At 49.1% G+C, this 71394-nt stretch overlaps 1 protein-coding gene across 1 annotated transcript; it reads left to right on the forward strand.

Annotated features, from left to right (window-relative positions):
• The first annotated feature begins 24987 nt into the window (after positions 1-24987).
• LOC123348327 (maestro heat-like repeat family member 5) lies at positions 24988-42601 on the forward strand. Its single transcript, XM_044985843.1, has 17 exons — positions 24988-25113; positions 25372-25712; positions 26409-26524; positions 28003-28152; positions 30148-30302; positions 32127-32253; positions 33340-33530; positions 33951-34088; positions 34248-34365; positions 34898-35041; positions 35428-35604; positions 36338-36493; positions 37587-37709; positions 38098-38200; positions 39039-39113; positions 39951-40104; positions 41879-42601. The coding sequence occupies exons 2-16, from the start codon at positions 25700-25702 to the stop codon at positions 40061-40063; spliced, it is 1899 nt and encodes a 632-aa protein (XP_044841778.1). The 5' UTR covers positions 24988-25113; positions 25372-25699; the 3' UTR covers positions 40064-40104; positions 41879-42601.
• The last annotated feature ends 28793 nt before the right edge of the window (positions 42602-71394 follow it).

Raw genomic sequence — 71394 nt, forward strand, 5'->3', positions numbered from 1 at the left:
TTACTTTCCTATAGAAACACACCTCCTGCTACGACCCATGCTTCCCCAGCCTTTCTAATGATGGGACGATAGCTGCACACTTGCTTTGATCTGCTGAAACCTTCTGAACCCAGACAAACTGTGCAACATCAGCAGCAATATAAAGTCATCAGACGGGCACCCAGAGCAAAAGACCGAACCTTTAGCCCGGGACAGCCAGTTTGGGCTCGGAATTATACTTCCAGAGCTAAATGGGTCCCGGCCACAGTCATCACTCAAACAGGACCTGTTTCCTATACAGTCCGGAGTGCAGAGAATCTTACCTGGCGGCGACATGTAGATCAGCTGTTGCCAGGTCATGCCAGTCTTCAGGACGCATCTGCAGTTGAGGGGTCTGACTTCACCCCTCCTGGTGAGACACCGAATCATGAGTCACCTGTTCCTGACTGTTCTCCTCCATTACCGCCGGCAGCTGAGATACCCCTTTGCCCAGCACGAGCTGATACCACCTCCTCACCTATTCGTGCTGTGGACCCTGAGCCCCTAGTACTTTCGGGTGCAACAACACCAGAAGTTCGCCGTAATCCACCTAGAGACAGAAGGCCTCCTCATCGGCTGGATCTTTAGTTAGGGCGAACCCACGGGTATGGGGCAAAATAATCCCCAGGGTTTAGCCGGGAATGGAGGCAGTCTACCCTCCTTCTCTAGTTTAGTGTGTGTTTTATTTTGGGGATGTTCTTATTAGGGGGGCAGGAATATGTTGTGTATTTGGTTGTCATGGGTTTTGTTACTATGGCAACTGAGTTAGACTATTAAGGGATAGCTCAGCCGGTTTCAACCGGCTGAGTGAGCTCTCTGTGTCTGTAAATAAAATCGAGGTTTTGGTTAGCTGTCTGCTCTCTGGCCTCAAGTGATTGCTTCCTACACCGGCTGCCCCAAGGATATAACACATATTGTCCTGTCTGTGTGTCCCACCCCCTTCACTGCCCCTTTCTTGCTGCCCCTGGGCCACCCCTTCCCCCCAAGCTCCCCCTGCAGACACATACAGCCTCAGGAGCAAGGAGATGATTTGTACTCACGGCTTCTGGCTCGTTCACTGCACCCCGGCCCATGGGTTTTTTCCTTGGCATTGGAGAGCGTCCCCACTCCCCCAGCCCGCTGCTCCGCTCAGCAGTCTGGGAATTGTCTCTTGGCACAGTCAGCTGCAAGGGACACGGGCTGAGGGATTCATCTCTCCAGCGTCCACCTCACAGCTCCCAGGCGCCACTTCTGTTGGCCAAAAGTAACTGCCTGTCCCGTGTGTCTGACTGATGACTCCAATTCTCAGGCAATATGTTCACCAGCAAAGCCCAGCAGCAGTGAGATCCTCTGCCTGAGCCCATCCCCCAGCGCTGCCAGCCTCGGGCAGACACACAGCAGGGAGACTGACTGCTTAGAAGGAAGTTTACGGCTATGGAACCAGTTTGCCTTACACACTCGTGACAATGGATCTCATCACTGTCTGAGTCAAGCTCTGTGACAATACTGCATCCGATTGCTCCGGAAGTGACCGGCTGCTTCCCCAGCAGCATCTCTGCCCAGCACACCTTTCCCATCGCAGCTGCAGCTCCTGGGCTGGTCCCAGATGGCCACTCCCCAGATTCACTGTTGAATCTCAGCTCAGAGCCACTCTGCTGCAATAGACTCCTGGCTGCACTGCCCAGCCACATGGACCAGCCGCAGAACGAAGAAGTGTGACTGACGGCTACAAAGCTGGGCCAGCCATGGATTCTCCAGCCAACGGGAGCAGCGCCAGCCTTCCCCTTAAAGAAAATCATTTCAGCTCACACCATCCAGCTGCAAGAACCTATGAATCCCCCAGAGCAAAATGCATTAAATCTCTGCCACATTGCACCCAGCTGTAGGGCAGCCCGTGTAACCAGCCATATCCCTGGCATGCGCTCCACTCTCACCACAGCTGGAGCTCCAGGCCCGGTGTCGCAGCACTTAGGATGCTCTGGGAGGGAGGTGGAGGAGGGGGAATGCGGCGCACTTGGGAGAGGAGGCAGGGAAGAAGCGGGGCGGGGAGTTGGGGAAGGGAGTGGAATGGGGTGGGGGCAGAGCAGGGGCAAATAAAGGCAGGGTGGGAGAAAGGACTTGGGGAAGGGGGTGGAATGGGCCAGGAGCTTGGGGGAAGGGGTGCAGTGGAGGCAGGGCTGTGGGCAGGGCCTTAGGGGGCCTTAGGGGGAGGGGTGGGGACAGAGAGCACAGAGGCAGTGGGTGGGCAGAGGCAGAAAGGGCTGTGGTAATGGGGATGGACACACACACACACACACACACACACACACTGCAATTGTTGTACGTATTTGATTCCTTTAACCAATTTTAGCTCTCACATTTTTATTGTGAACAAACCTTTAGCTTTTTGACACTAAAGGACTGGCCTCAGCATGATTCTGGGATAAGATCTAAGTTCTACATTGACCTGGGTGTGCGGTTTGAGCTTTGGGATCTGACGAACTTTTTTTCGGATGAGATTGGTTGTAAAGAACCACTCGTCTCTGAACCCAGTGGTTTTGGTGGTGATATAGAAACTGGAATGCCTGGGGAAACTGCTTTGATGACTTCTTGTTAGCCAGTGGGGTGAAGCAGAAGTTGCTTTTGTTGCTGGTTTGGTAAATCCTAGGGAGGATTAGCCACCAGCCTCGGGGCAGTTCGGCCTGAATTTGGCACCCTCAGTTGTGTCACACAAAGCCACCACGGTTACACCGTGAAGGACATATCAAGGACTGGTGACATCACTATTATCACCTGACTCTGCACAGACTGACCTGGTGACTGGGGGAAGGGTCAGAAACATTCTGTGCACATTTGTCCGTCTGTCACCTTCTCCTCCCGTCCCAGATTCCGGCTGCAGATTTCCCCAGACACTTGACTCCAAAGCACACAGGTTCAGATTAAAACATGAACCAAGATTACTAACTACAGAAACCAGAAGTGAAGTGATATCAAACAGATCAAAGCAGATTACCTAGTAAATACACAAAACTGCAAACAAAGCCTAAAAGCCTAGGAAGATTGGGTCTGATTTAGCAAGTGCTCACCCTGACTTATGGCACAAGCAGGCTTCCAGATGCTGAAGGCACAAGCTGCACTCGCTTTCCAGCTTGGGCTCCCCACCCCCGCGCCAAGTCATTTTCTTTCGGAGCTTCTCTCAGGTGCTCGGCAACGGGAGAGCAACGAACAACCAATGATGTCACTCCCTGCCTTAGAGAGCTGTTCCATGTGGCCGAAACTCGTTCTTCCAAACTTGGTTCCCAGCCCAGTTTGTGGAGAAACACGGGTACCCAAAATGGAGCTCAGTGTCATGTGGTCTGGTCACATGCCCTTGCCCACCTTGCTGAGCCCATGGCTCAGAGGCTGCCTGGAGCATTCTCCAGCAGGCTCACCAGGTCGGGGATAAGATTCTCCTAAGGCCTATTGTTTCCCCTGCTGGCCCTTCCCAACCAGCTGTCTACACTGGAAGCATCTTTCCTAGTGGCTGTCACCAGGTGTAACCACATTTGAAATAAAGATACAGAATCAATATTCAAAACTTCAGCTACCAAACTGGTACATGCATACGAACAGGATACTCATATTCAGCAAATCAGAACTTTTCCAATAACGTCTGACACTACCCATCTTGTACAAAGTGCATCATCATGATGACGAATCTGGGGTGTAGTATCAAAAGCAGGTTCTCTCTCCCTTCCCCCAGCAGGTTGGCAGGATGGCCCAGCAGTTCAGCAGCCAGGGCTGTGGCAGGGAGGAGGGGCTGACCAGGACTTCTCCTCCGCCTGGCCTTTGCTGAGACCAGGCAAAACCAGAGGGTCACTGATCAGCTCCGGGTGAGCTGCTGCTGGAACTTGCTGCCAGACATGGACAACTGGATACTTTGGAACCAAATGCCCCTGCTGGGTGTGGGGATTAGGAAATGGACATTTTACTATGGCCAGCCCTAGTCAGGGCACTGAGAGAATTTCCCTCCTATGTGGAGGATTCTCTGATATCTAGTGTGGTGTTAGCTCCAACGGAAGCATTTTCCATGCTAAGGACATCTGAGAGCCTCTTCCCTGTGTGGATCTGCTGATGCTTGATGCCATGTGAGTACCAAATGAAGCTTCCTCCACATTCAAGCTCCTTCTCCTCTGAATTACCTGATGGGGAATAATGTGTGAGCTCAGATTGAATATTTTCCTGCATTTATTGAAGCTTTTCCCACAATCCAAGCATTTATGGGTTCTCTCTTGTATGATCTGTCTGGTGTCAAGCAAGGTTTGATCTTCAAATGAAATTTTGATGTTTGCAAAGTTATGAGCTGGGACTGAAGATTTCCCCTTCATCCAAGCATTTATGGGGTTTCTGTCTTGTGTGGATTCTCCCATGATTAATAAGGTTTGAGCGCTGACTGAAACTGTTCCCACAGTCCAAGTATTTATAGGGTTTCCTTCCCATGTGGATTCTCCTGTGGCAAATAAGGCCTGAGTGCTGACTGAAGCTTTCCCCACACTCAAGGCATTGATAGGGTCACTCTCCTGTGTGGATCCCCCCATGCTTAATAAGGCTTGCTCTCACTGAAACTTTTCCTACAGTCCAAACATTTCAAGAGTTTCTCTCCCGTGTGGATTCTCTTATGCTTAATAAGGCTTGAGTGCTGACTGCAGCTTTTCCTACAGTCCAAGCATTTATATGGTCGCTCTCCAGTGTGGATTTTCCCATGGCTAAGAAGGCCAGAGCTCTGACTAAAACTTTTCCCGCAGTCTGAGCATTTAGAGGGTTTCTCTCCTGTGTAGATTCTCTGATGTACAATAAGGGCTGATGCTGCACTGAAACTTTTCCCCACAATAAAAGCACTTATATGGCCTCTCGCCTGTGTGGATTCTCCTGTGGCAAATAAGGCCTGAGAGCTGACTGAAGGTTTTCCTACAATTTACACATTCATAAGGTCTCTCTCCTGTGTGGATTCTCCCATGCTTTAAAAAGGCCAGACTGCCGACTGAAGCTTTTCCCACACTCCAAGCATTTCTAGGGTTTCTTTTCTTTGTGATTTGTCTGCTGGGCTGTGGTTTCCTGGGGACCATTGCCTCCTCTCCCACATTCAATGGATTCATCCACTTTCTTCCATGGGCTGTTTCCCAGCTTCCTCTCTGACCTGTGCCGATGACTCCAGGATTTTCTCTGTTCCCAGCACTGGGAAAAATTCCCTTCAGTTCTTCTCAGAAACCTCCCTCGCACTTCCACTTCCTCAGGACCTTCCTGCTGTGGATTCCCCTCCTCATTCTCACTCATTGTCTCCTCACCTGCTTGGGGAGAAAGAGGGAATCCAGGCAGGAGTCAGTGCCTGGGAGGGTAGAAAGGACACAAAGGGGAGTAGCAAAGAGGGAAAACACAACGCAATAACTGAAGGGGGCTTATAGCATATTTGGGGGATTTTCAGATTTCCCCTTCATTTGCCAGATGGTTTCTGTGTCAGTGTCACTGACTCCTCACCTGCGCAGGTGCCTCTTTGGGATGTTGCTTTCCTCAGAGGCCTGGAGATCCAGGACGCAGGGCCAGCTCCAGGCACCACCGCAGCAAGCAGGTGCTTGGGGCGGCCAACGGAAAGGGCTGGCACGTCTGGGGCTTCGGTGGCAATTCAGCAGCGGGTCCCTCAGTCCCTCTCGGAAGGAAGGACCTGCCGCCAAATTGCCGCAGAAGAATGAAGCAGTGGTGGTAGAGCTGTCGCCGAAGTGCCGCCGATCACGGCTTCCCCCCACCCACTGCTTGGGGTGGCAAAAACGCTGGAGCCAGGACCCACGGCTCTTCCCCCGCTTCCAGCTGGGCGATCAGGGCAGGTTTGGGAATGGGGAGTCCTGTTCAGGGGGTGAAATCAGGTATGAGCACAGTGCCCTGAGGACTGGGGCAGTATTTGTCACAAAGGGCGCATCTTGAGTTTAACCTGAGCCCAGGGTTTGCTGGGGAGTTGTGGGATGTGAGCAGATGGGAACGTGGTCACTGAGCCCCCATGGGACAGGCCGATGTCTGGAGGGAACGGGAAGTTCTCACCGCGTTACTGGGAGCGTTCAGGGTGTGTGGGCTCTGGGGGACTTGCTGAGGCACACACAGCTCTGGTGCTAAACCCCTGCCTGTGTCTGAACCCCCAGAGCTCTCCCCACACCTGGAGCCAGTCCCAGGAAGGGAGGTGCACAGAGATGCTGTGTGTGAGTGAGAATTAACACAGAGAGGCTAAGACACTGCTCCTGCCCCTGTGACAGCTGGAGGGACGGGGATGAATTAGCATGTCCATTAGGTCAGTGCCCCCCACTCAGTGCCTGCTGCCCCAGCCACAGCCCCACTATTCATGGGTAAAGAAGCACAATAGGGCGGGTCTGGGAGGGCCCGAGACACGTGCTTCCTGCTTTCAGAAAGGGTGGCTGGCAGAATATGGTCAAATCCTATCAGACTTCAATACATTTAATACATTATTATCCTGTGACATTATGAGTGTGATATAATATCTCACTGAAAGGTGACAGGGCCAGAAAGAGGTAATTAACTCACAGACTGACCCGACCCATGGCCGAACTTTAGAGATTGCTTAGGAAGATCTGGAAATGAACAGAGCTTTGAAATGCAGCCTGCATTGTTAGAGGTAGAAGGGTAGATGTTTGCTCAGGTCTTGTGATGTAAGCAAACAAGTCTTGTCTATTGCTATAGCTTTGATTCAAAGACCAAAAGGGAATATTAACATTTAGGAAGATACTTGAGTGAAATAGTATTATTGTCTCTATGTCTCTTTGAAGGTTGTGATAACCTGTATCTGAAGGGTTTAATGGATAAATTACCCTGTGCTAATTGCCAGGATGGTTGGGAGAAGGAGAGTTAAGCCTATTGTTTTCTTAGGCCAAAAGGCTGCAGGAAATGTATAAGAACCCTGAAACATGATCCTTCTTCATCTCAGAGCTGCTTTGGGTTTCAAGAGGGGGAAACCTTAAGCCACTGACTGGAGTCACCCTGAATATGGACATTGGACTATAACCTATGGACTTTATCTAAAAGGACTTTTGGCAACTTCAAGCTCATCTCTGCTATGTCACTGAACCTCAAGAATTGAATTTGTCTGTATGTATATTGATCTTTTAACTAACACTCTCTTTTCTTTTTTAATAAATTTTACTTTAGTTAATAAGAATTGGCTATAAGCATGTATTCTGGGTAAGATCTAAGTTATCATTTGACCTCGGTCTGGGGCTTGGTCCTTTGGGATCAGGAGAACCTTTTCTTTTATATGATGAGATAAGATTTTCAGTAATCATCATCATATCTGACATGTGTGTCTGGATAGAGGCATGAGGCTGAGTACCTTAAGGGAATTGCGTTGTTTAAACTTCTGAGTAACCAGTGAGGTACTACAGAAGCTGTTCTGTGCTGGCTTGGTAAACTTAAGTATTGGAACATCCACCAGCATTTGCGGTTTGTCTGCCCCGTTTTGTTTGCAGTTCACCCTAATTGAGTGACCTCAGTTGGTTCCCACGGGCAGCACCGTCACAAATCCCTTATCCTTCATTATGCAAAATGCAAACATAAAATCCTACTACTGTAAGTGCCCTGTAACCCCCATATTCCTCATCTTGTATAGAACTGTGATGCTCCGTGTAAACCATGCCATGTAAGGTATCAGGGGAAAGGTTAGGAGCTGCCAAAAGTCATTGTTCTCTCTGTCTAGCTGTGTGTATCATCAGTGCATGTGAAATTACAAAGATTGGCTGGTTTTCATGGAAACATGCAGTAAGTTGTGGAATCAGCCAAATATGAGCTTCCCCAGAGGTAACAGCAAGGAAGGTAACCAACACCCGGGCGGGGTGTGAAACAACCTATCACCAGCCATTGTCCAGCAAGGAAGCCACCATTCAATGAGTCACCTGCATGAGGCCACAGCAAGGGAATTGCTCAGCCTCGCTGGGAGATTCAGCAATGCCCCCCTCCCACCCGACATGCCTGGAATGGTGCTTCCCAAGCACATGGATGGAGGGTATCAAAACCAAAATCAAACCCAGGGGTCCTTCACCCACCTCCAATGCGAGCAACAAGGACACTGAAGACTTGAGACTCCAGCTGAGGGGACTGGGCCAGATTTCAAGGGAGAAATCTGGATGCTACGGACTGAAAAATCCAGGAGGGGGAGTGTTGTGTATTTGGTTGTCATGGTTTTGTTGCTATGGCAACTGAGTTAGATTATTATGGGTTAGCTCAACCGGTCTCAACCGGCCGAGGGAGCTCTCTGTATATATGTAAATAAAATGGAGGTTTTGGTTAGCTGCCTGCTCTCTGGCCTCAAGTGATTGCTTCCTACACCGGCTGCCCCAAGGATATAACACTGGCGACGAGGGTGAGACTCCGGTGCTGCTCCAGTAACAGAAGGAAGTAGAAGTTAAGGTAAAGAACAAACAAACAAAAAAGCTGCTTGTTGCACTGACTGTGAAAGTGAAACTAAAAATCATGGCTACTCTGACCAGGCCCCTGGAGCCTTTTGATGAGAATACAGAGCAGTGGCATGTGTATACTGAGCGTTTTGAGCTTTTTGGTATTGCAAATGACATTACAGAAGCGAAGAAGGTGCCAATATTCTTAACTGTTGTAGGGGCTAAAACCTACTCTCTGCTACGCAGCTTACTACACCCTGTTAAGCCTGAGACTAAATCTTACAGTGACATTGTGGAAATCCTGGGGTCTCATTTCTCCCCAAAACCACTGGTAATTGCTGAAAGATATAGGTTCCACAAAAGAGACCAAAAGGAAGATGAAACAGTTGTACAATTTGTAGCCATTTTAAAAAAGCTAGCAGAACACTGTGAATTTAAAGAAATGTTACAGGATGCCCTGCGTGACAGGTTAGTGTGTGGCCTCTGCAGTGAAGCTATACGGAAGCGCCTACTGACAGAGGCTCAGCTTACCTTACAGAAGGCTGTTGATATTGCTGTCTCCATGGAACTGGCTACAAGGGAGGCACAATACATCGGTGCACCCCCTAGGGTGCAAAAAGTGTCACAAGAACCGACCCACAAAACTGTGCAGAGTCAAGAATGTTACCGCTGTGGTAAGCCGGGTCACCAGGCATCAGAATGCTGGTGTAAGGACCTGGTGTGTCGACACTGTGGCAAAAAGGGACACATTGAGTGTGCCTGTAAACAAAAGAAAAAGAGGCCTGTGGTCTGGCCGACAAAAAGAGGAACCCTGCATACCCTAGAGCAGACCCAGGATGATCATGGTGACACCTCATCGCAAGAGGAAGTGCCACTGCATGTTTTGTCTTTGGCAATGGGCTCACATGAATACTGGGTAACCCCGTTATTGGATGGCAAACGTATACGCATGGAACTGGACACCGGTGCAGCCGTCTCACTGATCTCCGAGACTGTGTATAAAGAAAAGCTACAGCATCTTCCGCTTAAGGCAACAAAAACTGTTCTGAAGACGTATACGGGAGAAGCTGTGCCTATGCTGGGCACTATTGATGTTAAGGTGGAGCTCAATGGACAGGTGGCTAAATTGCCACTGTTTGTGGTGAGAGGTAACTACCCAGCCTTAATGGGTAGGTCTTGGCTTGGGAAGATTCAACTGAACTGGGCAGAAGTGCACCGGATGACTAAAGAAGAAACCAGTCTAACCCCTATACTAAGGAAACATGCTGCTGTTTTTGGAGATGATTTGGGAAGTATGAAGGGAATCACTGTGACATTGAACATTAAACCTGGCAGTCCACCAAAATATCTGAAAGCCCGAACTGTGCCATATGCCATCAGGCCAAAGGTTGAAGCAGACCTGGAGCGCCTGGTCACCAATGGAGTCCTAATACCAGTTACCCATAGCTCATGGGCCACTCCTATCGTTCCAATAGTGAAGAAAGATGGCTCTCTCCGGATTTGCGGTGATTTTAAAGTCACTGTCAACCCAGTGTTGTGTGCAGAGCAATACCCGCTTCCCCGCATCGATGACCTCTTCGCAGGCCTGGCTGGGGGACAAAAGTTCAGTAAGATTGATCTGAGTCAAGCATATTTACAGATGCACGTCGATGAAAAGTCCCAAGAGCTGTTGACTATTGTGACTCATAAGGGGCTTTATCGATACTGTCGTCTACCCTTCGGAATAACATCTGCTCCCGCCCTGTTCCAGAGGGCTATGGACCAGATCTTGTGTGGCTTGTCAAGAGTTCAGTGCTATCTGGATGATATCCTGGTCACTGGAAGAAATGAAGAGGATCACTTAAAGAATTTAGAGGTTACCCTACAAAGACTGGAAGAGTATGGCCTACGAGTTCACAAAGACAAGTGTGAATTCTTCAAGCCCTCTGTTGAATATTTGGGACACATCATTGATTCTGCAGGTCTTCATAAGGCCCCTGCAAAAGTTAAAGCTATTGTGGAGGCTCCCCCACCTCGAAATGTAAGCCAGCTGTGCTCGTTTCTAGGACTCCTGAACTATTATGGAAAGTTCATCTCACAGTTAGCCACACTGCTAAAACCACTTCATGAGCTCCTTGGGCAGAACAAGGCCTGGAAGTGGACTGAAGCCTGTGATGTTGCGTTTAACAAAGCTAAGGATGCATTGCTAAATTCTGAAGTTCTAACGCACTTTGATCCATCCTTACCACTGCAACTGGCCTGCGATGCCTCCCCTTATGGAGTGGGAGCAGTCGTGTCATATATTATGCCTTCAGGAGAAGAGAGACCTATTGCTTTTGCTTCACGCACTCTAAGCAAAGCAGAAACTAACTACGCCCAAATCGAACGTGAGGCATTAGGAATTGTTTTTGGAATTCGGAAGTTTCATCAGTACCTGTTTGGGCGAAAATTTACTCTTCTCACAGACCATCGACCTCTGACATCAATTTTTGGACCTTACACAGGCATTCCCCCATTAGCTGCTAGTCATATGCAACGTTGGGCATCGTTACTTTCAGCACACACATATGAAATCAAATATCGGAAATCCACTCTACACGGCAATGCAGATGGCCTCTCAAGGTTGCCTTTGCCGGTCAAACACCAAGATAGTGCCCACAAGGAAATCTTCTACTTTGAACAGGTAGAGAATACACCCATCACTGCTACTCAGATAAAGAAGGCAACTCACGTTGACCCAGTATTGTCCCACGTTATGGACCTGGTGATGCATGGAACATCTCGACAAACCTCTCCGGTCTCATCCGACCTTGTTCCCTACATGTCCAAGCGGACGGAGTTATCGGTCCAATCTGGTTGTTTGTTGTGGGGGAGACGTGTCATTATTCCACCACCACTGAGATCACAGATGTTAGAACAGCTACATTCCGGTCACTGTGGAATAGTGCGCATGAAGGAAATTGCACGAAGCTATTTTTGGTGGCCTGGACTGGACAGCGCTATTGAAGAGAAGGCAAAAGCTTGTAAATAACTCGGACTTTTTGCGTATCACTTAATACCAATTAAAATCTATGTTTTGTAGCCAATAAACTTGTTGTCCTGTTTAACTTTACCAAGTGACTGGTAAATTGCCCAGTTATCAAAGACTGGTGTAGCTCGACTTTCCAGTGAGGAAGTGGTGAACCAATTACTAATCCACCCGGCATATTCCTGAGGCACACTGCTGGGAGCTGGGGGGAGCTGGCTGGTGCCTCACTGTGGGATTCACAAGTGGCTCCAGGAGCATCCATGCAATCAAGCCGCTCCACATGCCGTTGTGCTGCGGGATAACAGTGCCTGTAGGGGTTGCTGCTGGTCACTAGCAGGGCATTGTGGGAGACAGCCCAGGCTGGAGAGGGTTCAGGGGGCACAGCGGATCCCATCACAGCGTGTCCCCCCAGCACCCACAGGGAATATCGTGCCCCTAGGAGGAGCGTTTGGGCTTTGCTGAGATGTGTCATTTTCCAGCCTGTGCTCTGTCTCTTGTCATGTCAATCAGGCATTGCTCAGCTGGGCTCAGCAGAGACCTGACTGGCTACACCCCGTGACGGGACTGAGATGGGGGCAGTGCTGAGCATCACAGGACCTGGTTTTGGGCAGCTAGAAAATCCCAGGAACACCATCCCTGCCCACCCTGGCCAACAGCCATTGATGGACCTGTCCTCCATAGAAACACAGAATCATAGACAATTAGGGTTGGAAGAGACCTCAGGAGATCATCTAGCCTACCCCCCCCCCGCGCTGAAAGCAGGACCACGAATCTCTCTATTTCCCTTTTGATCACAGGACCCTGCTCAGGAACAGTGAAGTTGCAAGTTCTAACAGAAAACAGCTTGTGAAAGAAGGGCAGCTCCTCTTCCTCCTCCCCTCCTGTGGGGATGAGCAGCCCCCCAACTGCCTCTCTGCCGCTGGCCCCCTTTCCCCATTGCTCCCTTCAGCCTCCCTCAACTTCCCCATCACTCCCTTCTGCCTCCCACAACTGCCCCGGTCCCCTTCCCCTCATTGTCCCCCTCAACTTTCCCCTGCCCCCCAGGTTCCTCCCCAGCTGCCCTTTCAGTCTCCCCCTATGTCCAACTGCCCCCTTCAGCCTTCCCCCCAAACCCCTCACCCAGCTGCCTCACCTGACCCCCCCTCACACACTCCTCTCCCTCTGCCTCTCCCCAAGTTCCCGACTCCACCACTCGCAGGGTCCCTTCCCCACAACCATCCGCTTCCTCACCATGGGGAACAGGGGCAGAAAATGCTTTTTAAAAAAGCTTTTGCAAAGTAAAAAGTAAAATAAGCCAAGCAACCCCCTCCCTTGCTTTGTGCTGGGTGCCCAGCTCTGTGTGTGTGTGTGTGTGTGTGTGTGTGTTGGAGGGGGGGGGGTGTTCTGAGCACACTCCGGTCAGGGAAGGGGTGGAGTTGGCCAAAGGGGCAGGTTGAATCTTTAGCAGAGAATTCCTTTCTCCATTGTGTTAGCTAAGCGTTGCTGTTAAAAGTCAGCTGACGAATGCAGCATTTGAAACAATCTGACTCTAAATCCCCTGCCATCTCCGTTGCTGTAGTTCTCAAAACCTCTGCTCTTGTGATGTCACCACATGACATGGTGTCTTATTCCCAGAGCATCTTGTAGGTTAGACAGGACTTAAGTTTATGAGGTAAACACTGAAGCATAACTCCTTCCCTTCCCGCTTTTGACTTGGGAAAAATAAATCCTGTTCCCTGCCCCCAGCCCAGCCCCACCAGAGCTGCTGTGGCCAGGAGACAGGTGCCCTCTCACCTGGCCCTGATCTGCTGTGGGGAGAGAGAGCTGGGGGGGAGTCCTCTCTCCCTGGGGAAACCTGCACCCCAAACCCCTCATTCCCAGCCCCACCCCAGAGCCCGCATCCCTAGCTGGAGCCCTCACACCCCTGCACCCCAACCCTTTGCTCCAGCCCTGAGCCCCTCTGAGGGGCGGGAGGCTGAGGGGTCTCACCAGATATCCCAAAGGACGGCCCAGGCCACCATCAGAGGAGATCACTCTCAGATCCAGCACCACCTCTTGGTGAGGACCTCTGCAATGAGAACAATACCCCACCCCTGCCCACACTCACACACACCCATCCTTGGTAGAGGGAGGGAAGCAGGGGAAAGGGGGAAAAGAAGCAAGAGAAGAGGAGAAAAGAGGGAGGAAAGAGGAAAAGGGAAACCAAAAAGGACAAACCTCAGTGTCCCCAGGGATTCCAACCATCAAAACCTAGGGAGGAAATCAAATTCTGCCACCTGAAGCCAGTGTTTCCTAGGCCTAGAATGCTGCCTGCGCCAGGTGGATCAGACTGAACAGGTTCCAAACCTCTCTGAGCCTCTTACCTTGTCAAAGGGAAGTTTGTTTTCAGCACAGTCAGTGGTAGGAAAGGAGAAAACTCCACAGAGGTTCCTCCTCATGCTCACAGCCGTGAATCCTAATTCTCTCTCAGCCCTCGAGGAGAGACCTCGCGAAGGAGACTTGCGGCAGCAAAGCCGGGGGGGGGTCTCAGAGACTGGCCTGGCCCTGCACCTCTGTCCTCCTCGGCTGATGTTGGGGTCTCTCTGTGAGGTCACCCCCTCCCCACCACCTTTGCCCAATAGGCCGAGTTCCTGCAAAAGGCCTTTGTGATGTCACTGCCACACCCACCCCTCCCCTCAAAGCTGATGTCCTGCCCCTGGCCAGCCTCGTTGGGTGTTTGAGTTGTTTCCCCTGCATCTGGAGCTGCCAACTTTCTGACCCCACAAAACTGAACACCCTCGTCCCGCCCCTTTGCCAAAGTCCCAGCCCGCTCACTCCATCTCCCTCCATCGCTCGATCTCCCCCCGCTCACTCACTCGCTCGTCTTCATCGGGCTGAGGAGGGCTGGGGAGGGTCCCTTTTCAACTGGGTGTTGTCGGGACAGACCTGGGAAGGAGGCTGCCTGCCAAACACCTTTAAGAGGAGCCGTCCCTCCCTGTCAGAAAATCATCTCCCTCCTTCAGTTCCTTATCCCGGCAGAGCCGGAGGATTGAAAGCAGCAACATCAAACCCCTGTGCAACTAGCAGGAATGGACACAGACACTCCCTTGTATCTGAACAGAGGTTTAGTTTTACTCTTGGTAAACTACAAGGCTAAAGGGACGGGCAGTGGCACCAGATCTAAGGAATGAAACACAACACAATCATCCTCGTTATGCTCATCATTTCCCCTTTATTCTTCCGTTGTCTCGCTCCGACCACCGTCGCCCTCTGTCGGTTCAGTGCGAGTGCCACACTCATTGCTTCCGACACACAAAGACTCACACACACATCTTGCATGCAAAACCTCACCAAGGAGTCAGATGCACCTGCTGGTTCCCTGCACCCCTGCTGTACAGAATCCAATCACAGGGAAAGCTTGTCGGGCACAGAGCTGGCGGGGAGCCCAGGGCTGGAGTATTTAACCTACAGTGACGGCACTCGGAGGAAAGATGCTGAACGAGTGCAAGTTAAACATTGGTAGCTCCGGTTCCAGTCCCCTCACAGGTCAGTCCATCCCTCCAGGAAAGGGGCACAGCTGAATTCCCAGCTGGCTCAGTCTAGATGCGTAGTTCTTGTTTACATCCAGTCAGGTCTGAGGCCTGTTTCGCACCCTGTGTTTGAGGAGACCGTCATAACCGACTCTCTGCAATAGTGTTGCCGGCACAAAGGCCCGAGGCGACAGCAACAGTGGTTCGTTGCCCGGAGTGCCTCGCTCCAATAGACACACCAGGGTGGAGAAGCAAAAAAAAAGTTTATTTGAGATCTCAAAGCACGTGCTCGGAGACACAGACACGTCTCAAATCAAGCACACTCCATACAAGCAGCTTTCTTTCTTTATACATGATTTTAGCTAAGCATCTCTATTACCCCCCACTGCCCAGCTCCCCCTTCCCCCCCCCTCTTCTCCCTCCCTTTTAGTTCCCATACAGCAAATACATTATAACGTAGCAATTACTCTAAACAGGTTAAATCATATTTGGCAGAAAATACATCATCTCGTTAGTAACTTTTTCCCGACCGGTTATTTTGTTTTACTCCCTTCAGCCAGGTGCAAGCAGGCTGTATAATTGCCTCCTGGTACTGATAACTAGTTGCCACACATTCCATTCTTTCCATCTGGCCTGTGGGGTTAATTAAAGTCTAAACATGGAAGCGGTTCTGACAAGCAGAGGCCTGATACAGGGAGCCTTCATTGGCACTCTCATTTTCCACCCCTCTGTTAACACTTGGCCATGCCTGGTGCCACCAACAATTCCCCCCTTTGAGAATACTCAACAAACCTTTTGGCTGAGTCTTCTCAAACTTTAAAGACAAAAAGCAATGAAGCTTTGCAGAAATATGTACAACTGCTCTTTTGAGCTTAGTCACCCCAACCCAAGAATGAACGCATGGACAAAAGAGTGGAATGTTCATTTAACAACTAAGGGATTGGGGCACTGACTATAAATCAGGTAGGTATACCAAGTGGTTTAATTTCCCAGATGTCTCGGTGAATAATTCAGTCCCATATGCATCCTCCCCATGGACCCAGCAGGATTCGGTATGTGGGAGCCCACACCCACCCTAACCGGTCCAAATGCTTGGAAGGAGCACTGTAAATGTACACACTTCCACCCAGAAAGTGTCCAAGTATGTCTTCATGACCACAGATCAGATGGTACTCCTGATGCGTCTGTAAGGGCAGTGGGTCAAGTCTGGTGCTCAAGATCACTCTGAATGGCCATCAGATGGTCATTCAGGAAATTCTGAATTTCTACATACTAGATTCCACTGCAATGCCTTCCCAGCCTCAGTGATATTCAATACCATCTCTGTCAGTAACTTCTGGGTCATAGGACTAATGGTGAAAATGACATGTAACTCACCAACTCCAGCCTATACTTGGGTTAGCTGAACTTCAGAAATAAGGCTAGTGGCCCTTTCTGGTTGGCCCAATTTCTTATCATGTTCTTGGCCTTTAAGAATATTCCAAATGGCTGTTACACTGTTAGCCCCAGCCCACAGGGATCTGCCCAATTTCCTCTTTTTCCAGAGGAAATAACCCAGGCTCTTTGTTGTGCTAATCTAATGGCAGCCCCTTGTGAGCAATCTGGGTATGTAAAAGTGATCTGAAAACTGGATAAAGGCAATGTCATTTAAAATCCAATTAGGGAGGGCAATACATACTGAAGGATTTATCCAAAACACAGGGCGCAGCCTGTAGAATAAACCCCAAAATCCAATTAATACCACATTCCCAAACATGGGTCCCACAAGTTTCTTCCTGCCAGTATATAATTCCTTGGGTTTCTTCACCAGGGTAAGTTCTCAATGTCCTTTCTGGTCAGAAATTCCTGGACTTTGGCAATGTCAGTGGAGTGAGTGTTTCTTCTCCTTTCCCCAAACAGTTGTAGTTCAGCATTCTACAGGGGAGGGATTATGAGTACATCACCCTGTAATGGTTTTGCTTCTTATAGAAAAATTCAAAGGCACAGCAGATTTGTTCGTGGACAATGGAGAGGTTTAACCAGCACGTCACCTTGTCCTTTTTCCCTGCTGTCCAGAAGCACAATAGAACTAGAAAAAGGAATAGGCTAATCATCAGTAGAAAAATTCTTCTGAGGTGGAGGGGTCTTTTTGCAGTAAGAATCATGGGTCCAGGCAGTCAGTCTTTGGCACATCACAGCGGTGTTGGTAGTCAGCAGGACTTAATAAGGGCCGTTCCAGCATGGAGCCAAAGCAGTCTTTCGCTGGTGGTCTTTTACATTGATCCGGTCTTCTGGTTCCAAGGGGTAGCGGGGCTGCTAGGGTCTCCGGATAGTGCTTCTTTACCTGTGAGAAAAGAAACCTAACACATTGCATTAGTGTCTTTGCAGATTTTACAGCTGCTTGGGTATATTTAAGCCCCCCTTTTTGGCTTCTTTTAACCTACAAAGGAAACTTTTACTTTTTATTTATACACCTTTTGTTAACAATGAACACATACACTTATTATTTAATGTATGCCACATATACCCTTTTACTAAATTAACCTTATTACAGAGCTTTGGAACAACAAGTCAGGACAAGCACACCCACTTTGAGGAGTTCATTCAATACAAACTCTAGTCCAATAGCTTCCCACCATCCCCAGCCCGCTGGCTAGAAGTCTGAGGTAGCCAGAAGGATCCCTTGCACAATATGGGGAGTAGGTTAACTCTTCATGTCCTTGCTTCCAAAGACTGTTAATATGCAAATTTTAATAACTTCAATTAAACAATTAATTTAAAAACTTTCAATTAACAGATTTGGCCAATAAAGTTTTTCTTTCTCTTAAGGAAATGTACTAGACTTTAGTATATCACATTTTTCCTGATGTATCCAAACACTTTGTATTCTAAGTTGAACAAAACAAGTATCTGCATTTCAATCCAACCCTTTCACTTGATTTTAAACCAGACCATCCCATGAAAATATTAAACACAACAATTCTGCCCACAAGACAAACACCACAAGACAGAACATAGAACACAAAACTTAATTCTTTACTCCATTAGTAAATGCATGGTATATTGAATGCTGTTCAGCTGGCATTAATTTTCTTTGATTATCTGAAAGACAAAAACAGAGGTCTGCCCCTTCTGGGCAGTCAATTATTACTTAAAATACACAAATACCTTTATTGATTTCAGACAACACAGGGGAATTACCCCATATTTTCTTGTATGTGTTCTTACAAAGTTCAACTGCTGTTCCCTTTAGCAACTATAGAGTTAACTTTGCACTTTGCCTTAAATCACTTACTTGTTCCAACCTGTTTTTCAATGTCTCTGTCTGTTGCCTGCCCACCTGGGCCCGATCCTGCTTTTCTCGCTGAACCGTCGCTTCCATGGGTACCAACTTATTCCACAACCAGTTTAGCTAGGAGGCTGGGCTTTTCAACTTGCCCCCACCCTTCTGGTCTTTTCCCTAAAACATTTTTACTTACAAGACTACCCGGGTCCTTCCTTTTTTCCAACCACTTTATTGCCCAGTCCTGCTACAACTGGGGGTAGATCCACCTGCCACCCTTCCCGGTCAACCAGGGTCGAGAGAGGAATGCTAAACCCCCCTCCAGTTCTCAGACTTACTGCGGCTGAGAGTGGGCACACCTTTAATCATACAATCCTCAACATATAACACCAACAATACCAAACAAAGCAAACATAAAATAACAAGGGCAAAACAGATAGATGGTGTAAATTCTGCAGGGCTCCCCCATTCTCTATTGCTCACCAAACTGTGACAAATTTCTGTTACCAATCAATTCCTCATGTCAGGTGATCAAACTGAAACTGCAGGACGGTGGGGGGGGGCGGGTGGATAGAGAAAGCACACCATATAACCAAATTTTAAAGCTTCATTAAAAATAATAAAACAACAATGGAGAGTGTTGGGAACGCTCCCACATCACTCAGGAAGAACATGAATGCCCCAAGCCTTAAGCCACTTTAATACTCACACATGTCCAGACTGTTCACGTCTGTATATAACATTCAGAGAAGGGGAATAGGTGGACGGGAGATTATCCTGTATACAGCTTGTCCAGAATTTCCAACATGCTTCCACTCTTGGGAGGGCTGTTCTTTTACACCCTGGACTTTCCTGCGGCATCTCTTTCAGAGATTCCAGTTCAGGTCAGCTGCCTGTCCGGCTTCGGGGTCGCAAAAACTGTTGGATCTCACTGAACCGTTAAGCTTTGCAAATGCAATCTCAGTTCTGTAACTTGTATTGCCTTTGGTTTGCCTCTGTCTCTATTTTCCACAACCAGCTGGGGCTGAAAGCAGTTTTTTTCTTTGTACTTAACATAGTCTGTACTGATTCTTGACCTTGTACGCAGAGCAGCTTTCTCTTTATCTCTGGGGTTAGCCGAGTTTCAAATTAACCCGTTCCTAGACAAATTGCTCACACTGTGTTAGAGGCTTTTCTTTGGTGAGTAAAAGCTCCTCTGAGATATATGATCTTATCTAGATTGAAGGTACCTTCTAGTGGGCATTGTTTAGATATAAAGATTCCAATTCTCTAAATACCTGCAGGTTTTAGGACCATAATGTACGTACATGTAACATGCTGGGGTACCCTTAGGGGGTGAGGTGGAATGTTTAGACTGTCCCTTACCCATTTTCCACTTACATACACAGAGAGGGTGCCCTGTCCCCGCTAGCGGCACATAAACTAAGGATCTCTCCCTACAGGGCACTTACACAGGAGAGACACTCACACTGGTATACACACACACACACACCAAGACCATTATTTCCTATTACCACGATGCATCTTATCTTGCTGCACAGTCAATAAGTTCAGATTGCGTGAGCCCAACAGAGACAGACGTCCCCAAGGACAGTTCTCCTCCCAGTGCAGCTCTGGGGCATATGATGAGGGATTTTTTACAAGAGCTCTACATACAAACAGCTTCAGAAGCTACCTGTTCGCTGACAAAACAGGAGTAATTGAAGGATCGTGTTGTAATTAAGTGATCCTTCCGGTGGCCACCTTTCCTGGCTCTCTAGCTGATACTGAGGCCAGTCTACTGTACAAAACCTTTTCAGTTTGCTTTTAGTCAATGGATCTGATTCAAACACTTTCCAATTCATCAGAATGCATTCTAAGGGTGTACACCGTGCCCTGCCTGTACCCTGTCCTTGCCCCATACCATGGGCTTGCCCTTGACCCACTATAGGACGCTCTCTCGTCTAGTGGGAATTACAACGGCTGGGCATCCCCAGCCTCAGGCAAAAGTCCACACCACTGGACTGTTCCTACCTTATCCGCAGGACCGGTTCCTCACCGTCGCCCGCAGCTGCTTCTCCACTATCTGAGCGCGTTGCACCGTTGTGTCCTCCAAGGTCAGCCTGACGCGTCTCTGCCGAGGCCCCCGGTAAAGGCACCGGTGCGCGCTGGGCATTGGCTGTGACCATCGTCCGCCGCCATTGGAGGAGTCCGGGCAAGGCACAATTTTGCCTCGAGCCCACCCAGGGACGCCAAAACTGTTGCCGGCACAAAGGCCCGAGGCGACAGCAACAGCAGGTTCGTTGCCCGGAGTGCCTCGCTCCAATAGACACACCAGGGTGGAGAAGCAAAAAAAAAGTTTATTTGAGATCTCAAAGCACGTGCTCGGAGACACAGACACGTCTCAAATCAAGCACACTCCATACAAGCAGCTTTCTTTCTTTATACATGATTTTAGCTAAGCATCTCTATTACCCCCCACTGCCCAGCTCCCCCTTCCCCCCCCCTTCTCCCTCCCTTTTAGTTCCCATACAGCAAATACATTATAACGTAGCAATTACTCTAAACAGGTTAAATCATACTTGGCAGAAAATACATCATCTCGTTAGTAACTTTTTCCCGACCGGTTATTTTGTTTTACTCCCTTCAGCCAGGTGCAAGCAGGCTGTATAATTGCCTCCTGGTACTGATAACTAGTTGCCACACATTCCATTCTTTCCATCTGGCCTGTGGGGTTAATTAAAGTCTAAACATGGAAGCGGTTCGGACAAGCAGAGGCCTGATACAGGGACCCTTCATTGGCACTGTCATTTTCCACCCCTCTGTTAACACTGGGCCATGCCTGGTGCCACCAACAATAGCAAAAGCAGGAGGCCGTGTTATTGCTCCTGCCCCAGCACAGACAGACAATGAGGGAAATGGTCTGTGTTGGAGGATGAGGCTCCCTGCCCTTGGCCAAAGACCAGCACCTCCCTTTGCCCTTTGTCACTCGTGAAGCTTTTCTTTCAGCAGCGAGCCCTAGAGCTCAGTTGCTGGAACGCTGCGTTTGTCACTGACGGTCGGGGAGCTGCAACATCACTGGGCTCTTCTACCAGCAAGTCCAACAAAAGGACTGATTTCCTCATGTGACACTCCTGGGCTTGTCTGAGGGGGTGTCCACACTGCACACTGAGCCTGTCTCTGTGTGGCCTGGGCTTGGTGACTTGTGTTGCCAAGCCGGGGTTTGAGCATCCAGACGGCAGTGGAAACTCAGGCCTCAGGCTGTGTCCATCCCACTAGACCCCCACTAAATCGACCCTGGTGCATCGATCGCAGCAGACAGCCTCAGGGCCGCCCAGATGATTCCGGGGGCCCGGGGTTTTGGGCGGCGGGGGGCCCCCGCTTCGGCGGTAAGTCAGCGGCGAGGGGGTCCTTCCGTTCCTGGACCCGCCGCCAAAGTGCCCCAAAGACCCACGGCGGGGACCCTCCCTGCCGCAGACTTACCGCCAAAGCGGTCTTTGGGGCACTTCGGCGGTGGGTCCCGGAACGGAAGGACCCCCCCGCCGCCGAATTACCGCCGAAGACCCGGCTGCACTCCGGCGGCGGGTCCCGCTTCGGTGGTAATTCGGCGGCGGGGGGTCCTTCTGTCCCGGAGAGGAAGGACCCCCCAGCCAGCGAAGACTGGGAGCGAAGAAGCTCCGGGGGCCCGGGCCGGGCCCCGCGAGCGTTTTCCGGGGCCCCCGGAGCAAGTGAAGGACCCTGCTCCAGGGGCCCCGAAAAACTCTCGTGGGGGCCCCTGCTGGGCCCGGGGCCTGGGGCATATTGCCCCACTTGCCCCCCCCCTCTGGGCAGCCCTGGTCAGCCTCACAGCTGTGCTGCGCATCCACCCTGCACTGCTCAGCCCCGAGTCAGAATTTCAGCTCCTGTGGGCTGTGTCACCCTCCACAGCTGAAGATGCTCCCCGAGTCCCCAATGATTTCTGCGATAACTTGTCTCCAGCCTGTTTGGGTCCATACGCTCCCCGCGGGGAGGCTGTGAGTGGTCTAGTGACAAGCTCTGGTTGCTCAGGCCTGTCAGGGAAGGCGAGCTCCGGGGAACATTGAGACTCCAGAGATCCCTCAGTGGAAGCACAGGCGGTGGGTATAATAGTGGGGGAAGCCTCCCCTGGCACAGCTGCCGCCAACCAGGCCCCGGATGCCTGGGCCCCGGTGCCCAGCCTGTGCTCCATCTCTTCCTGTATCTGCTTCCCCACTTCTCCCAGCCCCATCTGCCCACCACTGCCTGGCCGTGTTCCCCCTCTCCTCCGCTGCACCCCCTCTCTGGGGTCCCCACCACTCACCGTGTGCCTCCTTTCTTCCATCCACTCCCCACTGACCCATGGGTCAGTCCTGGGGCTGATTTATTCAACATCTTCATTAATGATCTGGATGATGGGATGGATTGCACCCTCAGCAAGTTCGCAGATGACACTAAGCTGTTGGGAGGGGTAGATATGCTGGAGGGTAGGGATAAGGTCCAGAGTCACCTACACAAATTACAGGATTGGGCCAAAAAAAAATCTGATGAGGTTCAAGAAGGACAAATGCAGAGTCCTGCACTTAGGATGGAAGAATCCAATGCACTGACACAGGCTGGGGACCGACTGGCTAAGCGGCAGTTCTGCAGAAAGTGACGTGAGGATTACAGTGGATGCTAACTCATATCAAGCTTCTCAGTGTGCCCTTGTTGCCAAGAAGGCTAACAGCATATTGGGCTGCATTAGTAGGAGGATTGCCAGCAGCTCGAGGGAGGTGATTTTTTCCCCTCTATTCAACACTAATGAGGCCAAATCTGGAGTATTGTGTCTGTTTTGGGCCCCCCAGTACAGAAAGGATGTGGAAAAATTGGAGCGAGTCCAGCAGAGGGCAAGGAAAATGATTAGGGGGCTGGGGCAGATGATGTATGAGGAAAGGCTGAGGGAACTGGGTTTATTTAGATTACAGAAGAGAAGAGTGAGGCGGGATTTGATAGCAGCCTTCAACTACCTGAAGGAGGCTTCCAAAGAGAATGGAGCTTGGCTGTTCTCAGTGGTGGCAGATGACAGAACAAGGAGCTATGATCTCAAGTTGCAGTGGGGGAGGTCTAGGTTGGATATTAGGAAACAGTATTTCACTAGGAGGGCGGTGAAGCACTGGAATGGGTTCCCGAGGGAGGTGATGGAATCTCCATCCTTAGAGGTTTTTAAGGCCCGGCTTGACAAAGCCCTGGCTGGGATGATTTAGTTGGTGTTGGTCCTGCCATGAGCAGGGGGTTGGACTGGATGACCTCCTGAGGTCCCTTCCAACCCTCATCTTCTATGAGTCTATCAGTCCTTTGTCCATCCCCTCAGTAGGCACCAACTTCCCCTCTGGCCAGTGGTGCTCAACTCTGCTCTGCCCCAGGCCCCTCCCCCACTCTACCTCTTCCACAAAGCATCGCCCCACCTTTTCCCTGGTCTGCCCTGCCGCACCCCCAAATCAAACCCTTTCTCTAAATCCCTGCCCCCTCTCTTCCTAACCCTGTTCCACCCTCGCCCCACTTCTATCCCACCCCTTCCCTCAACCCCCACCCCGCCTCTTCCCCATCTCCTCCTCCAAGTATACCATCTCCCCCTCCACCCCGACCCTCCTGGAGCATCCTGAATTCCATGAAAGAGCTGTTTTGTGGTGGGCAGAAAGTGCTGGGAGGGAGCGGGAGGAGTTGCTCACTGCAGGCAGGGCAGAGCTTGGCTGTCACTGGGTGCTAAGCACCCACTAATTTTTTCCTTGTGGGTGCTCCATGCCCGCAGCTTCCATGCAATTGGCATCAATAACCCCCCTCCTCAAAATCAAAATTCCTAGAGATTTCTGGTGAGTCTCTCAGTGTTGCTAATGTTACAAACTTTTCTGTGTGCGTGTCTCTCTGGGTGCGTGTCCAGGGCTGTTTATGGTTAAATTTATTGTGATGTCACGTATCCCAACTGCAAAGAATGTTCTGCTTCAGCATTCTTGCCCTGCCTTCAGTCTGCCAACTGGCTTGGTTGACAACGGCTGGTGACCCAAGGAGCTGCTGATAGACGCGTACTAGCCATCTCTCAACAACTTCCTGAATCAGCTATTTCCACAGGATTTCGAAAGAAGATGAGTTTTTACAGAAGGTAATTCCCAGATTCTTTTCCTGCTCCTTAGATCACACATGACAGGTTGGTGCCTCCTTCTCCTAGCGTAGGGGTGGCCAATCTTTGGCTCTGAAGCTGCATGTGGCTCTTCAGAGGTTACTATGAAGCTCCTTGCATAGGCGATGACTCCCAGGCTGGAGCTACAGATGCTAACTTTCCAATATGCTGTGGGGTGCTCACTGCTCAACCCCCTGCTCTGCCCCAGCTCCTGCCACCACCCCACCCCTTCCCCCAAGGCCCCTGCCCCTTCCCCCGAGCCTGCCATGCCCTCGATCCTCCTCCCTCCCCACCACAGCCTCCTGCGCACTGCCAAACAGCTAATTGCAGCGGGAGGGAGGAGTGGGCAAGGAGGGAGAGGCACTGATTGCGGGGGTTGCCGGTGGGAGGGAGATGCTGGGGGCTGGGGCGGTAGCGGATGGGGGGCTGATGACATATTACTGTGACTCTTTGGCAATGTTCATTGGTAAATTCTGGCTCCTTCTCAGGCTCAGGTCGGCCACCCGCGTCCTAGGGACTGGTGGGGGCCAGTGTTGCAACAGTCAGTTCTCAACGTTCCGTTTTGATTTGTATGTCGGCATCTTTCAGTTCCCTCCTGCGCCAGCCTTTCACCTTCTCTGGAGGCAGATTTCCACTGTTTTATCTTGCAGCAGATGAGTGGGGGTGAATTTCCGCGTGTATCACCTAAAGGGAAGATAACAAAACTGGTGTAGAATTTAGACTGATATCTCCATAAATAGTATTTCCTCTGGAGTTGCCCCAATGCACTCCTTGCCTTCCCGTTGTGAATAGAAACCTTTTGTCTCATGTAATGATTGTCTAATGTAGGTGTATTGTTCATTCCCTCTGGGGCACTGGCTACAGTCAGAAAATAGGGTAGTGGACTAGATGAACCTTTGGTTGGACCCAGGATGGGCGGTCTTGGGTTGCTTATGTTCTCGGTTGTATGAACCAATCCTGGCTATTAGAGGAGCAGATGGCTTCAAAAGACCGGTCTCCTGGACCTGTGAATCCTGGGCAAACTAATTCCCTTCCTTTAGAGAATGACAGAAAAACCCATTTCCTCCTTCTTACTATTCCAGGCTTCGTTCCTTTTTCCAAAGACTCGCCTCTAGGGAGCACAGAGAGATCCGTGTGCACAAAGTGCTTGTCCAACCTGCAGCAATGGAGACATGCTCTGACTTTAGCCAGCAAGAACAGGCCTTGCCAGAGAAGATCCCGAGAAGGAAATGTTCATGGTCCTTCCTGTCAGGCATGAAAAGACTCTGTGTCTGTAGCCAATCTGACACCTCGATGGCAGACAGGGGTGAGGAGAGAACAATTTCCTCACAAAGAAGGTGGACGCACTTGTCCCGGAACCAGGTGGAGTCAGAGGACGTGAAGGTGCAGGAGGATACAGGAAAAGTCTAAATGGACCTTACAGGTGAGGATTCAATCCACATGGTTAGCGAGGAGCATGTGAGGAATACTCACACCAGTCACCCTACAAGCCTTATATATCAGGGCCTTCTCACGGGACAGTGATGGGTACCTCAGACTCTGGAATCCATTTAGTGCCAGATCCTCTTGGCGAGGGTGGACGAGGTCCATCGCTGAGGTGGGGAGAGCTGAGTGTGTCAGGTCACCCACCTCTGGGGGTCTGGCACTGTGAGGTGCGGAGTACTAACATTGCTCCGGGCTGTAAGGAGAACAGAGAGGCTGGACGTTGTAGGAAATCATTTCTTGTCTCCTGGATCGGGTCCATTTCATCAGTAAAATGCTCCAGAGGTCTCAGCAGGTGACACCTGGGAACCGTAGCAGAGCTGAGCCATTACTTCTTGGGGGGTTAAATGCAAATGAGGCCCATTGCCCATCACTGACAGGAAAGGTGTGCAAGGGGAGGGGACAAGTAGAATACACCACGGCAAAGAACCTGGCCCCTAGGTCCGAGGAAGCCTCGTGTGGTAAAAGCCCCCAGCAAAGAGCCATGAGATCCGAGTTCTCTGCTTAGCTCTGCCAACAACCTTCAGTCTGACCCTGGGCAAGTGGCTTCAGGGCTCTGGGCCCGACTTCCATCCTCTGTAAACCAGGGATACTACATGGAAAAGGGAAATGTTACGAATGTTTCTTTCTGCTCCAGGGACAAAGAAGGAGGCGTCAGAGTCGCAGGGGAAGTGGGAAAAAGGGAGCCCAGAAGAGCAGGAAGAAGAGCGCACTCCCACCCCCTCATTACCAAGCAGCTCCCATATGACCATGGTAATGAAGCTTTGTGACTGTGCTATTGGAAAGCATCCCCTGCTGTGTGTATTAATATCTCCTGGAGCTGGGATCTCTGACAGGAGACCTACCTGCCCCTTGCTCAGGGAGCTGAAAAGAAACACTCTTCAAGTGTGATCGACTCCAGCCAGTCTTTACGAGTTTCTCTGGGTTGCTTGAACGAGACCCAGGTTGACAAAGGGGTTCAGGCACCTCAAGAAGTTCAGAGGTGCTTAGTGGGATTCGCAGAAGTGCCTGACTCAGGTGCCTGATTCTGATGCACTCTCCATGGGACACAGGTACTGCTGAAAATCCTACCAGGCCCCTCCCTGCACTTGTAGGGGTAACCCACACACCTGCTGGGTGGGGTGTTCTGGCCCGTCTAGTGGCACCAGGACCACTTAGAGACAGAGATAAAAGGAGTCTGCTCTAGAGCCTTAGCTAACAGCCAGTTGGGTTTTAGCTCCTGCGGGAGAGGCTCCTGCACTAAGCTCCCGAGGTCCCAGGTTGGATCCCGCCTGCCAACATCTGCCAGGCATCTAGATGCCTTCGTAACTCTTATGATTAGTGACAGAGCACCCTGCAGCACGTAAAACTGTCTGCAATTCTGGGAGCTTGTTACACGCCAAGGGGCTGGAGTATCTATGCGAGTGTGTCGCTCTGGTGTGCTCTACTGCATCCTCAGCTGCTGGCATCCAGGACAGACGGTGCTAATCCAGCCACGCAGGCCAGCTGCAGTAACACTCAGGAGGTGCCTGAGACACCAGGGCAAAGGCCTTCAGCACCCCAGGCCCTGGGTTTAGGTGACCCTGGAACCAGCCCCCCTGCAGTAACATTGTGCCCAGTGAGTTCTGACCCATGGGGGGCTGGCCCCAGAGGCCCACAGTTTGGGATTCTCCTCAGCCAGGCAGACTTGCTCCTTCAATCGAAGCTACTTTCTGTCCTGCCGGCGATTCCTGCCTGTTTTGTGGCAGTACCACACGCTGCAGGGTGGGGAAGGAAGAGGCATTTCCGTTTGGGCCCTGTTCTCAGTCCTTTCCTCGCAGACACTGTGGGCTGCTAGAGTTGCTGAGCCAATCTGCTCAGGCGCTCAGGGTGGGATGGGACATGGGGCAGGTTCTGCAGTGACCCCTCGGCTGCACTCAACAAGCAACTTGAATGGGCTTTGCAGGCCAATGAGGCTTTCTCAGCAAAAGCTGGGCTTCCTGGGGGGAGGGGCTAGAGAGGGAGGAAATGGGGTGCCCTTGGGGCCCAGCCCTGGCTGAGAGGCTCCCATCTCTTCTCAGGCAGAGAGGAGGGGGAAGCGTATGAAAGACTGAGGAAACCTCAGCATCTGTTGAGGTTTGTCAAGAAAAGGGCTCAGCAGGAGTCTCCACGCTCACTGGGCGCTGCCAGCCTCCCACCGGGACAGACTGTTCCAGGGCAGCTGAGCAATGGAAATACTCAGTCCCAACAGGCTTTGTCCCTCTTCATTGCAGACCCCCGGGGAGCAGCTTCCCTCAGCCCAGCTCCAAGCCGTGCTGATGAGAGCCGTGAAGGGTCTGACGACACCCACCCTGGAGCGATTTCAAGTCGCCGAAGAAGAGCTGAGGACCATCGTATCTCTACACGGAGACAAGATGGAGAGAGTAAGAGACTCCCGCCGTGGGGCAGGGGGATGCTGCGCAGAGAGGGGGAGGGGAGAATTTCCTCTCCTAGGAAACCGTTCCTGGGACACACGGGCATGGTGCTGTGAAGGTTGGCTGAGCCCCTTTCCCTTCATCGCTTGGCCGCGGGGATCCATGGCATCAGGTGTTTAGCGTGTTCTCTGCCCGCTGGAGCTCTGACACGTCCCTGAGGACAGCCCAGCCCCACTGAAGGGGAGCGATAGCCCCAGCCCTGGCAGTGCAGCACTTACCTAGTCTGCCCATGGGCCTCCACGCTGGTTTCCTCAGACATGCTATGGGGCCTTGTTTTTCCAGCTGAAGGATCAGGAGGAATTTGGCTATGCACTATTCTCTCTGTCTCCCCCTAGCTCTGATCCTGTTGCCCATCCCCATAGGATCTGAGTGCCTCCCCCGTGAATTAGACTGGCCTAGGGAAGTTTCTGGCAGACTTCATTTCTACATCCCCTGGGTAGGAGGCTCTCAGAGTCATTATTCCCCCTGATTAATGAAGCTCCACCGCCCTCCTGGAAGGTAGGAATTCAACCCGTTTGACACCTGGGGAAACTGAAGCCCAGAGAGCTCCTTGATTTGCCCAAGCCTGCGCAGGTGGGGTAATCGAGAAAGGAATCAGGGTTCACATTCCCTACAGTCCTTTAAACGTTGCCTTCAATCGCTCGGCCTGGAAATAGGTGACATTCCTGCCCTTCCCCAGATACCGCCTGCCCATGGTGCCTAAGTGCAGACTTATTCCCTTCTTGGGCTTTGGCTTTCCTGGAAACCCAGAAACTAATAAACGAACAGAATCCTCAGCCTGAGCTTCCTCCCCAAACCTGCCTGTTCCTGGGGTTTCCTGCAGGTCATCCCTGTCTCTGGCCGAGTTCCCTGTTTCCAGCAGGTCCGAGGGGGAAGATAACAAATGGCCCCTCAATCAGCAGATTGATTTGTGCAGGGCTCTAATTCCTGCTAGCAGAACAGGGCAACAGAATCCAGCCACCCGGGTTGTAGCTCCTGCTCCTTGTTCGAGAGAGGAAAGAGCAATGACCAATTCCTCATGGAAGAGCCCTAGGGGGCGGCTTGTCCCTTTCGGGTCTGTCTACCTTGTGCTGCAAACTCTGCAGCAGGAGCCGGAAAGCCTGGCCCTATGGACGTGGGCTCCCAGGGCTGGCACTGTGGGGCCAAACGGCAATGCAGCCTCTTCTGGGCTTGGGCTGGAACTTGAGCTCTGAAGCCTGGGGAGGAGGGGGCTTCAGAGCCTGGGCTCCAGCCCAAGTCTCCAGGTCTGCACTGCTGTTCCTAGTGCCATAGCCTGAGCCCGAGGTTAGAGACCCGGCTTTGAGATTGGTTACGGCAAGTTTTAAAATCCCGCAGTGTAGAGGTTCTCCTTAGGGCTGGGGCCTGGAGCTGGCTAGCCCCGTCCAACTAGCCCTGCCTGCCATCTCTGGGATGGGCTCTGGGGTACATCAGTGGAACCAGCTGGGTCTGGAGCAGCGCTTCTCTACCTGGGACATCCTCAGGGCCAAACAGGTGGTATTGGATGTGCCCCACACAACACATATGGGGCCTACAATGGAAACTGGGTTGAGAAGCACGGGCCTGGAGGAACTGATTGTGCTAGAAAGATCAACAGGAAGTTGCGGAGATGGAGGAAAGGCTCCTGCAGGGAAGCCCTTGAGAGCAGGACTGAGAGCAGTTTGCTAAGGCAGGGAAGGCCCTGGGACATCAGGGGAGTTTGGGCTGTGCCCACAGTAAGGTTTTGGGGAAGACTTTTGTGTGTGTTTCTGAGCTTTAAGGTACTAAACCAGACCTCAGGAAGGCATGGGCTTCCTGGACTTGTCAAAGCCTCTTTCTTGACATTATGGAGGAGCCAAGATGGGCATCTGAGGTGAGAGGAGGCTTGCAGGGCTACCAAGAGGGGTTTACCTGGGAGAAGGCCACTCATGGATAAATCCATCCCTCAACTTTCTGGCATTCTTCCAGGTTGGAGACATTGTGGGACGTATCTTAATCTGGCTGGACAACGTCTGTGATCCCAGAGCCAGAAAAACAGCGCTGAGGGCCACGGCCTTGCTGGCTCTTTCCCACCCCCAGGACGTGGTTCTGAGCTGTGTGGCGCACACGCTGTCCTCGGACAGGTAGGGAGCTGCTCTGTTATCAACTCAGGCCATTATTTCTCTTCCTGCTCCTACTGACAGGCCACAGTCCGGGAAGGGTCCGTTGGGCTCACACAGTTGGAGGGAGTTTCCTGCTGTGCAGAGAGCTGTCCATGCTCACTAAGAGGAGATGCCCAGGCCCAGCCACTAAGGAGCCAGCCCTCCTCCTGCATTCCCCAGGATGGAGACGGGCCAGTTTTCTGGAGAATTCCAGCACTGTCCTGATTTCTATGGGTCACCCCACTTCCTCTCCCGTCCAGTACAGGGCCAATAAATGACTTTGGGGCTCACTCCACATCCCTGGCTCATGAGGTCTGGCTGCTCCCTATTGTGTGAGAGAAGGCAGAGATGGAAAAGGCCCATGAGGTCCATCTGTCTGTCCCCTAGGGACCAGTGCAGGATTGTTACCTGCAGTCAGATCCCTAGTTATTCCATGGCTGAGGAAGTGGTGAAAAAACACACGCATTCTTATGGAGCTGCACAGCAGAGGTAAATCTCTTAAGACAGAAAGTTCATGACCTAATTGTTGCAAAATAAATAAATGATCCACACGTGACCAGAGCGTAAATGCAGTGCAGCCTGCCTGAGTCTGCAGACAGCCGGCAATAACAGCTCTGAGATGGGTGAGTGCCTCTTTTCCTCTCAATACGTTGTGAAATCTGAGTCCTGCTGTTATTGCCGATCACTTTGCAGAGTCATCCAGCTGAGGTGTTTATAACACAGTCCCCACGTGCCTAGGGGCCATGAAACCCAACTGGACCCTCGCCAGAGGTCAAAACTCCGGCTTTCCTCAGCATCCTCTGCAATGCAGTTCTGCACTGACCCATAGACAAATCTGTGTCACATGGGAGAGAGAATTGAAGAGCAGCATGAAAGATACTGAGTTTCTTACCCAGTTCAGTTACCAGAGGAATACAGTGTTGGTTTTCATATTGATTTGAGCGTTTGATTTGTAAACCTTTCAGATTTGAATTCCTTGAAGCAGCCCTAGTGCTTTCCAGAGTCTGTGCTCAGAAGCTATAGAAACTCGGCAGCGTTAGCACAGAATTTCAGTCAAGCTTCTTGAAGACCTTAAATCCAGACCATTTGCTCTTGGTTTGTCCAACCTAGTTCTCAGTGTCCCCAGGGCTTGACCACCATGTCCGACCTTCCTCACCAAACTTGGAAGTCAAATGACTGGAAGCCTTTTGGATCTGTCTGCAGTCTTCCTCTGCAGATGCCTGGGGGGACCAGGAGCAGTTAGATCAGCAAGAATGGAGAGAAGAGAGGAGGGGGATTTCAGTACTAATTTCCTTCCAGCTCTGTCACACGGGGCAGTACAATCTCCCCTTCTAAGCTCCTGAACCCTCTCCTATCAGGGCATGTTCTGATTCAGTGTCTGACCCCGTCCACCTCACTGCAGTAGGATTCAGCTGCTAAGAGACACTTGGCCAAATGCTGGGTCTCAGTTACACCCCCAAATAGCCAGAGTAACTCCAATGAGGTCAGGCAAGTTCCTCGGGACTGACCCTAGCGTAACAGAGCAGAATGTTGCACAGTCTGGTGGTCACACTGTGCTGGTCACTCTGTGGTCAGATCATGGTCACTGTCCTGGAAACAGCGGTGCTAGCTTCAGGAACAACAACCCATTTGGGGAAAGGAATAAATACAACCTTCTCTGACGGGACTTGCCCTGCCTCAGCCTCCCTGCACCAATCGGTGTCTCCTCTGAGAGATGCCTTTCCTGCCCGCTTTCCAAGCCTCTCCCTGGGGAGGGCAAGAGGTGGCCAAGCAGGGAAGGTCTGACTTCTCTTTCTGAATCTGCAGATGTGCCATTGAGCTGTGGAGGGCCTTGGGGGAAGAACCACAGCTCCCCAGGGAGGTGCTGCAGCAGCTGCTGGACAAGCTCCAGCAGAGACGCCGGGAGGAGAAGAGCGGCAATGAGTCCCTGGCTGTAAGTGAGATTTGAGATGTCACTTTGAGAACCCGCCACTGCGGGGAGGATGGTGCATCTGTGTGTGTGAGGGGGGAGCTTCACCCCTTCTTAGCTTCAGGCCAGGGCTCCACTACACAATGAAGCCGACCTGCGTTACCGCGGCATACAGCCGCCACAATTCCATCCCTTGTGTGTGTCTGCACTTTGCTGCTTGTGTCGGCAGTGCACGTCCTCACCAGAAGCGCTCGTCTCGATTGTATGGTCAGGGTGGGGCATTGTGGGAAGGCTTTCAGGACAGGGCATTGTCCTGAAAGCCAGTTGACGTACGCGACGTTGTGTCTACACTGACACTGTATCAACCTAACTGTATCCACCTGGACTCTCTGCCACTTGTGGAGGTGGAGTTATGAATTTGGCACCAAGGGGCAGTTCTGCCAATGGGAAGGAAATTCCATAGTTAGGGTGATGCTGGGTGAGGGGCCTTGCGTTGACATAACTCTGTAATGCAGACCAGGCCTTAGTGTGTCCTGGCCACCTCCTAGCAAACCAAAGAGGTGTAAATAAAGCTTCGCCCAGGAAAAGTTACTGATCTGAAGCGGTTTATCTGCTGGTACCCTGGCTCTGTTTGCTGCTCTAGGTGGCTCTTTAGTGAGCAGGTGCAGTTCGGGTGTCTCTTGGAAGTATCCAGGTTTCTGTCTCTCTAAATTGTGACTAGAAATCTTCCCAGCATGGGATCATGAGATGTCCGGTACTTTTGACTGGGCCAGAAATACTGGGTCTATGAGAACAGATCGCCTCAGGATGGTTTCAGCCCATCCAGTGATGGCTGGAAACCCAAAGCACAGAGTCTGCACCATTAAGAGAAATAATCGAGAATAACGTCATCCAGACTCTTCTGACCGTTCCATAGGGCTCCATCCTGCTTCCATTCCAGAAATGGGTAAAGTTTCAGGACCCTCCAAATGTCTCCTCCCCTCTCAGGAGCCAATCCTCTTTTGTAATAGGCTGGGGAGGAAATGAAACCAGAGAAAAGGACAATAGCGAATGGCAATGGGGGCAGGTGGCAGATTGGGCTAGTGGAGTGAAAGTCTTTCCCCCCTCCAGGCAATGAGGACCATTTACGAGGTCCTTTTCCTATGGGGATACCGAGAAGCCATCCTGGAAATGTATCCCCAGATGCTCATTCTCTGCGTCAGGCAAGTGCAGTATGTGATGGATCTGCACTTGCCAGGGACCTACATGGCCAGCACGACATCCAGCCCCGAGGAGGGATCCAGCTGCCTCAACCCCCTAAGGGAATGACTGAAAGGAAAAGGAAGAACAGATTTGTTCTGCTAATCACATGTGGGCTGTTCATGGCCATCATTTGTTCGGGTGCTATAGTTAGCCCAGGCTCGCTTACACCAACTAAGGATCTGGCCCCACATGCCCGCTTGAGTCCTGTTACCTGTCACAGTAAAGAATCAAGTATTCAACCACATTGAGTGATGACATCAACCATCTTCAGAAGCTACAGTGTCACTAACTGGTTACAAACTCAATGAAACTGCAGTGTCGACAGGGCCCATTGGGCAGGGAAGCACCATGATATCACACTGGATCTATCCTCGGGGAGGCTAGCTCCTGCTGTCCATGCTGTGTGTGCCAGGGCGTGTGCAGATTTGCCATACTTGGGGCTGATCTCATTGCCTGACACTGGTATTTTTTGTCTTTAGCACATCGGTGGAGGCTGTGAAGACTCTTTTTTCCATGCCCGGATACTGGAAGGAATTTGCCAGCATCCAATTTCAGCAGGGTTGGGACATGATATCTTCACGATGTTACTATTCGCAGGGTGTTGGCCTGATTGCAAGGTAGGAGCCCAAAGGTTCCTCTTCAGTGGGTCTCTCTTGGGAATGGGATTTCCGTGTGAAATGTTCCTCTGTTCCAGGCTGCCTTCTTAGCCCAGCAACTAGAGAGGAACTCTCTCTCCCCCTTGATAACCACAAGGGACTTTCTGCTCCATGTTCCAGAGCCATGATCGAGTTTGAGAACCCTCAGCTCCCTGCCATCTTCAGAGAGGCCATCACCATTGTCCAGAGTGAGAAGGAGGAGGAGCAGAGAAATATCGCCATGACTTTCTGCACTGAGGTGAGATTCTTTAGTTGACAGGCACAAGTGGGCTTTCTGGAGAGCAGCTCAGGCCAGTAAGCTCTGGGCACATTGTCAGCAGCTCAGCAGCCTTCCAGCCAGCTAGCTCCTCTCCGCACATGGATGGTGGTGGGGCATGGCACAGAGAGGGAGGGAGAGACAGGGTGAGATCGCTCCTGGCTGGATGTGCCTAGATGGGATCATGTGACAAGAGGAGATGTTTCTCCGGTGCCCCAAGGCCATGCTTCTCTCCTCACCTTTTCCTGGGGTTCTGCTTTTCTTCTGCCCCAGGGGTCGCTCCATGGCACTCAGTGGGGCCTGGAGATTCCCCTTTCCCTGGGGGTTTATTTGTGACTTGTGCATTAGTCTAAGTTCTGGGAATGAACCAAATGAAAGAGCAGCAACTGGCTCCCTACACAACGGAGACGTTGTATGGGAGTAAGTGGCCATTTGGTAAAGATGAGTATCCAGGGGACAGACCCCACAGGAAGACCTCTGCTCCTCAACCTGATGTTGATTTGGCTCTTTCCAGTTTCTCCAGAGTCCTTCCATTGAGACGATACTGACAAAATCAGAGCTCCAGGCACAGCTCATGGAATGGACCCAAGATAAAAATCCCATTGTACCTCGGCTCAGTCTGCAAGGCCTTGGCAGTATTGTGCTCCAGCCAGAAAAGGTGAGGGGCGTGGATTGCCCGGGGGACCGAGGAAGCCGATGTCTATCGAATAGCTCAGCAATGAGAGCGAGATCCCCACACAAGCCTTGTTGTTTAACACACAGCACTCAAATGTTGGAGATGCATTACTGAGCAAATCAAGGCACGACGTGGTCCCTGCTCCCGTGAGCTGACCCCTGATTGCAGATGTGATGCAATGGGGGAGGCGGGTGAGCAAAGACAAAGGTTACAGTGAGCAGCTGGCAGAGAGTGACAGGAGAATTACTTTGTGCCCCGTTGGGCGGCTGTGCCAGCCGTGGTGTCTCATAGGTTGGAGTGGGATGGGCCAGCATATGCCCCAGGCTATCATCCAGGATAGTAATGAGCTGCCTTCTTCATTCCTGCAGGTGCAATCGTTACGGGCCCAGCTGCCAGCGATCATGGACATGTTCTGTGACAGGGATGGAAGGCATGTCATGGGGGCCATGCATCAAGCTGGAGACATCATCTACCTCCTGGATGGGGAGGGGCTTGGCTCCATCTCCCAGGACATTGCAGTCAGCCTTCGTCCCTTCATTGATCACGTAAGGCTGGGAAACACAGGGGAACCCCATTCCCCTCCTCCGCCTGTCTCTGGTGCCCTTGTCTGTCTCTCCCCATCCCCTTGTCTCCCACCCCTCAGCCCTGCCATGGAGCCTCCAAGGGATGCCCCCGCCATGGGTGGGTAATCTCCTGCTCAGCCACCTCCCTGTCAGAGCTCTTCTCCGCAAACCTCAGCCTCAGCGCCATGCTCCCAGCCCCTGCTGCCGACTGGCATGGGGGAGAGGGGGCCTGGCACTGGGCAGACGACCAGCTGTCTGGAGAACACCGGCCCCCAAAGAGGTGGAGATTCCCAGCAGGAAAGAGGTGGGTCGGGAATGGCCCGGCTCTCAGGGGCACCGAAGAGCAAAAGAACTGCTGTGTTTTGTAGCAGCACCTCCCTGAAAGGCTCCATCAGCTGCTCCTCCCCTTCCCCGGACCGGTCTCCAGCAGCCTTCCCTCCCTCTCCCCTAAGCTTCTAGGGGTCTAGGATTCTGTGCTCTCCAGACAAACATTGCATCTAGGACACCATGGGGCTGCACGGCCCTGCACAGTGTCTCAGGCCCTGTTCTGCACAAGGTGTCTATGGCGCTGGCCTGGTGGCCTCACTGCTCCCACGAGCCAAGTCAGTTATCACAGGGGAACCGGAGCAGCGTGCGGATTATGACTCTGTCGCGTTATGCTCTGATCCTGCCCGGCTTTAACCGGGCTTCCCCACTCCCTGTGTGTCATTGCCAGGAGAGGGACAGCGTGCGCTCCGCTGCCATTTTACTGCTTGGCAACATGGTGAGCAGCGTGAAGGACCCGGACAAACCCATCGTGCAGCAGGAAATGATCCACTGCTTGCTCCCGCTGCTGCTGCATCTTGAAGTCCGGGATGAGAGTGTGACACTGGTAAGTGCCACGGTCATTATTTCCTGAAGAGCAAAGAGCCAGAATCCCCTGGGGTCCCCACTCCATTAATGGCCAGAGCCCCTTGTCCAAGCAGAGTCTTCTCCTCCCTGCTTCACTCCATGCTGGAGCCCAGTGCCTCGTTCATTCTCACAGCACACAGCACAATTGGGAAGAAAAGCCTTCTTCTGGGAAAGAGCCCTGACCCTCTCCTGCAAAGACAGGCCTCAGGCCTTTGGGCTGCTGCATCCAAAGGTTCACAACAAGAGGCAGCAAGAGAAAAGGGAGCATAGATCTGTAAGTGCCCCTTCGGTTCAGGGAGCTGATATCTGCCCACAGCCTTCTGGAAAGTGGGTGCAGCTGCCCTGACTTCTTCCCTGGAGCTCCTGAGAGAACTTCTCCAGGACCCAGCTTCCCAGAATTCACCGGACGTTGCCCTCTTTTGTTGGGCCAGCTGGGATGTGGAGGGAAGCCTGATCTGGGGCCCCTTTGGTCCGACTCTTTGGGATCCCAAAGCTGACTCACGCTCTCATGCAGTCTCTTTGCACCTAAGGACTGAGCTGTGGAGATCTCTTATGAATCTTTCCAGGGCCATCCATAGAGGGGCGCAGGGCCTGCGACAACACCCCCTACTCTGCCCTAAGCCCCAGCCCCACTCCATCCCTTCCCCCAAGTGCCACCCCACCTCTTCTCACCCCTGCTCCGCCCCTGCCCCATCCCTATTCCTCCCCTCCCCCCAAACCCCCACCCCCTCATTTACCGAATGATGCTGGGAGCTGGCGAGGTGGGGCATAGCATAGTGGGACCGGGAGTACTGCTCCTGGCCCCAGCATGGCCCACGTCCTGCGTCCCCCTGAAGTGCGGGGCCCCCCAAAGCGCAGGGCCCTGGTCAACCACTCCAAACCATCCAAAGACAGGACGGCTCTGGCTCGCTCCAGCCAATTCCCTCTCCTGAGCACACTCCTGTGTACAACAAATGACAGGAATCTCCTCCACTAGCAAGAAAAGCAGGAGAACAAGGGACGGGGAAGGTTCCATGTCCCCCAGACTGTCCCTCTCTCAGTGAGAATCCTCTTGGTCTCACCTTCTCTTGCAGAGATGCAAACTGACGCTCTTCCGCTGCGCAGTGTTTCTCAGGTGGGCTCATTTGAAGACGCTGTTCCGCAGCATGGCCTGGGATGGCTCCACACAGCTCATGAAGTGTGCCTGGAAGTGCTTGGTAGGTCAATTCCTTGTGCCTTGAGAGTGGTGAATGGGGACTTGAGGGACACCTTTCTAACCCCACACCCTGAGTACCCATCTGCTTCCGTCGGGTGGCAGGACTGTATTCCAGGCTCTCTCCTGGTTCATTTCTGCAGGAGTTACAATCCCTTCATATTTTTGAAATTTTTCTCCACAACTGTCAGACCTGCAAACGTTTGTCTTTGAAAATGAAAGCTGAGGTTCTGGAGAACACAATAGTAACTCCAGAGAGGTGCTGCTATGGCGTATGGGCTCATACTGGCTGTTGCCATGACCTGGCTCTATGCTTTGGCTTCCCTGGACTAGTCGCTGTGGGAAGAACATGTCATTTGTATATTGTGCGTTTCTTCCTTCTTTCTTCCTAGATGCAGAACAACAAGAGCCACATCCCCAAATTCCTGTTCCAGGCCTTAGAGTACCTGGAAAGCTCACAGACAACAATCAGACATTCTGCAGCCCTGTTCATTGGTAAGCAGAGCAACTTCACTTGATCTTTTTTGACCTGCTTCCTTCAAAGCCCTTTTCTAGACTGCTGCTCTGTTCCCTCCGACAGCACCAGAATCCTAAAACTCTGTGTGTGTGTGTGTGGGGTGGGGGGATTTAGGCCAATTCCACCAATTCCCCTGAATCGGGCCCTGCGCCTAAGAGGGTCCCGTGCCCAGTGAGAATCTCTTCCCTGGCTACTAGCGCCTTTTAATTTTTACTCACCTGGCGGCGCTCTGGGTCTTCGGCAGCACTTTGGCGGCGGGTCCTTCAGTGCCGCCGAAGACCTGCAGTGAGTGAAGGACCCACCCCCGAATTGCCGCCGAAGACTCGGAGCACCGCCCGCTGAGTACAAGCCCCACGTGTTTTTTTATATATGTGGTTGTTGTTGTTGTTGTTGGGTTTTTGTCATCCTTGCCAGGGCCCCGTCGAAACTGTTTGAATTGGGCCCCGCACTTCCTAAAGCCAGCCCTCTGTGTGTGTGGGTGTATGTGTGTGTACGTGATAGAGAGAGATAGAAAAAAAAATTAACATGTCTTCCAAGATGAAGGGAGCAACTTAGCTCTATCGACCGCACCAACGTCCCCTGCCCACAACAAGTCTTTGGCTGCGCCTAAGGGAAACCAGCATGATGTGAATTCAAACTCCTTTGGAAATCAGTCTCTGAGTGACTTCTAGGCTCCTGATGCTTTATCTAATGTGCTTTGTGAACAGATGTAAGGAATGTATTTAATTTCCCAAGGGCTGTCTTGGGGGAATGCCTGCATCTTTCGCAGTTTTCAGCGAAGGATTTGAAAAGTAATGAGATTCATTGTCTGTCTAGGAAATACTATCCACCATTACTGTGACTTCTTGTCTGAAACAGTGACTGAAGATGGCATCTCCCGCCTGTATGAAGGTAAGGAAATACTTCTGTGTGTTTGTGCCTCTGTGGGAAGTACAGGGGTGCAGCACAGGGCCTGAACACAGGTTTGAATGTGTCCCTGTCTGTCTAAGGACAGAGTTTAACAAAGAAGGATGGTTATGTGAGCTTCCATCGAGGTGCCACAATATGTGTACGGGAGCAGGGGAATTCCATCCCTAGCTCCTAGAATAGACGTAGCCTTAGAGCTGTGTGGGGAGACTGTCTTCATAGAGGTCAGAACGTCTCTAAAGGAAGGGCTGACAGAATTGAAAAGGGCTGTTATTATTAAGGGCGATGATGATGATGACAATTACCCTCTGTAGGGAAAGATTCATCACTTGCCCTCCCTGGAATGGAGAGATTTCAGGCCAGGGAACCACTCAGAACTTGGTTATCAGCTCATAGGAAATCCCCTGAGTGCACATTGGAAACATCTTTCCCTGTGACCTCTTAAGGAATGAAGGCACAGGGCCACACAGGATTTCAGTAGATGTTAGGAGTCTAAATCCCTTTGCAGATCTGTGCGTAAATGTTGGATCATTTAACACCTCTGCTGCTGTCACTTTTCTGTTCCATCCCAAGGAGAGTTGCTCCCACCTGCCTGTGTTTTAGCGTGTGGACGTGCGTATGCTGGGGGAGGGGGAACTTACGCACGGAATGGGGTCTCCTCTCTGTCCAGGGCTATTTTGGGAGTAGCTGAGTTGCTGTTTCTTGCCCGCAGACTCTTGGATAGCTAATAGCATGTGGCAATGGCCATCTGAAGGGGAGGTTTCCTAGGCACCAGTCACATCAGCACCATGGGGCTTTCAACCCGTTTCCTCTTTGTTTCAGCTTTTCAGGAAGTGCCTTTGACATGTGACAGGACCACAGGGCACATCCTCAATAGGTATTACAAATGGCTGCAGAAGCTTAGAAATCTCGTGTCGGGTTCCGCATTCGACTAGGGAACCGGGACCGACACAGAAGACCTCTTTGTCTTGCTATGGTACGTACAACAGCGTCTTTGGAACAGGGACTGAACAACGAGGTGGATACTGGCAGATGACAGAAAATTATGTAGATCAGTGAGGCGTAGAGAAGACTTTGAAGAAGTTGAAAGGGATCTAATAAAGCCATGTGACTGGGCAGCACAATGGCAAATGAAAACCAGAGCTGACAAAGTCAGGGCCATACGCATGGAAAGCCCGGAGGTGAACGACTCCTACGTATCGCTGGTGTTGGACACCAAAGCACAGACGGTTGGGCCCAGTGGCTGGAGCAGAGGTGGTGGGGCCTAGTGGGCAGGGTGGTGGTGGTCGAGCCGAGGAGAGCCAAGGGTTGGAGCCAGAGTGAGGAGCAGCTAGGAGTAGGGCCTGGGCGGGATTAACGATTCACAGCCAATGGGAGCTGTAGGGGGCGGAGCCTACAGGCAAGAGGCAGGGCCGCCCAGAGGGGGGGCAAGAGGGGCAATTTGCCCCAGGCCCCGAGCCCCACGGGGGCCCCCACCAGAGTTTTTCGGGGCCCCTGGAGCGGGGTCCTTCACTCGCTCCGGGGTGCCCGGCAAACTCTTGTGCGGCCGGGTTCAGGAGCTTCTGCCGCTCCCGGTCTTCACCGGCGGGGGGTCCTTCCGCTCCGGGGCGGAAGGACCCCCCCCCCGCCACTGGCGAATTACCGCCGAAGACGGAGCGGGACCCGCCGCTGAAGTTCAGCCCGGTCTTCGGCAGTAATTCGGCGGCGGGGGGCCCTTCCGTTCCGGGACCCGCCGCCGCCGTGCCCCGAAGACCCGCGGCGGGGCCCCCTGCCACCGAATTACTGCCGAAGATCGGGCTGCGCTTCGGCGCCGGGTCCCGCTTTGGCAGTAATTCGGCAGTGGGGGGGCCCCCGCCGCGGGTCTTCGGGGCAGTTCGGCGGCGGGTCCAGGAACGGAAGGGCCCCCCACCGCCGAAGACCCCGGGCCCCCGGAATCCTCTGGGCGGCCCTGGCAAGAGGAGCTCATAGAGTATCACTAGCAGGGTTGGGAGGGACCTCAGGAGGTCATCTAGTCTAACCCCCTACTCAACGCATGACCAATTCCCAACTAAATCCCCAAACGGCCCCTCAAAGGTTGAACTCTCAACCCAGGGTTTAGCAGGCCAATGCTCAAACCACTGAGCTATTTCCCAGGACAGAGGTTCCCGGCGCGGTGCTCGTTGCGGCGTCACGGCTGGGGTGGGGGGAGAGGAACGGCAGCGCGCGGAGCCGCCTCGCCCCACCCCAGCCAGGCAGAGCCGGCCCGGCTGGAACGCAGCACACAGGGGCTTTAGTGGCTGTATCACGGGGCCCCCCTTAGCCCTACTCCTTTCATGAGTGCATCACTGCCCCACTTCTGCCCCAGCCCCACACACGGTTACAGGGCAGAACCCTGTAGCTAAGCTCTGAAATCTCTCTCACTGTAATGAAGTTACTGCAGAGTCAGGACAACCCCACCTTTGGGCTCCATGTCTGACATCTCTCCCCACTGCACAGAGCCCTACATTCACAGAGCTTCTCGCACGTGATTCCCTCAGTCATCAGAGCCAGGCGAAGAGAGGAGGAAGTCTCCCAGACTCCCTTTATCCATTGCCAGCCCACAGGGTAGCGGAGGTTGTGGGGGGTTGGGTGCTCTCTTTACGCAATGCCAGCTCTCAGGGAATTTACAAATGAGCATTAGCAAAGTGCGGTGGTTTTGTGCTGTGGAAAACTACGCTGCTTGAAAGTTTTGTTCTTCTGATTTGTGTTCCTGCTCTTTCTCCCTCTTACAGACATCTAGAGGCTAACAGGAGCCAACCAAGCCCAACACTGATCACACCTCTTGGGAGACGGCAAAGCAGCTGTTGCATGGGAAGGAGGAGAGAGAAGAGGCAGAGCAGGATGTGCCGGGGTGCACCAGTCACACATAAACTCACAGTCTAGGCGGCGGAAGCCAAGCCCCTCCCCAGCCCTGCCGGACATGCTACAACTGGAGCACCAGTGTGAAAGGGAGCAGCTCAGCTCAGTCTAGGCAGATGCCGAAAATGGAGGATGCACATTGTAGGCTCCATTACAGAAGCAGCTGAAGCAGACTGCAGAGCCCCGAGGTGCTGAGACCCAACCCCATCCCCGGGTGCCTGCAGACATGTAAGGGAGCTCAGAGTCTCTGGGAGATTCCCACGCCGGGAGCCCAGAGACCCCCAGCCCATGGCCTAGAGACATCTCGTAGGAAGTAACCTGGGAGAACTAGCCATCGTCATGCTGAGTGACGTCAGATGTTCTGGTTGGATCCCCACTGACTCAAGGCCAAACACATTGGCCATGGAGAAGGCCCTGGGGTAGGACCCGGGGGGGAGTAACAAGGGCCTGGGTCCCCCTGTCCCGGCCGCCATCCACAGCCCTGATGGAGACGGCGGCTGCACGGACTCTGGTCATCGGGCCCCACAGCCCCGCCGGAGACGGTGGCCGCACGGACTCTGGTCTCTGGGCCCCACAGCCCCGACCGAGAGGGCGGCCGCACAGACTCTGGTCATTGGGCCTCACAGCCCCAACGGAGAGGGCGGCCGCATGGACTCTGGTCTCTGGGCCCCACAGCCCCAACGGAGAGGGAGGCCGCACGGACTCTGGTCATTGGGCCACACAGCCCCGACGGAGAGGGCGGCCGCACGGACTCTGGTCGTTGGGCCCCACAGCCCCGACGGAGAGGGCGGCCGCACAGACTCTGGTCTCTGGGCCCCACAGCCCCGCCGGAGAGGGCGGCCGCACGGACTCTGGTCGTTGGGTCCCACAGCCCCGCCCGAGCGGGCAGCCGCTCAGACTCTGGTCTCTGGGCCCCACAGCCCTGCCAGAGAGGGTGGCCGCACGGACTCTGGTCGTTGGGCCACACAGCCCCGACGGAGAGGTCGGCCGCACGGACTCTGATCGTTGGGTCCCACAGCCCCGACGTAGAGGGCGGCCGCATGGACTCTGGTCGTTGGCCCCACAGCCCCGACGGAGAGGGCGGCCGCACGGACTCTGGTCGTTGGGTCCCACAGCCCTGAGTGGGAGGGCAGCCATTTTGAGTTCTGGCCATTAGGCCAAACCACACTGAGGCTAAGGGCAGTTATTTGGTTCCAGCCAAGGGACCTCGCCCCTTCATCCCTAAGGCATCCCTCGTCTGTCACCAGGAGACTGACCCCATGACATAAGACTTTCGGGGTCAAGATGCAAACGTGAGCAGAAGCAAGGAGTGGCATGTGACCCCTCTAAGAGCTCCTCCCACTCCTCTACCAATCTGGGGGTGTTTTATCTCCATCGATCTGCCTCAGGAATGGATCTGAGCAATGGGGGAAAGTTCTGGGGCAGAGTGACCCATCCGGAAGTGGGTCATGTAACCCCTCCAAGAACTCACCACAGTTGGGGTGGGCCTCATCCCCTTAGGACCAACCAGAGAGGGGATTTCACCAGATAGGGTAAGTGCTGTGATGGGGTGACCTGCCCGTAAGAGGGGCCCAACACCCCTCCATGAAATCCCCCCACCGTCCTCTGCTAATCGATCAGGGTTTCACACTCATCCCTTAGGCCATCCCAGAAGGGAAACGTACTGATCAGAATAGGTAGTGCCCGAAGGCCTAGGCCAGAAGCCGCCGATCTCCGGAGCTCCATGTTTGCGTGGCTGGCAGCATCGTCCTGGAAGTCGCAACCCAACACTGCGGGGAAGAGGCCGACTCGTTCCAAGAATGTGTTTTGCAGAAATCATGGCCTAGACCTTCGGGCTATATCTGTTCTGATTGGTACATGTTTCCCTTCTGTGATGGCCCAAGGTGGGAGTGAAACCATCGCCAATTGGTAGAGGGTGGTGTGAGGACTTTTTAGAGGGACCACGGGATCCTGTTGCGGGCAGGTCAGTCCGCTACATTACTCCCGTGCTTGGTCAAATCCCCTCTCGGGGTGGTCCTACAGGGATGACGCCCACTTCAATTGGTAGAGGACAGAGGGAGGAGTTCTCAGAGGGGATACACAACCCCCTTCTGGATGGGTCACCCTGTCCCCGTTCATTCCCCGATTGGTCAAATCCAGTCTCCAGGTTGTAAAATGCTAGTTGCCCCTGCCAAATTTTAGTAAAAGAAGGGAAGAAAGGCATGTACCTTTTGCGTTATCTATAAGGTGGCCATCTTGGACTTGGGAAAAGAATGTGGTGACCTTTTGCCATGTGCTCTATTATTTTGGGTTGGGAAGCACACTCCCACGCACGGATTGAATCCGCGTAGATAGGATCTAACATCCAGGCAGAGACGACGCAAAGAGGGATAGGGAGGGGTTTTAGTTAGGTCTACTCACCCGTTCCTGTGTCCAGCATCGAAGTCCATCCCGAACGTCCAATGTCAAGAGACCAGCAGCCATCCACCACTGTCCTTGCAAGAGAAGAGAGAGAACAACAACATTACCTCCTGGGTGTAACTGTTTGGGAGAGTGGAGCATTTCCAGAGTTAAAGTTTTTGTTAATCTGCCCCTTCTCTGTCCTATCCTAGCCCTTTTCCCCATAGGAAATAATGTCTTGTTTGTGTGGTTACCACTGTGTGGCCTTTTTTTTCTTGTGCTAAGGGAGGCTCCAATAGATGGGCTTTACAAAGGGGACCATGTGGGAAGAATTTACTGTAAGATTCCCCATGTCTTCTGAATGGGGTTTGGGTCCTGCCCTCTTTAAAGGAAGGAAAAATCCTTACAGGTGATCCCACGGGGGTGAAACCCACTGTGATTACTTAGTCATCTGTCCTATTCACCACGGTTTGTGACCCTGTGTATCACAGGGAAGTAGCCCATGGGGCATTATAAATCCTCTGATTTCAAATGGACACTCGTGGATGAAGAAGGACAACTTTTCAAATCTAATGTGCACCGAGATTGTATGGACACTGAACGTATTGAGTACAATGCTCTTATTTTTCATCTGTTCATTAAACAAAGCCAAAGGAGCAGGGTTGGGAGGCTAGGCACTGACTTCCCCAGGATCATTCCTCTCCTAGTAATTCCCATTACAAATCTCCAGTCAAGGAAGAGCCTGAGGAAGTGTAATCAGTGGAACTACCCAGAGCACTGAGAAATCAGGGCCCTGAGCTGAGAAAAAACAAGCCTCAGCCAGTTCACATTCATTCACTGTCCTCAGCACAGAAACCCCAGAGGCACCTGAGGATTACATGAAAGGGTTTGAGAGGGTTGGCTCTGCAGAGACAGAGATGACGCCTATTACGGCTGGTAAATCCATGACAGAGTAGGAACAGGATGGAAAGATACAGGGACACAAATTCTTTGGTTAAGTCGAGTGTGTTTCCAAAACCTGACCCTTCGCCTGGCGCAAGGGCAGAGCTTGGGTTAAGAAGACGATCTAGGAGTTTTGTCCCTTTAGCCTTGTTTGTCCCTGAGCCTGGGTACCCAGAGATGTGGCTGAAGCAGAAGCTACCAAGGCCAAAGCCCTGAGCCCAATGACAGGCTGATGCAGTGCACTTGCTTCTGCACTGCCTCTGGAGGTGCATCTGATATCCCCACGGAGAGCAGCCATACAGGGGAAGTCCCGTCCCAAATCCAGAAGACAAACAGCTAGGAGGCCCCTACTGGGGTACTCCTGCCTGGGGGGCTCCCAGCAGGACGGGGAGATCAGATTTCATGGGGCAGGGCTAATTCGATCTAGCCAAGAAAGGCACAACAAGAACCAATGGCTGTCAGCTGAAGCCTGAGAAATTCAAATGAAATGTAAGGCACACATTTTTTACAGTGAGAGACACTAGCCACTGGAACAAATTACCCAGGGGAAAGGTGGATTCTGTTTCCAGCTGTCCTCCCATCACAACTTGTTGTCATTCTGGAAGGTGCCTTTTAGTGAATTACTACAAGCGATTGGGCTTAATATGGTGCTAAGTGTGTGAAATTTCAGAGCCTCAGAAATAGAGGCCGGATTAGGCCATCAAATTGTTTCACAACTGACACCTCTATGAAAAACTCATTGTGGGGTGAGGAACAGACTCTGCTGTTTTACTGGGTAGCCTGCTTGCTCCCCAGAATCAATAATGACCAAGTGGGGAGATCTTGAGGTGCAACTCAAACATCCAACCGGGCTGGCCAGGGGCAGACATCATGCCTGCAAGGGAAAGGGGAGTGTGGCAGTGACTTCACAAAGGCCTTTGGCAGGAATTCAGCCTATTGGGCAAAGATGATGAGGCGGATCTGACCTCACAGAGCTCCCTTGACAACAGCCAGGCAGGACAGGGATGGGGCAGGGGGAAGCTCAGAGACCCCTGCAGCCTTGCTGCAGCAAGCCTCCATCTTTGCTGTCTCTCTGTAAGGACCAAGAGGATTGGTGGGGAGGAGATACTTTGTGAGTTTTTTTCATTTCTGTGTTTAGATTTTGTGGAAAGAAGTCATCACCTGTGTAGAAAGTAAGACAAAATATAGGCTCTGTGTACAAGATAGAGGATTCTATCCTGGGAAGCAGCAACTCTGAAAAAGACTTGGGGTCATGGGGGATAATCAGCTCCCCATGAGTTCCCAGTGGCCAAAGGGGCAAATTGTGATTCTTGGAGCCATACATAGAGCAGAATCTCAAGTAGAAATAGAGAGGTTCCATATTTGTGTACTGAGCACTGGTGCAACCACTCCTGGAAAATTGTGTCAATTTCTGGTGTCCACAGTTTGAGACAGATGCTGATACATTGGACAGGGTTCACAGAAGAGCCACATGAATGATGAAAGGATTAGAAAACACTCCTTGTGCTGACAGAGTACAGGAGCTCAATCAAAGAGAAGGTTAAGCGGTGAGCCTAAGGGAAGAAATATTTACTAATGAGCTCTTCACTTTAGCAGATAAAGGTTAAGAGCAGACAATGGCTAAAAGTTGAAGCCTAGACCAATTCACACTAGAAAGAAAGCGAGCATTTTTAACGTCAGGGTTTGGAGCCATTCACCAAGGGTTGTGCTGTATCCTCCACAACTGGCCTTTTTTTAAAAAGATCAAGATTGTGTGATTTTCTAAAAAATCCGCTCTAATTCCTATGGGAATTATTTTCAGGGAAATTCAATGGCCGATGTTAAACAGAAAGTCAGACCAGAGTGGTTCCTTTTGGCCTTGGAATTTATGAATCTGTGACTCGCTGCGGGTGTTTGAAAATTGTCCCTTTGGGCTTCCCTCTTCCTCCTTTCCTCTTGTCTCATCTTCTCTTTTCTCTTATTCCATTTCTTCCTGCTGATCTTCTTCCTGGGATCATGTAATAAAAGTCTGCATCATCATGGAAATGCACAAGAGGACAGAATTAAGGGTGCCCAGGGCAGCACTTCTTTGGACATTTGCTAACAAGAGAACGTAACATTTCGTAACCTTTTAATCGTTTTTGAAAATTTTGACTTTGTATTTCCTAATTATTTTATGGTTTATTTTATTGATGAAAGCAAACTTAAGTAATGTTAAATGAAGGGTTTTTTGGTTTGTTAATTTCCTTTTTTTAAAATGTATAATAGCTTTTTCTTTCTATGTACTGTTTAAACAATGAAGCTCTTACTCATCTGTTGTTTTCAGTATATATTTCATTGCCATTCTTATCTTTGTGAAGGTCCCTTTTTCACCACTCAGTGCTGTGTTTAGCAGAGAATTGAAAGTAATTAAATTAAACTGTATTAAAACAAAACTCATTTTATGCAACTTCAGTTTCAGTGAACGTTCTAAGCTATAAACCTGAATGTGCAAGCAGCAGATAAACAATATCCAAGAAAAAGTGCTGGAATTTTTCATCTTATTTTCACCTAGTCCTTACTAAGGAAAGTAGCAAACAATTGCCCTTTGTAAAGAAACACTGCACCGTACTACAATACAAACCCAAATGAGCACAGCAGGAGGCTATCCCGGCTATCCACATCTGGCCCTGTTTCATTACAAACTTCCTTTCTGTAATGATGTTCTGGTAATAAGGGGGCAATCAGTCGTCAAAGGTAGCTCTTGCCATGGTAGCCAGGTTGCTAGTCATTCTCCCCAAGTATAAGAACATAAGAACGGCCGTACCGGGTCAGACCAAAGGTCCATCTAGCCCAGTATCTGTCTACCAACAGTGGCCAATGCCAGGTGCCCCAGAAGGAGTGAACCTAACAGGCAATGATCAAGTGATCTTCCTCCTGCCATCCATCTCCATCCTCTGACGAACAGAGGCTAGGGACACCATTCTTACCCATCCTGGCTAATAGCCATTTATGGACTTAGCCACCATGAATTTATCCAGTGCCCTTTTAGACATTGTTATAGTCCTAACCTTCACAACCTTCTCAGGTAAGGAGTTCCACTAGTTGACTGTGCGCTGCGTGAAGAAGAACTTCCTTTTATTTGTTTTAAACCTGCTGCCTATTAATTTCATTAGGTGACCCCTAGTTCTTGTATTATGGGAATAAGTAAATAACTTCTCCTTATCCACTTTCTCAACATCACTCATGATTTTATATACCTCTATCATATCCCCCCTTAGTCTCCTCTTTTCCAAGCTGAAGAGTCCTAGCCTCTTTAATCTTTCCTCGTATGAGACCCTCTCCAAACCCCTAATCATTTTAGTTGCCCTTTTTTGAACCTTTCACAGAAACTGATGGACTACAAGCCGTCAGGAACAGTATCCCCGATAATGTCATGGCAAACATGGTGGCTGAACTTCGTGACTTTGTCCTCACCCACAACTAGTTCACATTTGGGGACAATATATACCTTCAAGTCAGCAGCACTGCTATGGGTACCCGCATGGCCCCACAGTATGCCAACATTTTTATGGCCAACTTAGAGCAATGCTTCCTCAGCTCTCGTCCCCTAACGCCTCTACTCTACTTGTGCTACATTGATGACATCTTCATCATCTGGACCCATAGAAAAGAAGCCCTTGAGGAATTCCACCATGATTTCAACTATTTCCATCCCACCATCAACCTCAGCCTCGACCAATCCACACAAGAGATCCACTTCCTGGACACTACAGTGCTAATAAGCGATGGTCACATAAACTTCACCCTATACCAGAAAACCTACTGACCACTATACTTACCTACATGCCTCCAGCTTTCATCCAGGACACACCACACAATCCACTGTCTACAGCTAAGCTCTAAGATACAACCGCATTTGCTCCAATCCCTCAAACAGAGACAAACACCTACAAGCATAGGCGCCGACTCCATGGGTGCTCTGGGGCTAGAGCAGCCACGAGAAAAAATTGATAGGTGCTCTGCACCCACCAGCAGATCCCTGCCCCGTCCCCACATCCCAGCTCACCGCCGCCTCTGCTCCGCCTCCTCCCCAGAGCATGCCTCCACGTCCTGCTTCTCCGCACTCCCTTCCAGTGCTTGCGCCATGAAACAGCTGTTTCACGCGGCAAGCACTGGGAGGGAGTGGGGAGGAGGAGGAATGCGGCATGCTTGGGGAAGAGGCGGGGCTGGGGCGGGGATTTGGGGAGGGGTCCAATGGGGGCGGGGCTGGGGGCAGGGGTTGGGAGGTGCAAGCAACAAAAAATTGGTGCCTGTGCCTACAAGATTTCCATCAAGCATTCTTAAAACTACAATACCCACCTGCTGAAGTGAAAAAAACGGATTGACAGAGCCAGAAGAGTACCCTGAAGTCACCTACCACAGGACAGGCCCAACAAAGAAAATAACAGAACGCCACTAGCCGTCACCTTCAGCCCCCAACTAAAACCTCTCCAGCGCATCATCAAGGATCTACAACCTATCCTGAAGGATGATCCCTCACTCTCACAGACCTTGGGAGACAGGACAGTCCTCGCTTACAGACAGCCCCCCAACTTGAAGCAAGCACACACCACACAACAACAATGATAACCAAGGAACCTATCCTTGCAACAAAGCCAGTTGCCAACTCAGTCCACATATCTATTCAGGGGACACCATCATAGGACCTAATCACATCAGCCACACCATTAGGGGCTCGTTCACCTGCACATCTACCAACGTGATATATGCCATCATGTGCCAGCAATGCCCCTCTGCCATATACATTGGCCAACCCAGACAGTCTCTACATAAAAGAATAAAAGGACACAAATCAGACGTCAAGAATTATAATATTCAAAAACCAGTCAGAGAACACTTCAACCTCCCTGGACACTCAATTACAGACCTAAAAGTCGCAATTCTTCAACAAAATAACTTTTCCAAAAAAATTTCCCCATGCTAATTTTCCCCCTAGTGTTACTCACACCTTCTTGTCAACTGTTTGCTAGCCTGATTATCACTACAAAAAGTTTTTTTTCTCCTGCTGATAATATCCCACCTTAATTGATTAGTCTTGTTAGAGTTGGTATGGCAACCCCCATTTTTTCATGTTCTCTGTATATATATTTTCCTACTGTATTTTCCACTGCATGCATCTGATGAAGTGGGTTTTAGCCCACGAAAGCTTATGCCCAAATAAATATGTTAGTCTCTATGGTGACACGAGTACTCCTTGTTCTATAAACTACAATAGGGCCAGGATTTCATCCCATGATATCAAAATTCATCTTAGTAAAAGTATCAGTGAATCAGTTTGCAGGATTTATATCAAGCATCCTAACGTAGTTTACATATTGCTCTAATTAAGAGATCATCTCTCTGCTGGAGAATGTTATCTTAGGATAATGGTCTCCCGCTGCCGAAGCATTTATGGAAAAAATGTTGACGTGTGATATTTATTTTCAAAACAGAAGGCATTGATCTCTCTCAATGTTCTGTTACGATGACTTTGTTTCTGTTCAAATTATCAGAATATATATCTAATAATTTTCTCAGCTGAATGTTGAAGCAGTAAAGTAACAGATGTTTCCCAAACAGTTATTGACCTGAAGCATCGTGATTCGTTTAGAACAACTTATTGTTGGATTCAGCCAGTCAGATCAGTTCAGTTTATCCATAAAAACACATGCAGAGAAAGTTGACAATGGTGATGGGGAGAGGGTGGGTGAGAGGGGCTGAGCTGTTGTCTTAAATACTCTTTATGCATCTGATTAATTAGCACAGATTTAATTTAATATACATCTGGTTTAAAATTGGAAGAACTTTACTACTTACTCTCTACTTTCTCTTCATGTAAATTCAAGCATTGCACTATGCAAACTTGGGACAGCTATAATGTTTTGTTTGTTTGTTTGTTTGTTTTCTCCAAATATCGAATCAATATAAATTGTGTTACTTAAAAAACATTGCTGTCATTTAAAAAATAAAAACATCAGGCCTGATCGAAATAGAAAATGAAAAGCCCACTCAGCCATTCCTGACCGATGAGTGGGAAGTTTTCCAGGCTGAGTGTGAGGACTTAAAGCAACAATTTCTGCAGAATTTAAGATTATATTTTAAAAAATATCTTTAACTCTTGTGTATGTAAAGAACCGTCAATCTGTGACCTAAATGTAAAATGATATTGTCCTGAGTCTGCAGGCAGCTCCAGTGCCTCAGCTTCTGCTGCTCACAAATTTGCCAGGAAAAGGAAATTAAGAAGATTGGTCAGCCTCATAGTTCCTATTCAGAACATTGTGGACAACAGTGTAACATTGAGATTTCATGCTGCTGCTGGAGAAAGCTATGAGAGGCCTCAAAAGCAGGCACTAGAGTTCTGAAAAGGGGAGGAAGACTGAAGAGGAGAGGCTGGGGGGAAGAGACATCTTTTCCACCATCCTCTTCATAACAGCCAAGGCGTCTGGGAGAGTGAAAGAGTATTGGAAACCCCCTCACACAGCAAACAGCAGGTATTGCAGGAGGAGAAGAGACAGCTCCTTTTTCCTTCCAGCAGCTATAGGAGGGCAATGTTTTAAACGTTTCAGACACCTAACAGTTAAAGAACCTGAATCTCTAAACAGGACTCAGGGAGGACATTCTGATAAAAATCCCAGCACCTTCCCTCTTCTGACATTTGGGGAAGAGGAGTTCTCTGGGCTTCTCCCCAGGGCATTACCTTGATCCCACCCCCCTATATTTCATATTTACTGCTGATTGATAGATTTAACCCTCCAGTTGGTTTAGTGGCTTTAGCTGGTTTTGTCAAGCTCTATTATTGTCTCTAATTCCTCCATCAGCACAGGGAAAATACAATGAATCAGCCTGGCTGATTCTCCTCTGTGTGTCTTTAAAAATACAGTGAATTTAAAAGACACTATTATTGTTTATTTTTTGTTTGCACAGGTTCCATTCTGGGAGCTATGTATACAAGTCATTGTTAAACCCCAGGAACATCTGAGTTCAACTCCTTTAAAATAATGTTTGGGAGCCAGTGTCAACACTAGGATTAGTCCCTTGTTCTCATCCCTGAGCCCACTACATACCATGTTGCCTCTTCTATTTGTCTGCCCCTTTTTGTGGTCAAACATCATGCTGGATGCTCAGCAGAAGAACTTGTGATGGTCCTAGTGTATCAACGGTAGCCTGAGTGGTGCTGCCCACTCCAGCTGCAAAATGATCTGGGGCCTTCCCAAAAATCAAAGAGCTTCTGGCTGTGATTTGTCAGTCCTCAAAGGCCAGCCAGGTGACTGTAAATAACTTACAATCATTAGGAAAAATTAGTGTCAAGATTCCAACTCTAGCAGTCAGACAACATTGGTTCAATTTTCAAGAGATTACTTTTTATATTCCTTGGTTCCCCCCAAATCAGGAAGGGCCTGTGACCACAGGTCCTGCAGGGTACAAAGGGCAGGTCTACATCCCTTTTCTCTTTGTGCATAGTCCTGCCTGCTACCTTTTCAGTTTCAGTTCTGCTACCACAGTACTGATCAGCACATTCTTCAGTAGCATAGGGAAGGGCAGGCACCATCACACAAGGACTATTACACAGAGACCTGCCAAATGCACACAGCAAACAAATGAAAACAAGAGATGAAAATGTTATTTTTTCATTAATCCCTTTCAGTGACAGCAACCTCCGTGGCTAATTGTAACAATAGTAGATGCAGCATTTTCTGATTGAAATGATTTTCAAGTTGCGGGTGCCCCTTTATGAACAGTAATTGCCTAGATCTGTGACACAAGTAGTTTTCAATTCCATTAAACCTGGGGTTTTGCTCAATTACACACGATATCTTGGAATTTTTCTGGCATATTCATCATCACATACATCACCTACAATCTCCTGCCATAACAAGGGGTTCTTTATAGGGGTTTGAAATTATTAAAGTGACCCAGCACTTTTCAATTGTAACAGCTCAGGACAAAGTAGATCTTCCTGATCCCACTTATGTAGCTATTTAAATGTAACCTAGTTTTAAGGTGGCCTAACTTACTGATATTTTTTGACATGTTTTCAAAAAGTGGCCTCTATTTAAATCCATGCAAATATCTGTATGCACACTTTCTGAGCACTGCAAGTCTGAATCTATCACCTGTGCATGCATCTGCTGTTACCCGAAACATGCACATGCTGCTATTTGCATGAAAACTTCTACACGCCTGAATAGAGGAGGATCCTTTGAAAATGTGGCCTTTTAATTATATTTAATACTCCACAAGAGTAGTCTAAAACCAACAACGGGATATAATAAGGCCCTGGCATCAAATGAATAAGGAACAATATAAAAAAATCAGCAGCACTTTATAAAGAGGACAGGAACAAAATATACAGTAACCATAAAACCAACAGATAAAACAAAACCCAGATTTCCCCAGGTGCAATCTAACAGGACAATTTTGCATTCATAACTCTAGCAATACTCATCTATTTCAGCATGTAATGATCCTGTTTAAAGTATTCAGGAGACAATAAACTCTGGCCCTGGTGCTTGCACATGTTCACTTTGATGAGTGTGACTCACATATCTGGACCTCCCAGCTGTTAACAGCTTCACCAACCTCCCCTCTGTCTTTGCTTCTGTGTATGTCACTTCATTCTGGCTCTGCAAGGTGTCTGAAGTCCCCAAATGCCACTTGTCCTTCTGTAAACCTATCCCAGCTGTATCCCTCCCCCAACTGCCTCCTTTGGGGTTCAATTCTACACCATTGAAATCAATGGAATTTTTTCCATTGACTTCAATTAGAGCAAGATCGGGCCCTCCAGCAATTTCCACCCAGTTCTTTCTATTATGATTTGTACCAATCAGGGTTCGGGGCCTCATTGTTCTAGGCACTGTCTAACAAAACAATGGCCCCGTGCCCCAAATATTCTGCAGCATCATCCAAAAGATGCCAGAAATGCAGTCCAGTGAATTACCTTGATAACCTCTGGTGTAATCTTTCTTAATATCTGTGGTTTCTAATTCTATCAATTACTAGACAATTAAATTAAGGGGGTTAAGTTACACAGTGGTTTCTGAGAGCAACTGTTTTGAAAATCCAGTTAAAAATGTATTTTAAAGGTAAATAAATGCATAATCTTTGCCTGAAACACAAGCAATATGGATTTTTTAAAAATGTGTGCTACCATCTCCAAGCCTCATCCTCTCTCCAGTGAAATCCCTCTTCAAATGCCTGCACTTTTTCATTTCCACCCATGCCCTTTCCCTTTTTGCCTTTACAGAGCTATTACATTTGTTAGTCTCTAAGGTGCCACAAGTACTCCTCATTCTTTATGCTTAATGATGTACTTCTAATAAAGAATTTAATTCTAATTTTTGCCTAGAGTGACTCTGACTTTCAAATTATATTTAAATATAGGAACTTATGGAATGGTTTAGGAATAAAAATAAATTAACATGTACAGAAATATGAAATAGAAAAACAAATAGGACAATTTCACTGCTCTACATGGGAAAAACCCACACAGAGCTTATTTCATCTTGTGAATTTTTCTGCAGACTAAGCTAAGGGGGGGAAAAGAAAGAGTTTCTCTAGTTGTTTTAAACCATGGATGAAAAGAACCTAACATGATCACCCTTGATTAACATGCTTAGTATATAATATATAAACAGGGAAACCAGGGAGACAACCCTGGGCCACGAAAATAAATAAGGAAGCTTTCACGAGAATCAAAACAAAGCATCATTCAGAGTCTGTAAACAACTGAGCCCGCTGATCCTAAAACTCGTATTATAGGTAGACATGTACCTCTTTCTCTCTATTTGAAATATTTAGATAACATCCTTAATGTTTTATTATTCTTCATGTCTCCACATTAATCCTTTTTATATTGATAGTTCCCAATGTATCCTCTGCCAAGAAATGGACTTTGTGCAGAGAAAAATCCATTTTCTAGTGCCAAAGATATTGATAATTAACATTTATGTCATGAAACTTGTAATACCAGTTTGCTAAAATAAAGCTAAGCTTTTTATTATTATTTTAGAGTTTAATTTACTCATCAAAGGTTACTCAGCTTCATGTTTATAAATTATACAGGGCAGGGACTTAACTCCTCTTGATTGACCTGTTTTGGAATTATGACTGTACAAGTAAGGAGGTTCATAACCTTGTCTGAATATCTGATCTAGCCTTGAAAGAAGGTGATTTATGGGATCGACAAACCCTCATCATTTCAAGAATTGGCATCTGAGAACAAGATTTTCCTCTATAACACAAAGAGCAGAGCAAATCAGTTAAGTCTCTACTAGAAGCTACAACTTTGTTTATGTAAGAGTCATACAAGGTTACAAGGTCTGAGAATAGTCTGCCAGTAAGAGTATGGATTTTAGAACAAATAAATAGCTACATACTGCATAAAAAATTGGAAGTTTTGAAACTACTTCTCTGATAATTCAGCACTAGCCATGCTACAGCATGTTCTAATTTACCATTTGGTATATGCTTTTTGAAAATGCTGAAAGTACATGCCAGTGGTCAACTAAATCATAGAAAATTCAAGCCCTATTTTACATGTTGGGTGAGACATTGAAAACTGCATGACTTAGAAATGCCAGTCCTATTAAAAGTTAATGAGACTTATGTTCCTAAATCACTTACTGTCTTTTGAAAATCTCACCCATTTTCATTTCCAGGGCTACTGCTGCCAACCACCAATATTTTTAAGATAGTACATTTTTTGTAATTATCTGGCATAATAAAAGCACCAAAATTGTTTCCTGGAGAAAAACAAATCCAGAAACCTTAAAACACTGCAGCACTTCTGTTTCACTTTCTGTACCAATGATGAGAGGATTCTGTGAAGATAGACTTTTTTTTTTACAGGATCTGAAAAATTTCTATAGTAATTAAACATATATGTCCATATTAAGCACCATAGACCGCCAAATTCCAGAGAAACAGAAAACACTCTATACTTGTGCATGGAATCACTTTTATGTGTTATTTCAAATGCCCTTCCTAAAGTTCTTATGGTGCTCTGCGGAGGGAGGGGAGAAGAATTCTGAAGATAAAAGTAAATTCCAGTGCCATTTCTCTGACTGTGGAACCATGGGAAGCCAGGGGCACTGAATTTATCACAGTATTTACGTTACTGTTACAAATCCAAATGTTTCACCTATTTTCTAGGAATACTTCACCTTGGTTAAAAAGAACCAAGCAAATTCACGGTGCAACAGTAATACAATTAGGGCATTACCCATGCACCCAAACTTGTAGATTGTGCAAGGAATATGAGGTCGCAACCTGTATAAGTGCAGGTAACTGTGCAAAAAGGGGCTAAAACTGTTTTTCTTTAATAATTGTATTCTCTGCCATGCATTGTCAGGGACTGAAAAAAGCACATGCCCAGCTTTCATTATCTGAAGATAACCTTCCAAATGTAAACCAGTGCAGACCTGTTGGAGTCACTAGGCATAAATCTAGGTAACTCGGGAGGATGGCTTTGGGCCTATGTGACCCAAAGTACCTTTATGTAAAGTGCTTTTGTTAGCCTTACTAAACTTTTGTAACCTTTTGTGTTATGTGCTAATTACTGGCAGTGGCAAGGTTGCTTGATACTAGATGTAGCCAATACTAAATAAGATAGGCGGAAAGCAGATGCTGTAATTAAAGTTATATGCATGAGAACGTAGCCCCACGGTGGGAAAGTACAGATAACTGATCACAGAAGAGTTGCTAACGAGCTAAGGTGGTTTTTTGCCAGGTATGACTTAACTGCTTCATGTGATTGCTATTGCAAAGTGTATTTGCTGCATGGGAATGAAAGGTGGGGGGAGAGGAGGAGAGTGTGGGGGTGATGGGAATGCTTAGCTGAAGTTATGTATAAAGAGAGGAAAAACCGCTTGTATCGGTGTGCAGGATTTGAGATTGCTAGTTCTCCCTTGCACCTTATCTGGGCTCAAATAAATCTGGGTTTTGCTTCTCCACCTTGGTGTGTTTATTGGCGAAGCACACCGGGCAACGAACCACTGTTGCTGTCGCCTCGGGCCTCTGTGCCGGCAACAGACCTGTCTTCCTGAGTCTGCAAACTGGCAGTTCCAGAGCTTCTATTCCTCCTCACAATGCTGCCAAGCACTAGCAGCTTTGGTCAGTTTCACTGCTGTTATTCAGAACCCCAGGGGTGACGGTAAAACTGAGAAAAATGGTGCCACTTTCAGGAAAAACTAAGTTCAAGCAGAATCAGGCACTGGAGCTATTCATAGAGAAGCTCAATCCCCGCTTCCCTCCTCCCATGGAGTAGGAGGAGGGAGGGGATTTCTCCCTTTGGGTCTTGAAAAAACAAGAGTGTAAAACAGGGTGCTGGGCTATGGGGGAGATCTGTGTGTGTCAGGGCACTGCGGGTCTGTGTGGGGCATTGTGCAGTTATGGTGGGGGGCTGTGGGGAAAGGCACTGGGAGGGAGGAAGGAAGGGAGGGGAAATCTGTGTGTATAGGGAAACTAGCGAGTGGGGGTTTCTGTGTGGGGTGCTGGGCAGCTGTGGTGGGGCTGTGGGCAGGGGTGCGCTGGGCAAGGTGTGTGTGCAGAGCACTGTGCATTTGTGGTGGAAGAGTTGTAGGGGGGCGCTGGGCAGGGGAGCTCTGTGGCACAGCATGGGCCCACCCCGACAGGAAGGGGCACGCTGGTAGCACAGGGCCAGGCGGACCAGTGTGCCTCTGGCTCCCAACGGGGCTGTGCACCTGTGTCTGTCTGTCTCCCCCCCCCAGCTCCACCAATGTGGCCTGATAGTTCACGCTTGCGATCTGGTCCCCCTCCCCCTCCTTCACTCCCTTCCCTGCGTCTCTCCATCCCTGTCCTCTGCCCCGTCCCCTGTCTCCATCCGTCCCTGCCCCCTTCGTCCCCTCTGTCCACCCGTCCCTGCATCCCCCCAGCCCCGCCCCTCCCCTCCAGCACAGGAGCGCGAGGCGCTGGGTCGCTGCCCGCGGGCGGGAGCGGGGAAGGGAGCCGCCACTGCGTCGCGGACTCCTCCTCGGTGACGTCGATGCCGCGCGCTGCCAGCCAGCTGCTTTGGTTGCGTCATGGCCCATCCCTCCCCCACGTGTTCCGAGAACGTTTGTTTTGGTGGTTGCCGCGGCGACGGTGGGCGGAGCCCGGGTGACCACGCTGGTTGGGCGCGGGGACAGAGGGCGATGATGTTCTAAGTGGGGCGGCCCGGCCGCGCGGCGTGACAGTTCCGAACGGACAGTGTCAGCGCTCTGGGCGCGAGCCCCGCCCGCGAGGACACCCCCCACCCACCCCGCTCACCAGCTTGCAGCAGCAGCGGCTCCCCCATGGCAGCGGCGCGAGCAGGGAATCCCCGGAACCGTCTCGCGCCGCCGCCCTCCTGCGGGCCCTCCCGCTGCCCGGCGGCGGCTGCTACTGCTGCTGCGCCGCGGCGGGACCGCCGCTAGCACCGAGCACCGCCTGCTCCGGAGGGGGCCCGTTTGAGCTGTAATTAAAGGATATTTGTCTTGCAATTTTTTCATATTTTTGGTGCAACGTTTTTACACCCCCCCCCCTTTGAGCCTCTCCCCAAGCTGGACTCTCCGTCGGGCTCCCAGACCGAGCAGCCCCTGACACTTAAATGAGGGGGGTGGTGTGTCCCCCCCCCGCTCCCTTTGCACTTGATGGCTCTCGGTGGCACAGCAGCGTGGATCCGGGTCCCCGAGCAGCGGCTGAGTTACAGTGCTGTCTGGTTTTCTCCCCCGTGTTGTCTGCAGGCAGCCACCCGGCGAATTTGACATGGCTCTCAGCGGCACGCTGCTCCCCTCCATCGCGACCTTCGCAGCGGGCACGGCAGGCAGGGAGAAAGCCCTGAGGCAGGCAGGTGCCAGCAATGTGAGTATCCCTCCCCACCCTGCACAGCCTGCCCTGTGCTGCGCGGCTGGGGGCAAGTCGGTGCCCGGTGCGTGGATCGTAGCGCAGAGGAGTTGCCTGGCCCCAACCTGGCGAAAGTGACCAGGGCTGAGCTGGGCTGCAAATGAACTGGAGGGACGGGGTGCTGAGTGGTGGATCCTCTCTGATGTCACAATGCTACTGCTCAGCCAGCACCAGGTGGCAGCAAATGTGCAGTGTGTATGAGGGGAGGAGGGGAACAGGGTTTCCCAGGGCTCCTGTTTCCCCAAATTTCCTAAAGAAGACAACAACCTAACTACATAGAATACACATTAATGATGATTCCAAACACATGATAATTAGTCACTGAAATTTGATTCAAGTCCCACTTGGCTTTTTTAGAAACAAGGGTTCCAAAAAAGGAGAGACCTTGTAAAACAGAAAATGTTGATGCTCTGGTGTATTTGCAGTTGTGTTAAAATTGAATACTGTGACTTTACATGTTGGGCAAGGTTTCTGTACGTGCTTGCATACTAGGCAGCTCAGTAAGGCAGAACAAAATTGGGACTTAGCAGCAGTCAATCAGCAGGTACCCAGTGAGTTGTGCCTCTCTGTTATAGGCAGTAGCCTATGTTCTCTCCCTCTGATTTTGGGGTTCTTATGTACTGTTGTTCTGGTCTTAATAAACAAATTGACAAGATATTGCAAACTTTCACCAAGAGTATTTTATGTTTTTCTCTAACTTGTCTGCTTGTGTGCTACAAAACATAAAAGCCACAGTCTTAAAAAAAAATCTGAAGCCAAAAGTCCTTTCGAAAGAAAAAAAAAAGAGAGTTTTCCAGCAGAACATTTATTTCAGCTGGGAAATGTTGATTCCTTGTAATTGAGACATTCCTTGGGAACACATCCATCTCAATGAGATGTTGTTTGGTGGGCTTCCCGACCAAAATGGAAGAGTGGGAGAGTTCAAAGGTTGTTGTAGGCGAGTCACAGCATTGCCGCCCACACTGCCGTCCTGCCTTCAGACCTGGGCTTGGAGGGAAGCAGCCACCAACCTTTCTGAAACTATAAGACATTCCCAAATGTGGAGGTGGCTCCAGCTGTAGCCACAGGGGTCAGAAGCCCTGAGCCTGGGCACCCAGAGATGTGGCTGAAGCAGAAGCTGCCAAGGCCAAAGCCCTGAGCCCAATGACAGGCTGATGCAGTGCACTTGCTTCTGCACTGCCTTTGGAGGTGCATCTGATATCCCCACGGAGAGCAGCCATACAGGGGAAGTCCTGTCCCAAATCCAGAAGACAAACAGCTAGGAGGCCCCTACTGGGGTACTCCTGCCTGGGGGGCTCCCAGCAGGACGGGGAGATCGGATTTCATGGGGCAGGGCTAATTCGATCTAGCCAAGAAAGGCACAACAAGAACCAATGGCTGTCAGCTGAAGCCTGAGAAATTCAAATGAAATGTAAGGCACACATTTTTTACAGTGAGAGACACTAGCCACTGGAACAAATTACCCAGGGGAAAGGTGGATTCTCTGTTTCCAGCTGTCCTCCCATCACAACTTGTAGTCATTCTGGAAGGTGCCTTTTAGTGAATTACTACAAGCGATTGGGCTTAATATGGTGCTAAGTGTGTGAAATTTCAGAGCCTGAGAAATAGACACCTCTATGAAAAACTCATTGTGGGGTGAGGAACAGACTCTGCTGTTTTACTGGGTAGCCTGCTTGCTCCCCAGAATCAATAATGACCAAGTGGGGAGATCTTGGGGTGCAACTCAAACATCCAACCGGGCTGGCCAGGGGCAGACATCAGGCCTGCAAGGGAAAGGGGAGTGTGGCAGTGACTTCACAAAGGCCTTTGGCAGGAATTCAGCCTATTGGGCAAAGATGATGAGGCGGATGTGACCTCACAGAGTTCCCTTGACAACAGCCAGGCAGGACAGGGATGGGGCAGGGGGAAGCTCGGAGACCCCTGCAGCCTTGCTGCAGCAAGCCTCCATCTTTGCTGTCTCTCTGTGAGGACCAAGAGGATTGGTGGGGAGGAGATACTGTTTGAGTTTTTTTCATTTCTGTGTTTAGATTTTGTGGAAAGAAGTCATCACCTGTGTAGAAAGTAAGACAAAATATAGGCTCTGTGTACAAGATAGAGGATTCTATCCTGGGAAGCAGCAACACTGAAAAAGACTTGGGGTCATGGGGGATAATCAGCTCCCCATGAGTTCCCAGTGGGCAAAGGGGCAAATGTGACTCTTGGAGCCATACATAGAGCAGAATCTCAAGTAGAAATAGAGAGGTTCCATATTTGTGTAGTGAGCACTGGTGCAACCACTCCTGGAAAATTGTGTCCACTTCTGGTGTCCACAGTTTGAGACAGATGCTGATACATTGGACAGGGTTCATAGAAGAGCCACATGAATGATGAAAGGATTAGAAAACACTCCTTGTGCTGACAGAGTACAGGAGCTCAATCAAAGAGAAGGTTAAGCGGTGAGCCTAAGGGAAGAAATATTTACTAATGAGCTCTTCACTTTAGCAGATAAAGGTTAAGAGCAGACAATGGCTGAAAGTTGAAGCCTAGACCAATTCACACTAGAAAGAAAGCGAACATTTTTAACGTCAGGGTTTGGAGCCATTCACTGAGGGTTGTGCTGTATCCTCCACAACTGGCCTTTTTTTAAAAAGATCAAGATTGTGTGATTTTCTAAATAATCTGCTCTAATTCCTATGGGAATTATTTTCAGGGAAATTCAATGGCCGATGTTAAACAGAAAGTCAGACCAGAGTGGTTCCTTTTGGCCTTGGAATTTATGAATCTGTGACTCGCCGCGGGTGTTTGAAATTTGTCCCTTTGGGCTTCCCTCTTCCTCCTTTCCTCTTATCTCACCTTCTCTTTTCTCTTATTCCATTTCTTTCTGCTGATCTTCTTCCTGGGATCATGTAATGAAAGTCTGCATCATCATGGAAATGCACAAGAGGACTGAATTAAGGGTGTCCAGGGCAACACTTATTTCGACATTTGCTAACAAGAGATCATAAAATTTCGTAACCTTTTAATCATTTTTGAAAATCTTGACTTTGTATTTCCTAATTATTTTATGGTTTATTTTATTGATGAAAGCAAACTTAAGTAACATTAAGTGAAGGGTTTTTTGGTTTAATTTCCTTATTTTTTTTAATATATAATAGTTTTTTTTCTATGTACTGTTTAAACAATGAAGCTCTTACTCATCTGTTGTTTTCAGTATATATTTTATTGCCATTCTTATCTTTGTGAAGGTCCCTTTTTCATCACTAAATGCTGTGTTTATCAGAGAATTGAAAGTAATTAAATTAAACTGTATTAAAACATAACTCATTTTATGCAACTTCAGTTTCCGTGAAAGTTCTAAGCTATAACCCTGAATGTGTAAGGAGCAGATAAACAATATCCCAGAAAAAGAGCTGGAATTTTTCATCTTATTTTCACCTAGCCCTTACTAAGGAAAGTAGCAAACAATTGCCCTTTGTAAAGAAACACTGCACCTCACTACAGTACAAACCCAAATGAGCACAGCAGGAGGCTATCCCGGCTATCCACATCTGGCCCTGTTTCATTACAAGCTTCCTTTCTGTAATGATGTTCTGGTATTAAGGGGGTAATCAGTCATCAAAGGTAGCTCTTGCCATGGTAGCCAGGTTGCTAGTCATTCTCCCCAAGTATGCAAATGAACTGGAGGGACGGGGTGCTGAGTGGTGGATCGTCTATGATGTCACAATGCTACTGCTCAGCCAGCACCAGGTGGCAGCAAATGTGCAGTGTGTATGAGGGGAGGAGGGGAACAGGGTTTCCCAGGGCTCCTGTTTCCCCAAATTTCCTAAAGAAGACAACAACCTAACTACATAGAATACACATTAATGATGATTCCACACACATGATAATTAGTCAGTGTGGAAGTAGGGAAAGAATTAATAAGGATTTGAAGGGGATCTTAATGCATGTCAGTCAGTTAGCAAGAGTTAGGCCAGCTGTAACCCTAATGACGTGAGACTTCTAGAAGCGAGGATGGTGTGAGGCGAGAGGGAAAGAAACTGTGTAAAAAGTTATTATAACCTTGCAACTTGTAACCAAATATGCAGACTGGTGTCTTCTAGGAGTGAGAAAAATAAGATAGCAGTATGGCTTATGTATAAACAAAATGCAGCTGTTGCTCATTCTTGTCTGTATTATTGCTTGTTATTGTCTGTAACAAAGGTATAAATGCTTGCTGTAATTGTTTACCTGTTGAGAGACCTGTCCGGGACTGGGGTGACCCTGTGTCCTAGGACACTCTCTCCCTCCATTGTAATTCCTGGAGAAATAATAAAGTATTTGATTTTGCTGCACCCAAAGAAAAAGCGAGTACTGAGTTTTTCTCCGACATCACTGAAATTTGATTCAAGTCCCACATGGCTTTTTTAGAAACAAGGGTTGCAAAAAAAGAGAGACCTTGTAAAACAGAAAATGTTGATGTTCTAGTGTATTTGCAGTTGTGTTAAAATTGAATACTGTGACTTTACATGTTGGGCAGGGTTTCTGTATGTGCTTGCATGCTAGGCAGCTCAGTAAGGCAGAACAAAATTGGGACTTAGCAGCGGTCAATCAGCAGGTACCCAGTGAGTTTTGTCTCTCTGTTATAGGCAGTAGCCTGTGTTCTCTCCCTCTGATTTTTGGGTTCTTATGTACTGTTGTTCTGGTCTTAATAAACAAATTGACAATGTATTGCAAACTGTCAGCAAGAGTATTTTATATTTTCTCTAACTTGTCTGCTTGTGTGCCACAAAACATAAAAGCCACAGTCTAAAAAAAAAAAAAAAAATTTGAAGCCAAAAGTCCTTTCGAAAGAAAAAAAAGAAGAAAGTTTTCCAGCAGAACATTTATTTCAGCTGGGAAATGTTGATTCCTTGTAATTGAGACATTCCCTGGGAACACGTCCATCTCAATGAGATGTTGTTTGGTGGGTTTCGCCACCAAAATGGAAGAGAAATACTTGAAAATGATACTTGAAATGGTGATCTGAGTTGATAAAATTGGCTGTTGGGAGACAAGCAAGTGATTTAAGGAAGAAGTGAGAAGTTAACTCTGTAGTTGCTGGAGGGAACAGCAGTTGAACGTTGTAAACATGCTAAAGAGGAAAGTTCTTGGTGTCTTTGAAATGTTTGTAAATAAATCCAGGCAAGAAATTATTTGATTGCAATTATTTGGCTATGAACAATGTAGTCGAATTAGCTAAAGAATGTATATAGTGCTATGTAATTAAAACCCTATTAGGCTCTAAGGGGCCACTATAAGTAGTGATGTTTTCTTTCAGTGTTTGAAAGCAGGAGTTAAAAGTAAAAAGCAATCAAAATTCTGGTAAAGTTAATTATGTCCCTTTTAAGGTAAGAATCTTTAAGCTGTGAATAGCTTTGGATCCAGAAGCAAGCCAGAAAGCATCTCTATTAATGCAAATTATCTAACTGATAAGGTAGAAGCCACTGAAACCTGGGCTGCCTATGAAACATATACAAGAAAATACGGGGTAATTCCCCTCTTTTGCCTGAAATCAACAAGGGTATTTGTATCTTTTAAGCAATGACTGACTGCCCAGAAGGGTAGACCTCTGGTTTTTTTGTCTTTCAGATAATCAGAGAAAACTGATGCCAGCTGAACAGCATTCAATGTACCATGCATTTACTGGCACAATAGGAATTATGTTCTGTGTTCTATGTCCTGTCTTGTGGGGTTTGTCTTGTGGCCAGAATTGTTGTGTTTAATATTTTCATCAAATAGTCTAGTTTAAAATCAAACAGGAGGGTTAAATTAAAAAAAAAGCAGATACTTGTTTTATTCAACTTGGAATACAAAGTGTTTGGATAAATCAGGAGAACGTGATATACTAAAGTCTAATACATTTACTTAAGTAAGAAAAAGAAACTTCATTGGCCAGATCTTTTAACTGGAAAAATTGTTGTTAAAATTTGCATACCAACAGTCGTTGGAAGCAAGGACATGAAAAGTTAACCCACTCCCCATATTGCACATGGGATCCTTCTGGCTACCTCAGATTTCTAGCCAGAGGGCTGGGGAGGGTGGGAAGCCAATGGACACAAGAGGTTGTACTGAGTGGACTCCTCAAAGTGGGTGTGCTCGTCCTGGCTTGTTGCTCCAAAGCTCTGTAATAAAGTTATTTTACTGGAAGGGTATATGTGGCATACATTGAATAATAAGACTAATGTACTGTATAGTGGCAATGTTTATGTGTTCATTGTTGGGAAAAGGTGTATGAGTGAAGAGTGGAAGTTTCCTTTGTAGGTTAAAAGAAGCCAAGAAGGGGAGAAGGAAAAAGAACAGAACGAATTAACTGGGGGAAAAAAATAGCTAGTATGCTCAGTCTAAAGATAAGACATTGGCCTCATTCAAGGACACTGCTCGCAGCTAAGACTTAGCTGACAACCAAGAAAGGGGTGGGGGGGGCTTGAATGTGCCCAAGCAGCTATGAGATCTGCAAAACTCTGCGAGGCCTTAATGAAATGAGTTAGGTTTCTTTTCTCACAAGTAAAGAAGCGCTGCCCAAAGACCCTAGCAGCCCTGCCACTCCTTGGAACCAGGAGCCTGGATCTATGTAAAGGTCCATCAGCGAAAGACTGCTCTGGCTCCACACTGGAAAGGCCCTTTCCGAGTCCTGTTAACCACCAACACTTCCATGAAGTGCCAAGGACTACCTGCCTGGACCCATGATTCTCACTGCAAAAAGACCCCTCTACCTTGAGAGGATTCTCCTTCTGATGATTGGCCTATTTCTCCTTCTAGCTTTGCTGTGCCTTCTGGACAGCAGGGAAAAAGGACAAGGTGAAGTGCTAGTAACCTCTCCCTTGTCCACTGACAGACCTACTGTGCCTTTGGATTTTTCTAGAAGAAGCAAAATCGTTACAGGGTGATGTGCTGGTAACCTCTCCCCTGTAGGATGCCCTACCACGATTGTTTTGGGAAAAAAGAAGGGACACTTGCTCCACCGAAATTGCCAAAGTCCAGGAATTCCTGACTGGAAAGGACATTAAGAACTCAGCCTGGTGAAGAAACAAAGAATTACACACTGGCAGGAAGAAATTTGTGGGACCCGTGCTTGGGAATGTGGTATTGATTGGATGTTGGGGTTTATTCTACAGGCTGTGCCCTGTGTTTTGGATAAATCCTTCAGCATGTATTGCCCTCCCTAATTGGATTTTAAATGACAAGTACCAAAGGCACCTTGTTGCCACTGCCCCTGCCATGTCCTCCATTACACTGTTACCCCTGTAATATATCCAAATACAGACAATGCCATATATTTGATAAAACCAGTGGCCAAGGCCTTCACACTTTAGTGATTTATTTAAAGATTGTTTGGAAAAAATATTTTTAAAGTTCAGGATATCCCATATAAGCAAACAATTGAGTGGAGAATAAAATGGATCAGTGGAAATAGAAATCTATGATATCACTACAAATGAACCGCAAGAATCTGTAATTGAAATTGATGGCTTCCATAGGAAAGTAGATATGATGGCTGTTCCTGGAGTTTGCAATGCGTTACATGAAAGAGGCCCTTATCGTTATTTCGTCACCCAATTAGTGAATAATCAAATGAATACCCAAAGAGTTTGTTCTGCCACTGGAAATTTTACCTATATAGAAATTATTCCAGTGACTTATAATGTAACCTGTACCTTATTGCAATACACCCCCTCCTATGCTATTAATGTTAATGCCCCTTGAAAGTACCTGAGGATAGTTAAAAAACAGATGTGATATAGTACTACACCAAAGAGAGATGTATTAGGAAATCGATGGACTGTGATTAATATTACACTAGGGACTGTTAAGGTTACATTGCCCTTCTCCAGTTTCCAGATCACCTCTACATACCCAAATTGCTCACAAGGGGCTGCCATTAGATTAGCACAAGAGAGGGCCTGGGTTATTTCCTCTGGAAGAAGAGGGAGTTGACCAGATCCCTATGGGATGGGGCCAATAGTGCAGCAGCAGTTCGGAATATTTTAAGAACCAAGACCATGATGAGAAATTGGGCCAACTAGAAAAGATCACTGGCCTTATTTCTGGAGCTCAGCTAACCCAAGTACAGGCTGGAGTTGGTGAGTTACATGTCATTTCCGCCCTTAGTTCTATGACCCAGAAGTTGCTGACAGAGATTGTATTGACCATCACTGAGGCTGGGAAGGCATTGCAGTGGGATCTAGCATGTTCAGAAATTCAGGATTTCCTGAATGACCAGCTAATGGCCATTCAGAGTGACCTTGAGCACCAGGCTTGGCCCCCTGCCCTTACAGACACATCAGGAGTACCATCTGATCTGTGGCCATGGAGACATACTTGGAGACTTTCTAGGTGGAAGTGTGGACATTCACACTGCTCCTTCCAAGCATTTGGACCGGTTAGGGGAGTGTGTGCTCCCACATACCGAATCCTGCCGAGTCCATGGAGAAGATGCATGTGGGACTGGATGATTCACCGTGACATCTGGGAGATTAGACTACCTGATATGCCCAATCGATTTTTACTCAGTGCTCCTGGGATTACATCTGACATATGGATGGGGTTAGGGAGTCAATGGACATTTTGGCCCTTAGAACCCCCACAGCTTCAGTGTATCCGTAAACCGAAGCCAGGGGAAGTTGTCACTGTTCACAACAACATTTGCTGGGAGGGTATGGAACAAGGAACGATCCTGACAGGACATTTACTTTTTCAAGCTAATGATAGCTCTGTGTGTATGTTAAAACCACCACATTGCAAGATATACAGTTTAATCTCATTACCACTGCAGGCAAACATATTGTTTACTGGCCTGCAGATAGAATTTTGCAAGTAGCCCTAGGTTCCAGATGCCCTTTAATTGGACCGGCTTAGTACCTGATCAATTTCAAAATTTGCTTTCAGTGTTACCAGAGGTTCAAAGAATCTCTGAAATACAAGGGCAAATTCATATGCTTCAAAATAAATATATTAGTACGTCCTTTACAATAACAACAACAACATAATCCTAAGCAAACTAATAGCAATACAAGCAATAACATTCCCATAGCAATAATATATATATATCTCAAGTTGAAAAGAATGCCTTTCCTACAGCTTGTAGAGAGTCTAGTTTATGTACTAAGTATGATGTATTGTGCTTTGTGACTAAAACTGTACAACAACCCCATCATATTATTGCTATGGGAATGTTATTGCTTGTATTGCTATTAGTTTGCTTAGGATTATGTTGTTGTTGTTGTAAAGGACGTACTAATAGTAATACCTTTCATGTCCATGCTAATCATGCATTGTCATTACATCCAATCAAAACCCCTAAGGTTAAAACATCTGACCTAGAATCTGAAATCTATGGCTTAATTCAAATAGAGGTTTGAAAATCTTTGTTGTACTAGAAGTACAAAATGGGGGAGTGTGTAAGTAGAGAAAGAACTGACAGGGATTTGGAGGGATCTTAATGCATGACAGTCTCTGTTAGCAAGAGTCAGGCTAGCTGTAACCCTACTAACGCAAGATTTGTAGAAGCGAGGATTGTGTGAGGTGAGTGGGAAAGAACTGTGTGAGAAGTTGTTGCAACCGTGTGTCGATAATGAGGAACGTAGACTGGCATCGAAATAGAAGTGAGAAAATAAGATATCAAGATGGCCTATGAATATAAACAATATGCAGCTGTTGCTTATTATTGTATGTAACAAAAAGTATAAATGCTACTGTAATTGTTTAACTGGAGAGAGACCTGCCTAGGACTGGGGCAACCCTGTGTCCTAGGGCACTCCCTCCCTCTATACAATTGCAAAGAGAAAATAAAGTATCTGACTTTGCTGTACCCAACCAAAAAGCGAGAGCTAAGTTTTTCTCCGACAGTACCAAACCTCTCTGGGGCTCTTACCTGCTCCACAGGACGTCTGTCTTCTCGCTCAGTTAGCAATGGGAAAGGGGAAAACCCCAAGGAGGCTCCTCCTCGCGCTCACAGGCATGACCCTGTATTCTCTCACCGCCCTCAAGGGGAGACCTTGAGAAGGAGACTCCCTGCAGCAAAGCCATTTCCCCCACCCTGCAGCCTCTTTACCTGCCTATTGTCATAGACTCTCTGTGAGGTCACCGCCTGCAAACCGCCTTTGACCAATCAGCCGAGGTCCTGTAAAAGGCCAGTGTGATGTCACTGCCCTGGCCAGCCCCTTTGCATGTTTGAGCTGCTCCCGCTGTGTCACACCCCCACCCCCCACTCACTCAGTGTTAGTTCTGGAGATCAAGCAGGCGACACATGAAAACATCAGAGGCTGCTCAATGTGCCATACCTAGTTTTGCAGAGATTTGTAGACGTTAAGGCGAGAAGAGACCTTTGGATCATCCAATCATAGAATCATAGGACTGGAAGGGACCCCAAGAGGTCATTGAGTCCAGTCGCCTGCACTCAAGGCAAGACTAAGTACTATATAGATCATCTCTGACAGGTGTTTGTCTAAGCTGCTCTTAAAAATCTCCAATGATGGAGATTCCACAACCTCCCTAGGCAATTTATTGCAGTGCTGAACCATCCTGACAGTTAGGAAGTTTTTCTTAACAACCAACCTAAACCACCCTTGCTGCAATTTAAGCCCATTGCTTCTTGTCCTATCATCAGAGGTTAAGGAGAATCATTTTTATTCCTCCTCCTTGTAACAACCTTTTACGTACTGGAAAACTGTTATCATGTCCCCTCTCAGTCTTCTCTTCTCCAGACTAAACAAACCCAATTCTTTCAGTCTTCTCTCATAGGTCATGTTTTCTAAACTTTAATCATATTTGTTGCTCTTCTCTGGACTTTCTCCAAGTTGTGAGCATCTTTCCAGAAATGTGGTGCCCAGAACTGTACACAATAATCCAGATGAGGCCTAATCAGCGTGGAGTAGAATGATGTTAGCTTCTTTTAAACAGCTTTACATTGTTCACTCTTATTTAGCTTGTGGTCCACTATGACCCTTGGATCCTTTTCTGCAGGGCTCCTTCCTGGGCAATCATTTCCCATTCTGTATGTGTGCAACTGATTGTTCCTTCCTACATGGAGCACTTTGCATTTGTCCTTATTGAATTTCATCCTGTTTAGCTCAGATCATTTCTCCAGTTTGGCCAGATCATTTTGAATGTTCATCCTATACTCCAAAGCACTGGCAACCCCTCCCACTTTGTGTCATCTGCAAACTTTGTAACAAGAGTATTTGTGGCACCTTAGAGACTAACAAATTTATTTGAGCATAAGCTTATGCTCAAATAAATTTGTTAGTCTCTAAGGTGCCACAAGTACTCCTGTTCTTTTTGTGGATACAGACTAACACGGCTGCTACTCTGAAACTATGTAACTGTACTCTCTATGCCACGATCCAAATCATGAATGAAGATATTGAACAGAACTGGACCCAGAGCTGAGCATGGTGGGACCCCACTCCTTATGCCCTTCTAGCCTGACTGTGAACCACTGATAACTACTCTCTGGGAACAGTTTCCCAACCAGTTATGCACCCACCTTAGAGTAGTTCCATCTAGGTTGTATTTCCCTAGTTTGTTAAGGAGAAGGTCATGTGAGACTGCATTGAAAGCCTTCCTAAAGTCTAGATAAACCATATCTGCCGCTTCCCCCCATCCACAAGGTTTGTTACCCAGTCAAAGAAAGCTATCAGGGGCTGGTTTGACACAACTTGTCCTTGATAAATCCAAGCTGGCTATTGCTTCTCTCCCTATTATCTTCTAGATGTTTTCAGATGGATTCCTGAATTGTTTGCTGCATTATCTTCCCTGGTGCAGAAGTTAAGCTGACTGGTCTGTAACTGCCTGGCTTGTCCTTATTTCCTTTTTCATATATGGGAACTACATTTTCCCTTTCCAGTCTGCTGGAATCTCTCCCATCTTCCATGACTTTTCAACTATAATAACCAAAGTAAAACTAGCCCATTGGGTCTGTGAGCAGGTAAATCGCCTCCCTCGCCCAGCAGCTCCCCCAGGGCAATGACCCAATGCCTCCCCCAGCACAGGGACAGAGGCTGAAAGTCCATCTGATGGCGGATCAGGGGCTGGCGTGGAATGTGCTGGGATCTCGGCCTGGGCCCTAGTGGGGTAGGTGACCCCGTCACCCACAACCACACCCAGCAAGGCCTGCACCGATTTTCTCCCTGTCTGTGAGTCCCAGCAGAGAGACCAGGGACTCATTGGTCCATGGAGAATGAGCTCCTTT

This window comes from Mauremys mutica, chromosome 13, assembly GCF_020497125.1.
Source record: "Mauremys mutica isolate MM-2020 ecotype Southern chromosome 13, ASM2049712v1, whole genome shotgun sequence".
Classification (NCBI taxonomy): Eukaryota; Metazoa; Chordata; order Testudines; family Geoemydidae; genus Mauremys; species Mauremys mutica.

Excerpts from the sequence above, each read along its gene's own strand:
- LOC123348327 (XM_044985843.1), top strand. Across the intron at positions 36,494-37,586 it reads GGGATGAGAGTGTGACACTG|AGATGCAAACTGACGCTCTT; the intron begins GTAAGTGCCACG and ends CTTCTCTTGCAG. Across the intron at positions 39,114-39,950 it reads CATCTCCCGCCTGTATGAAG|CTTTTCAGGAAGTGCCTTTG; the intron begins GTAAGGAAATAC and ends TCTTTGTTTCAG.